We start from the raw sequence: 72089 nt of genomic DNA on the forward strand, positions 1-72089 counted from the left end.
CATCCTATTAGATACATTAAGTCCAAACTATATTTGATCACTTTAATTGGGCTTTGATCACTTTAATTGGGCTTAACCTTAATTGACAGTTTGCAACACATAATTATTCACATATAAGTCCAATGTTGGATTAAGGATCCAACATATCAAACGTACTTTAAAGTTCAGGGAATCCTATGACGAGTTTTCACTTACAGAAGGTCTGTCTATCAGAAGGGAACATTTGATGGACAACAACTAGGAAATTCCAACCAATACACACACACACACACACACACATATATATATATATATATATATATATATATGTATGGGGGGAGGGAGTGTAAGCGAGAGGTTTCGGGTTCGAGTTCTCCCGCTTACACTTATAGAGACATAGACACAACAAGAGAATGGTAGTTAAAACATTTAATCTTATTTAAGAGGTATGGAGTTTTAGAACGGTTTTGATAGGCTAGTATATTCTAGCAAGAGAATATACATATTGATTGATTGGATTAATTTTCCCACACTATCAAATGCAAAGATTTTTTTTGTTTTATATGAGGGGCCTTGAATGTATGCTACATATTTAAAAAAAAATTAAAATTCGAGTGTAAATTTTGCGTATAGAACTTTTTTACACCAACAAGTGCAGGAAAGGTTAATTTCTTCCTTTGGATCTCAAAAAGAGATAGAACGGAAAAGAATTGTTTGGAAAAATTCTCTGTGTTATAAAAATTCATTGGACGCATAAGCTGCCTGACATCTAAATAAATTATCTCTAGGAGGCTATGTAACTAAAAAAACACGTTGAAATTTAATCTGCTAAAACAGTTTTGCAATTTTAAAACTTTGTTCGGCTGAATTTCATTTCATGCCCTCACTACTTTACATCAATTTAGACTCTGCTTCTCCCCCTTTTTTTATTGGCAAAGTTATTAGAAATGAGGTTCTAGATTGCCAAATTAATAAACAGGGTGCGACTTATGCATTTAACAAATAAATTTTGCCTAGTTACCCTTGAGGGTATCAGTTGCAGCAAGCAAGCAGATTTTGTACAAAAAGCACTTATGCCTACTCCTACACCCGAGAAAATTGAATATTTTCATCGATTTGAAAAGCTGCCTGCTCCTACATAACGGTTTAAAATAAGTTCAAAGAATACAGCGAAACATTATGACATGTTATTTGAAATACTCATTATTTACACATATTAACTTATTTACATCGTCAACGCATTTTTCAATCATTTTTTTTTAATCTCATATACATCGTATTAAAAAAGTGTTACGATATTTTTTAAAAAATTTATTCCAATTCTCAAGTAGTTCAAATCCATTCTATCTCTTTCTGTGACCAATTTTCCATGCCTTGTGACGAGGACATGCAAGCTGTCTGTCAAGTTCTAGATGATTTAATGTTTGTTTTATTATCTAGAACAAACATTAAATCATCCTCATCAGCTTTGGTGATGTAACCGATATGACCTCATTGTTACGATGTCAGCTTGTATGTCAATAAGATGACCTCTTGTCGTTTTTGCTGTGAGCTATGTTGGCTGGTTCAGAAATAATTACAAGCTCAGGGTTGTTGACTCTGCAACTTTTTATCCCATCATCCTTCATGTTGCATACCCACCTCAATCATTATCTATTGAAGACGGTGACTGGTACATTCCAAAAGGAAACAAAAAATAAAATAAGAAAAAGAATGATCTACAGGCACAAACCTAACTTTGAAGATAGATATTTTAAATTTTCAAAAATTTTATTCGAATGAAAAATCAAAAAAGTTTGAAGCCATCTCTCACACCAAGTAGGTGCATCTATTTTGACTATGTTCCACGAAAATATAGCTGGGACTGTGTCGAGGGACCAGGAAAATACGTTTTGAATTTGTAAGCGGCTAAAATCTTTATTTTGTATGTAAGGAGCTAAGATTTAACACCTGTAAAATGTGAAGAACAATTGTTATCATTTACTCCAAATTTTTTTCTTACTTAGATAATGCTTCAAACTTTTTCGTTTGAGAGCTAGCATTTTGTTCTTATGACTTATATTATTCTGGTTACATCAAAACACTTGGATATGCTATATTACATTTCAAAAACTTGCTTCTGAGCACTAAAGTGGATTATGTTTCAGTCATAATTAGTTTGCAATTTTAATGATACCATCTTACGATTATGCTGTCTTAGACAGTTGGTAGGTTCATGTTCAAGAACACATTAACCTACCGACTGGTTCATGTGTATGCATTAAACATAATTAAGCATATATACTATAAAAAACATGTATAGTATTATGCTTGCCTTTCTTAAGTTCCCCACCTTAATTGATGTATTTGTTTGATGATGTGTATGCGTGGGACTTTTGTATCCATAAAATTATCAAAACCCCATGAACGAGACTAACCAATGTTTGTCCATATCTACAGGCAATTATTAATCTCCACAAATTAATTAATACTCCATTTTGTAAGACAATGAATTACTTATTTTAATTACTGGGAGGGCATAGTTGCCAAACTTAATTATTTATTAGAGTGAAAACACACATTCAAGAAGGAAAGTGATGCGAATTAGAAAGTTTAAAGTCTAATTATGCAATTAAAGTTACACATGTTATGTTTTAATATCGAGCGATTAGGGTTAATTTTGAACCCTCCCACTTACATTATTTTAAAAAAAAAAGTTACGTTTTTAATAAATTTTGACAAACTCTCTATTGGTGTGCTAATCGTTAACAGCAGTGCGAATTGAATAAAAGAAAACGTTGCTGAATTGAACACGTAGAGCACTCGGAGTCGTTACTGCTACAACTGGTACTCGTTTCAGTCCCATCCATGCATAAGGATATTTTTTTACCTTGGACAAAACTGCACATATCACGTGTATCGGTAATCTGAAATAATTTATAGCCACTACTTTCTAGACGAACAAATTAATAAAACTGTCCCTATTTCAAATCCTAGAGGACAATTCTGTTTCACCTTCCATGTTGTCACAAGACCATTATAAATGGGACTTGAACACATTGAGCACAACACACAAAATCAAGGCAAAGCAGATCAGCTTATTCGGCTTTGCTTCATCAAAAGAAAGTAAGAGACGAAAGGGAAATTGAGAGTGATGGAGGTGATTGATGTTCTTCGCATGAATGGAGGGATTGGAGATACAAGTTATGCAAACAACTCATTGGTTCAGGTAACACTAAACTATATTGTACTTGATCTTAATTCTGCCCCATATTTTTGACAATTTAGTGAATCATTTTCTTCGCTGCACTTTTTCATATAATTTTTGAGCGTCTATTTGGTTCTCTCGGATCAATTTTAATCTTCAAATTTGGCACCCAAGTTTCTATCTTGGTCTTCATTGTTTAAGTGCATAGTCTTTTAATTAATTCACTACCAATTTGGAGAAAGAAGGAAACCAATTTGATTAGTAATTTTTTACCTTCAATTTGGACATGCAGCAAAAGGTGATACTAATGACCAGGCCAATAACAGAAGCAGCCATTACTGATCTCTACTGCAGCCTCTTCCCCAAAAGCATCAGCATTGCAGACTTGGGATGTTCATCTGGACCTAACACTTTTCTGGCAGTTTCTGAGCTTATCAAAACTGTCGAGAAGAAACGCAAAATTTTAGGACAAAAATCTCCGGAATATCATGTATATCTGAATGATCTTCCTAGCAATGATTTCAACACCATTTTCAAGTCTGTGCCACGGTTTCAAGAAAATCTGAAGCTGCAGATGGAATCAGAGTTTGGACCATGTGTTTTCGCTGGAGTTCCTGGTTCATTCTACCAAAGGCTCTTCCCCGCCAAAAGTCTTCATTTTGTTCACTCATCGTATAGTCTTCAATGGCTATCCCAAGTATGTCTTCCCCATTTTCTTTTATATAACATTCATAATGTTTTCATTGATTATAAGTAACGTTGATTTTTCTTCTTAGGTCCCTGAATTGGAAGAGGTTAACAAAGGAAACATTTACATGGCATGTTCAAGCCCTCCAAGTGTGATAAAGGCATACATCGATCAGTTTGAGAAGGATTTCTCGACTTTCCTGAGCTGCCGAGCAGAAGAATTGGTAACTGGTGGCCGCATGGTTTTGACAATTTTGGGGAGAAAAAGTGAAGATCCTTGTAGCAAGGATGGTTGCTACATTTGGGACCTTTTAGCTCTGGCCCTCAAGCAGATGATTTCTGAGGTACATATCTGAATATATGTTGAATAACCTTAGGAAAATTGTCTAAATTGCTTGCAATGCACACTGGGTTTCAGCATAGAACAATTTTTGTTTACTTTCAAACCACTAAACAAATTAGAAATTAGGTTTAATCGAGTTTTATACAAAGAAGTTAATACGCTTGCAATCTTTAAACCAGACATCCGAGTTGTCAATCGTAGAAGTAAAAGAGTTGTACTTTTAAATTCTCAAATTACAAAATGTAACTAGCAGAAGTAGAATAATACTCATGAATTCTTAATTGTGCATAGTACTTTAAAGAGAGGACATATGTTCAGAAACAAGTTATGCGTGGTCGGAATTGATTGATTTTGAGGGGTCAGAAATTGGAAGAACCAAATCTTACAATTTTGATAACATTACTACATATTTAGTTAGGATTTCTCCACATGTTTGTATGATCCTCGAGTGATTAAAGATATTAATTAGACAACTTCATGTCGACATAACAACTTTGACCGCATAAACAAAGTATTTAGCAAGGATTCTATGGATTGGTGCTAACAGATCAACATCACGATGCAGGGCCTAATTGAAGAAAAGAAACTAGATTCATTCAATATCCCACAATACACACCATCACCTGCAGAAGTAAGATCACTTGTTGAGATGGAAGGGTCTTTTACGGTTGATCGTCTCGAGGCAACTGAGATACATTGGAATGCACATGATAGTGAATATTTTGAATTTGATGAATTCAAGGATGGTGGCTATAATGTTGCCAAATGCATGAGAGCTGTGGCTGAACCCTTGCTTGTTAGTCACTTTGGTGAGGGAATAATAGAAGAAGTGTTCTCCAGGTACAAGAAAATACTTTCTGATCGCATGTCCAAAGAGAAGACTCAGTTCATCAATGTGATTGTCTCTTTGGCTAAAAGGGCATGATAATATGCAATGTGTTCCCCTAAGAACCACACCTTGACAATGGTTTGTTATGAAATTTCTTTGCAAAGAAGCAGTCAAAAGGGACCCGAAAAGGGGGTCCATTGTTATGCTGTACTCTAGTCGTTCATTTTTCGTGCAATAAAAGATTATTGTCGATTGCTGTTGTTGTATTGGTAAAACAATGTCTTTTACCAATTTGCTTCGTAGATGTATTAAACATAATGAAAAAAATCTTACCATTGATCTTTGAGATTATCTTTTTATTGCCAAGGTTTAATGGTAAAGTTTGAAACAAATATCCACTGCCAGATACATTAAGATACATTAAGCTTTTCTGGGATTCAGAGTTTCAAAATGTGTTTATTACGTGATAATGAAAATACCTCGAGAGTGTCTACCAAAAAGTCCAATATGTAAGTCAGAAACTCAATTCTGACCCAAAAACTGAAACTGTTTGGTCTCGGGTCCTTAGTTTCGGGTCCTTAGTTACATCTAAACCCTTCTTTAACCTGTAGACTTTATTTTTTTGGCCTTTTTTCACATAACTTGTAGGTTGCTCGACATATACTTTCTCTTCAATAATTCCATTCAAAAAGCAGATTTCACAACCATTTGATAAATATTTCAAGAATTATTGGCAGCAATAGATATAATCATGCGAGCAGTATCAAGTCTGGCAACTGGAACAAAAATTTCAAATTAATCAATACTTGCCTTTTGCTTGTATCCTTTAACCACCAATTTTACTTTGTAACGGTCTATCTCACTAATTGGCTTGTACTTGGTCTTGTAGACCCACTTGACACCAATGAACTTCTTCCTATATGGAAGTGTGATCAACTCCCATGTCTTATTTTTCTCAATTGCATGTATCTCCTCATCCATTATTTGACTCCAATGATCACCCATGACAGCCTCCTCAAAGGTAACTCGGTCTCAATTTACAAATAAAGCAAATTTTACAATATTTTCATCAAACAATTCATTATCATTACCAACAACATAATCTTTCAAGCGAGCTGGCATGCAATGTTCTCGTTGTGGACGATTAGATGACTGCACAAGATTTGATTGCACCCCAGAAAATGAAGAATCACCAGTGTGTTGTCTAGACTGCTCTACTGGTTGATTAGAAGAATTCCCTTCATCCAAATAAAATGGCATTGGTGGATACTTTGGTGTAGAATCTGTAACTTTTTTAGTCAAATCCCAAACTCCTTGCTCATCAAATGTGACATCTCTGCTAATAATCATCTTTCCTGTATCTGGATTGAGCAGCATGTGATAGGGCTGCAAACGAATCGAGCCGCTCGCGAGCCGCTCGAGTCAAGCTCGAGTCGAGCTCGACATTAATCGAGCTCGAGTCGAGCTCGAGCCAGCTCGAGTCAAACTCGAGCTCGAACTCGAGCTCAGAATATTAAGCTCGTTAGCTCGCGAGCCGGCTCGCGAGCTTGAGTATATATATATATTTTTTATTTTTATTTTTATTTAATAATAAAATTACGTATATTATATATATATATTTTTATTTTTTATTTTCATAGTGAAATTACGGATATATCCTTCATATTTTATTATTTATTCAGAAAAAAATATTATTTTATTTATTTTTTTTTAAAATAAAATAATTTTTTTTATTTTTTTCGAGCTCAAGCTCGAGCTCGAAAATTGCCAGCTCGTCGAGCTCGAGCTTGATAAAATTTAGTCGAGGCTCGGCTCGATTAGCTCAAAACTCGACTCGGCTCGGCTCGTTTGCAGCCCTAGCATGTGACCTTTGGTTTCATGACTATAACCAAGGAAAATGCATTTTTCTGTTTTGTCATTAATTTCTTCCCAATAGCATTTGGAACATGGGAATAGGCAAGACAACCAAATACTTTTAAATGAGAAATATTTGATTTCTTACCAGTCCATAACCCCTGTGGTGTCTTTCCGAAATTGCATTTGTGTAGGAGACTTGTTAGATACATATACAGTATAAGCAACTGCATCGGCTCAAAAATCTTTAGGCATGTTCTTGGCATGCATCATTGATCTCACTATATCCATTATAGTCTGATTTTTCCTCTCTGCTATTCTATGCTATTGAGTAGTGTATCCGGTTGTCAACTATTGTTTAATCCCATGTTTCTCCAAAAAATCATCATAGACAGTAAATTCAGTGCCTCTGTCAGCTCTCAAAATTTTAATAAATTGGCCACTTTACTTCTCAATATATACTTTAAAACTCTTAAAAATATCACAAGTTTCAGATTTATTCTTCAAAAAATATTTTTTTGTTAAAATCATCAATGAAAGTAATAAAATATTTACTACCTCTATTGGAAGGTACCTTAATTGAGCACAGGTTTGAATGTAACAATTCCAACGAACGATCAGCCCTCCAAGTCTTGTTTTTAGAAAAAGAATCTCTGTGTTTCTTTTTCAAAATACAAGACTCGCAAAAAAGTGCTTTGTAGAAAAATCAATAGAAGACAGTCCATACACCATATTCTTTCTAACAAGAAAACTCAAACTCTCAAAATTCAAGTAACCAAAAGGCATGTGCCACAAGCAAATATCATAAAAAACAACATAACTAAAGTAACGCAAATCATCACAATTAAACGTGATAGGCCATAAGCGCTAGTGTTCATGTGTACCTTTGCTATTAGTTTCAAACAATCATCAATAATAGTACCAATGCCATATTTGAATCATAAATCAAATCCTTTTTTAGTAAATTATCCAAGACTCAGTAAATTATGATGAAGGTTTGGCACATAGAAGACATCAGAGATAAAATAAGATTTTTCATTCTTCAAAGTAATCTTGATTTTTCCTTTCCCAAGTACAGGCACTCTTTCATTGTTGCCAAACTTAACAAAAGATCTAAAAGATTTATCCAAATCATCAAACATATTTTTGTCACCATAGCATCCGGAATCCAAAAACTAATTATTCTTTTTATTTTCTTCCACTTCTGAGTTAGAGAATAAAATAGTTTCATCATTTTCACCATTATTCTCTGCTATATTGGCATGACCGCCTTTATTGTTAGAATTATACAAGCATTCACTTTTCTAATGACCAATTTTTTTTTTTTTTTTGTAATTATGGCACTGAATATTATGTCTGCGAGAATCATTATTTTCTAACTCGCTATTGGGATAATTATTGTTACATCTCTGTTGGTAAAAATTACCTCTGCCACGACCTCTAAAATTGCCTCTACCACGGTCTCATCCTCTTCCTCTGAAATTTTAATTTTTTTGACCGGAGCCATCACCATTCTCTTTGGGTTTATCTATCTGCACCTGCAACGCTTTCGCCACCGTTTCTTTTTCTGCACCATCTTCCAATTTTTCATTAATTTTTTGTTTATGAAGAGTTAACTAACCCTGCAATTCTTCAATGGTCATAGTTGAGAGATCTTTTGCCTCTTGAATCCCGGCAACCACATGATCAAATTTCATGGGTAAAGTATTGAGGGCTTTTTCTGCTAGCACCTCATTACTAAGATCATAAGCATTGTGCTCCATCTCATTTTTTATGTCAATCAGTATGAAAAAATATGATTCAATTGTCTCTGATTTTTTCATAGTGATCAACTCAAATTTCCTTTTCAACATCAGCAGATTATTTTTCTGAACTCTGTCAACTCCTTTGTATGTTTTCGCCAAATTATCCCATGCTTGTTTTGCAGTTTTGGCATTAGCAATTTTTTCAAAAATCGAAGCATCAATTGCCTGGTGGATTTGAGACAGCACCATACTTCCTTGCATCTTGACACTTCTTCTTCATGTGCAACAATTTCTTACTGAACAAATTGAAACAAATTATACGCGTCAAGATGAGTTTCCATCTGCATTCTCCAAAAACTGTAATCTTTTTTTCCTGTGAGTTTTGGTACTACACAGGTAATATTACTTGGTACAATTGATGTAGTTGATGCAGACATGGCTTATAATAAAGCTAACTCTGATATCACTATGCAGGCCCAAAAAAATAATCAATATAAGTCACAAGGCTTTCACGATTGAATGAAACCACGAGAAGACAAAATAAATCCTAAAAGACTAGAAGACAAAATAGAGGAAAGGGGACCAGAGGCTTTTATTATCTCTCTGAATCTTTTCTTTCTTTCTTACATCGATAGACCAAGACCTATGGTCTATATAAAGACTACCAAATACCAAAATTCAATTGGGATTTAAACTACCAACCATCCATATACACGAATTAGGCTGGCGATAGAGGGTAGTTTCCTAAACTTTGTGCCAATCGTCCAATTTAGGGCCTACAATAAACTTTTAATCGCATTGTGTGCTCCAAAAGCAGAGAAGGGCCTCAATGGAAGAATGTGGTTTTGGTTTATAAGCATTTTGTCGACCTACACACTCAACCCTCAAAATTTATTAACCCTAAACAAGGGGGAAAAGAGGTAATTTAATGCTCATTAAATTTCTTCTCTTTCCTTCTTTCTTCCATTCCTAAAGTGTATACCAAATATTAGCCACTCCAAAGAGTTGAAGATACCTGTATGCTCCTGCGCTTCACTTCCTTTGAGATATTCTTTTGAGTACCCAAAATTTGGGCACCATAGGTGACATTTGTCCATTTGGCCAAATTTCAACATTTCTATTCAATAAAAGTGTCTATTAGTGCCTATAACCCTAAGTCCTAGGATATTTGTTTCAATTGTGGGTTAGATATAGCAAATTTCTCTACCATAATCTTTATTAGGGTCAGTCAGATTACAATATTTTGCTTTGAGATGATTTAGCTAATTAGTGTTGAATCTTAGGATATTAGTACGAAAGTCGCTTATAAACATGTGAAAATCAATTAAGAAGATTCATAACAATTGTTATGAACTGGATATGGACAATTCAAATAAGATTTTATTCTCGAACAAGAATCCATTTTTTTATTTATTTCATCCGTTTCATGTCCGGAATAGTTGATGATACACCTTACACCATGATTTTGAATTAGAAGAAAATTTTCAAAAAATGACAAATTTATTCACTCTACCAAGAATCGAGCCGAATCTAGTGCATCATAACGGATTTGCCTTTTCTATTAACTCCTATGTGTTGGATAAAAAACAATTCTTGAATGAGGTATTCAACTCCAAGGATGAATCGAAAAAGAAATCTTTATTGGTTCTACCTCTTATTTTTTACAAAGAGAATGAATCTTTTTCTCAAATCCTCTATAACTCAAAATTCTCTATTTCTCTAGCCAGTTCCGCTCTACCTTTTTTTTCTTGATGTAAAATCAAACATGTATCCGACACAGTCTAGTTGGTTTGTGGTAATTATGATGCTGGTGCTTGTCCTTTTCAATGCCAGATTTCTTTAGTTCATCAGATGACCAAACTTTGACGATGCTAGCATTATGGAAAAATTGTTCAAAACGTTCCTTATATTTTGTAAAATAATCGGTCATAAGTCAAATTCTATAGTCATGCTAATAAGTTGCAATTTAAATATGAAATTTTTACTCGCCACCTTTAAGACCATCAGTTAAATTTCTTATCTTGTGAATATTTTAAAATTTGAAAGTGTCAATCACTTATTTCTTTTTTCATACTTTTCCTTTGTTTATTTTTCTGTCCAAATTTAATATGATAAAAACACTTGATAATGTTTAGGATTAATTATCTTTTTTGTTTTCAATTTTCGAGTAAAAGGGAATGAACATGAGTGAAAAACTAACATTTTTTTAAAATTCATGTATGTATCTATTTTAATTTCACCTGAACAATACATTCAAGCGAAATCAAATAGAGATATATTACGTGCTATTCATATTGTTCAGGTGAAATCAAATAGATATTTACATGACTTTAAAAAAAGTTATTCGTACACATCATCAATAAGGGATGAAAAAATTTATTTTGCAAAATACGAAGAATGAAAAATTCATTTTGTGAAATGTCAGGGACGAAATAATTCATTTTGTAAAATGTGAGGGACAAAACAATTCATTTTGTGAAATGTGAGGGACAAAAAAATTTATTTTGTAAAATATAACGGACTATAGATTGGATTATGTAAATTTTGATTTGCTAATTTGCACTTCAAAGATGATCATGTGCAAAGTACGTGGTGGATTTCAACAAAAAACTAGTTAGAAATCTAAATAGGGGCTAAATTTGATCAATGTAAATTTGTAAGGGACGTAAAAGTACACTTTTAAAAGTAAAGGACGAAAAAAGTAATTTTACAAAATATGAAGGACATTTTCAATGATTTTCCCTTTTGAAAGATTCAAATAGAACAAACTTGAGGTTGTTAAGCTGTAGTTCTTTGCTAGACCATTTGTCTTTAAGGCCCTTCTGCATAGAACTGCAAATACCAATGGCCTATATCACGGCTAATTGCTTAGAATATATGTAAAAAAAAAAAACATCGCACAAATGTATCTCTGGCACACTCTATTTCTCATTCTATGACTCAGCACGGCTGCAGAATGCATTGTCAGAAACTCTGCAAAAATGTCAGTGGGTCAGCGGCTCACAATTTTTTTTTAAATTAGCCTGTCCCCAGCCGTGCTAACTGGGCACGGCTGCGGATAGGCGGTCAAAAAAAAAAAGGGCCAGGGGCCTTTGTTTGTCAGCCTTTCTCAGGCTGATTTCTCAGCCTTTCTGTACCCTAAATAAATTTCATTACTTTAATTTTCAAAATAACTTGATTAAACTAAATTTTAACCATAATCTTAAATATACTTCATTTCATTAATTTTTAAAATAAATACATTAACCTAACCTCACTATTCATGTCCCCAGATGCCTTTTGTATTGTAAGTATCCCATTTGTTTTTTACTTCAATTTTGTATTATTATTAAACCATTATTAAATGCATAATAGTTGTTAATTAAAGAAGGATTCATGTATTCCAATAAACAGGAATTAATTAATATAATTACTTTGGCTTGGTGTACGTAATAATACAACCAATTCGGATCAATATTTTTTCCGAAACAACATTTTTACATCTTCCAAGAATTTTCCATTCTATATATTTTTTTAACTACATTTTTACATTGCACGCAGCATATATGATATTTTACAAAAGTCCACGACTACAGGAATTCTTCATCTATATCAATCTCTTCCCCAAAATTTTTTATTGATATTTGTAGATTATAACTTTTTTCTTTTTTATTGTTCTCATCACTTGTCATGACAATTGATCGTGAGTTAAAATATTTACAATCGGATAAACCTCTCGGAATTTTGATAACAATTTCTATTGATTAAATTCTATTTTTGATTAAATAGTCCAACTTCTATTTTTTATAACAATTAAATTATTGAATAAATAGTGTATCTTGAAAGGCAAAGCTTTTGTCCCGTAGCACGACAAGGTCGTACTTCGATTGACGGGCAGGTTTCTTATATTTACCTAATTAAAGAATTTTATGCATGTAAAAACCAATAATTTTAATTAATTGTTCCCTCCATTCTATATGAATTATATTAGGGTTAAAAACATAAAAGCCCCCTGTAGTATATCTATTACACATAAAAATCTCTTGTGGTTTTAAATTATACCTATCGGTACCCTATGGTTTGAAAGAAAGTGCATTTTCGACCGAAATCGTTAAAGGAAACGGAGGTCAGTGAAAAGACATAAATGCCCTAACAATATAAGCAAAAAATTGGTGAAGGAATTAGTGCCCTCGCGAAAAATTGATAATTGCCCTCGCGGTTCTTATCAAAGTAGGAAGAAATCCGTGTTAGTATGAGTGCCAGCTCCAGTCTTCCTCATGGGGGTAAAAGGAAAGTCATGAGGAATAAATCAAAACACATTGGCAGAACTCCTTTTTTCATACCGAAGTTAAGCTGGCTGGCTCGACCATAGGGAGAAGAAGGGAAGTAATGAATTTCCTTCCCTGCTTGTCTGGTAGTTGAATGGAGAGCGAGAGAGAGATAAGGCATGCAGCCAGGGAAGCGGATGATAGACCTGCAGAGGCGATCACTTTGATTCGGTATCTCAGATGTTGAGGGCGGCTTAATGAAAGGCTGCGGGCTCCGCCGGGGCCTACTCTCTCGAATCGCCCGGGATTCCATTTTTTTTTTATGGATCGAGGAGAGGTATTCACTTCGAGGGTTCAATGCAGCTAGAGAGCTGTTGCACCGGAGCTTCTATGGCTGCATGCCCATTTATGGCTATCTAGTCCTAGGGAATGAAAAGTGAGAAGCATCATTTTAATCCCGATTGCCAGGTACAGTTTCATCTCTATAATCCGAATCCCCAGCTCCATCTCTAGTAACCGAGAGAGAGAGAGAAAGGCAATTATCAGCCAAATTCCCGATTGTTATAGCAATCAAACTCCGACAGCGACAGGAAATACAAGGAAGTGAAGATTTGCTGAAAAAATCGAAGGAAATACAAGGAAGTGATGAGCCTGCAGATTTTCCTCCTCGATCTTAAGGAGGCACGAGAGCTTGAGCAATTCTTCGGTCAAAGAAGCTGGGTTGCTGCAAAATGCCGAAGAAGTTGATTGGCTTGAAGTTTTAATAAGTTGTCAAGGGCACAAGAGGTATATCAGCTCAAACTTTGAGTTAAAAAACCATTTTCCGAAGCAACCACGCTCCTTTTCAGTGCGTGGTTGATAATCGCGTTTACTTTAACGATTTCCGTCGAAAATGCACTTTCTTTCAAACCATGGGGTATCGATAGGTATGATTTGAAACCACAAGGAGTTTTTATGTGTAATAGCTATACCACAGGGGGCTTTTATGTTTTTAACCCATTATATTATATAGTAATTCTACGTGAATTATATAATTTTATATATTTAAGATTATGGTTAAAATTTAGTTTAATCAGGTTATTTTGAAACTTAAGGTAATGAAATTTATTTAGGATACAGAAACGCTGAGAAAGGCTAAGAAATCAGCCTGAGAAAGGCTGACAAACAAAGGCCCTTGGCCCTTTTTTTTTTTTGGACCGTCTGTCCCTAGCCGTGCCCAGTCAGCACGGCTGGGGACAGGCTAATTTAAAAAAAAAATTGTGGGCCACTGTCCCACTGGCATTTCTGCAGAGTTTCTGACAATTCATTCTATAGCACGGTAGCTATAGAATGAGCAATAGAGTATGTCAGAGATACATTTATGCGATGTTTTTTTTTTTTTACATATATTCTAAGCAATTAGCCCTATATCACTTGTATCCAATTAGTGACAGGATTTTGATGAAGATGCATTGTTCTCCTGTCAGAATCTTGACATCCAATTCTGAAATGTCTTCTCTTTCTCTCTTTCATATTCTCAGGAGTTCTTCAAGCATTAACTCCATACCGGAATGAATCATTGAACACTTATTTATCCTACCAAAAGGGAAAGGAAAAAAAACAACTGGAAATCATATTCCATGGAAACTATGATAAATTATCGAATCGCATTTGCAGATAAATTAATGCCAAATATTGCTGCTCGCAAATATATAGAAGTATATGCATTGATCACGTGACCTGTCCCTCAATTTCTTACAGTGTTTTCAAAATTAGATATTACGTACACGCAATGGTTTGCAACCTTTTTCAACATAATGATGTGAGTATTGAGAAGACATAATAACAATTCTTATTTACACCGATCGGTAGTGGAGAAGTTTTTTGCACTTTTTAAGAAATCGGTGTGTGTTTGGATTGCACATTATTTTTTTAAATTTTTTTACTTGTATTATAAACACATTATTTATTTATTTTTTATCTTACAAACAACACATCAAATGAGTGTTATAGTATTTTTTTTTCCCAAAAATTATCCTAAATAATCTTCTATCCAAACACACTGGTTTCACCTATCATAGTTGCTAGTTATAGTCTTTTTTTTTTTTCGGAGACAATAAACCTAATTTATCCTACACTAAGGGGAACAGGGAGGACCTAAGGAGGTCCAGGAATAACCTGGAGGGGACTGAACCACCATCGGACCAGACGGGTACACAGCACGCCCACCTGAAATTTTTTTTGGAAACAAGCCATTTAATTGTGGCATTTTGGTGTCCCACTCCACCAACTAGGTGGTGGCCACTTGGCCAATGGCCCAGTGGTTAGTTGCTAGTTATAGTCGACTCTTTGTTTTTTTGGGGCTTTTGGATGTAGTCATTACTCCAGTACTCCAGTTTTTATTTTTAAATCATCGTGCAATTGGGTGACAACTATATCTTTTAAAGGTAGATTATTGGTTGACGTTACTGATCTAGTCATTGTATAATTGACTTGAATGATTTGATCGACAGTGACTGGTATATTCAAAAAGGAAAAGAGAAAGAGAAAGAATGATCTATAGGCACAAACCTAACTTTGAAGATAAATATTTTAACTTTTCAAAAATTTTATTCGAATGAAAAATCAGAAAGTTTGAAGCCATCTCTCACACCATTTAGCTGCATCTATTTTGACTATTTTCCACGAAAATATGGCTGGGAATGTATTGAGGGACCAGAAAAATACGTTTTGAATTTGTGAGGGACTAAAATCTTTATTTTGTATGTAAGGAGCTAAAATTTAACACCAGTAAAATGTGAAGAAGAATTGTTATCATTTACTCCAAATTTTTTTCTTACTTAGATAATGCTTCAAACTTTTTCGTTTGAAAGCATTTTGTTAAGATTTGTATTTCAAAACATGATGGTAAATGAAATATCACTAAAAACATATGACTACATTATCCTGGTTATATCAAAACACGTGGATATTCTATATTACATTTCAAAAACTTGCTTCTGAGCACTAAAGTAGATTATTTAAAGTAGCATATTTAGCACCAATAAGAAAACATGCCTTTAGAGAATTGGCAATATATACCAACCTAAATAGAAATTATTACTTCTTTATCCTTTATTGAGATAATTTATTATACTTAAAAGAGTGTGTTTTTTCTATATTCAACATTGACTACTGTTAAAGCATATTAGAGTTTTAGGTAATTAATTTCTATTATAATGTGAAATAAGTCTTGTACATAAGTTTGTATTTTGAAAAATAATAAAGGGTAAAAATGCCATTATAATCAATTTTGGGTGAAGTTGACTTTTCTAAAGTTTGACCAGTTTTCGTGACAGGTAAAGTATGTAGCTTTAAAATTGAGGATGATGAAGTGTGACTACCCCAAATCATCGAGGGAGCTAAGTGTGATTAACCCTTTTAGATTATGTGGTTGAATCCATCATTGAACTGTAAATTTATATATATGGTGCTGTATTATGGCATACATTTGGTGTTTTAATGTATGCATTTATTGTTTAAGCACTTACATTAAATTACAATTAGATCTTGCAATTGTATTGGCTCTTGGTCTAGTTTCGTATTAATATGTTTCAGTCATAAATAGATTGCAATTGCCAATATTGTGGTCCAAATTTTAATGATACCATCTTTTGATTATGTTGTCTTAGTCCTTTTTTTGTTTTTTCACAGTAACGATAACAATTCTAGAGGGAGGGGAGCCAAAAGAGGGAATGATATGATTATGTTGTCTTAGTCGGTAGGTTCATGTTTAAGAACACATTAACCTAACAACTGGTTCATGTGTATGCATTAAAGATAAGCGTATATAATATAAACACGTATTATCACATGTTTAGTATTATGCTTATCTTTCTTAATTTCTCCACCTTAGTTGATGTATTTGTTTGACGTGTATGTGCGGGACTTTTATATCCATAAAATTATCAAAACCCCATATTATGTTGTCTAGAAACTAATTAATAAAACTGTCCCTATTTCAAATACTAAAAGGACATTTCTGTTTCACCTTCCATGTTGTCACAAGACCATTATAAATAGGACTTGAACACATTGAGCAAAATACACAAAATCAAAGCAAAGCAGATCAGCTTATTGGGCTTTGCTTCATCAAAAGAAAGTAAGAGACGAAAGGGAAATTGAGAGTGATGGAGGTGATTGATGTTCTTCGCATGAAGGGAGGGATTGGAGATACAAGTTATGCAAACAACTCATTGGTTCAGGTAACACTAAACCATATCGTGTACTTAATCTTAATTCTCCTCCATATTTTTGACAATTTAGTGAATCTTTTTCTTCTCTGTACTTTTTCATATAATTTTTGAGCGTGTATTTGGTTCTCTCGGATCAATTTTAAGCTTCAAATTTGGCACCAAAGTTTCTATCTTGGTCTTCATATTTTACGTGCATAGTTTTTTAATTCACTACAAGGAAAAAGAGGGAAACCAATTTGATTAGTAATTGGACCTTGCACTGAGATTCGTCCCCAAAACAAGAAGGTCACATGCTTACAGTTAGACGCGGATGAGAATTAAATTGTACATGTTTTTTTTGTCGACACAAAAAATTTTATACTATAATTACTCCTACTCTACACTAGGAGAAGGGAGAACTAAAGAGGTGAAGGGAAACTGGATGGGCCACCCCCGGTTTAGACGAGTGCATAAGCACCAGTTAGCGAAATATTTTCAAAAAAGTCTGGATATTGATCTCTTGATCTACACCAAATCCCTTGACCTAAATTCAAGTAGAGATTTTAAATCTCTCTAAGTAGCCTACAAGAATCTTGTACGTTGAATGTAGCAAATGAAACCTTTGCTGAAAGTCTTAGGTATTTGTGTAAAAGCATCAAATGAACATTCAATGTACGTGTTGTGCAATTGTTTGCCAAATATCATGAACAAATCCTAATCATTTGTACCAGGAAATGGAAAGTAGATGTACTTCTAAATTGATTTGATGTGATGAGTTTGGTTCACAAGTACTTGAGTATAAAGGAAAGTTGAAAATCATTAAGGGTTTTTTAAACTGGTGTCATAGTTACTCGTTAAGACGTTAATATACTAACAATTATTGTTCTCCCTTGTATCTATACACTTTCTCTAATTAATTTTATTTTTCTAAAAATCTAATATCTGAAATACATTTTAATGGGTGCTCAATGGGTACATTTAGACATATTCAATCATAATCGTTAATTTGAAGACGAATTTTCTGGCCTATCCTAATCATGACAGGATTTTAACTTAATTTGGTTGTTTGATCATATGCCAGAAAAAAGCCTTCAAATTTCATGGAAATGAACAAAGTTGACTGTGAGGAGCAACAACGTGCTGGTTCCCGTTGGAATAATCTCATCTTTGATGCAGGATCAGTAGATAGGCTTGATAAATTGGTAGATATTTTGTTTGTTAGTTCGAGTTGATATCTTAAATACTATGTAGTCCACGTAACAAAGACGGTTGAACAGAGGGTAGATGTTGAATCACAACTACCAAAAGAAGAAAAGACAAATCAAATGGAAATATTCGTGATTCAAAAGTATACAAGGAATATTGGCGATAATTCTGTAATGAACTATACAAGGAATAAAGCTCCTGCAATGCAAATCAGAGGAACTAAATTCAGGAAACACTTTAAATTTTGTTCATTATTTTCCAAGTATTTAGATCTTACTAAGTTCAGAAACCAAAGATTTTGATCGTTAACTTTGATCCTCAAGTTTTTGCATCATTTGGCAGAAAATTCGTTTCTATATCTATTTATCTAAGCTGAAACGTGTTTAAATTCTTTCTTGATCCCTCAAGAAAAAGAAGCAAAAATTTCTTCTTTTGCCTTCTATGAATTGGTCTTTTTGTCAACCTTGTTTGGAAAGTCATTTTCTTCCAAAAAAATTTCTACGTTTTTTGTAAATATATTTTTGAATCACCTTTTTATTTTACATATGTTAAATCGTTATAATATATATATATATATTTATATATATTTACAAAAACTTCGAAACTCTTTTTCTGTATGCTAACGTTTTTTAAATGCAATGAATTTGAATTTGAAACAACACTGTCCTAGATCAGTTTCTTCGTGTTTGACTTGAAGATTATGCCTTTGCATGCGTCATGCATACTTCTTTTGCCCAAGTAGTTGGGGTAGATAATCTTTTAGATACTCCTTTTTTTTTAGTATGTTACATAATTACTAGATACTTTTGTTTTTCCTTCTTAGATCCTCTTTTGCCAAAGCGTTTCTAGATACTTTTTTTTTTTTTTAATTTAAGTAGATAATTGCTAGGGAAGAAAAGGATTCTGACCTTAAATTAATCATGCCAATTTTACCAACTACTAAGTTTTTTTTTTTTTTTTTTTTTTGACACAGGAAGAATTTCAACTTTGCCGGACTAATCTCTCTGCGCCTATACACCCCACCCTCCAAGGATACACAACACGGTAGGAGGGACGACTCGAATACACGACCTCAGGACTCAAAAGGAGCTCCCCTGATGCCATCCAAGCCAACCCCGAGGGGCTTTACCAACTACTAAGAACTAACTGTTTTTTGAGGTTAATTACTGAAGCCAATATGCTCCAACATGTTGTATGTGTGTCAAGTTCATACAAAAATCTGGACCACAGGTCCAGACACATGGTAAACATAAATTAAGTGGCTAGAAAAGGTGAAGCAGAGAATAAATTACACTTTTGTGAGCATTGAAAACCTTCTCCTGAGTAGCCACAATCTCAATTGTCCGTCCGGATTGTTTGAATGATTGGTTTTGCTGCAGAAAGTATGTTTAGTGCAAAAACTTTTTATCTCTACTTGTTTTGGCTAATTTGATCTGCTAAGGCTATGTTTCATTGGAAAATTAAGTACTCGAATAATTCTTGGCATTTCCAAAGTTTCCATTTTAGGGCCATTGGGCAATTTTTGAATATCTAGATATACAATTTCGATGAGGACCGCAATAGAGACTCCAGCCAAAATTTGCTAATTTCCAATCTATCTCCCACAACTCGATTTAAAAACAAGGGATAGTTTTAGAAATCTCCTCCAAGGTTTCTAACAGTTTCATTTAGGACTCTTAAATTTTGAAAAATGTCACTTGTTTTTCTTTACTTTTAAGTTTTTTGCATCATTTATAGCCCGTTTTAATATATAATATTAAAAATTCATTTTGGAAGAGTACATATGAAAAAATGTGAGTATATTAAGAACAAAACGTGAGCAAATCCAACCCATTCCAAATTTGCTCTTTTATTGTCTTACTTTTTATTGCCAAAACGTGAATATATTAATAACAAATGAAAAACAAAAACAAAAAGTATAAAGGTTTATTATGATGGGACAAAATATAGTGTATTTTTTAAATAGCAAGAGTATATATACCTAAAGTTTATTTGAAGTTTTTACAAGTGACAAAGATAATATTTTCTTTACTATACAGTGTTTTGAGTTAATTTATAAATCATTTACATATTTTTGGATTTTCTAATTTTTGTTTCCAAATTGATGGCTTGACGACTAAAAAGATACAACATGCTAAAATTTATATATAAAATTATTTGTATTTTTTTTAAAAATTTGTGCAAAAAGGTATTCTCATGGTTGTAAATTATTGCAAGTTATTTTTAAGGGTATTATAAATCATTTGTAATTTTAAGTAATTTAACCTTTCTTGTCCAAACCAATGACACAAAAATTGTTGAAGTGTTTTTTTGATCTTATTATCAACTCTTAAATTTTCATTAAAGAACAACATCGACTAATTTACAATAGTTAAGCAATAAATTTAGTGTGTTATGACAATTAAGAAATCACAAGAAAATGGCAAAGTTGGAATGAAATTGTATATCCTCTCCCAAAATGAGTTTTTTAATATTATATTTCGAAATAGGTTTTAAAGGTCACAAAAGGTTTAAAGTAGGAGAGCCAAATGAGATTTTTTAAAAGTCTGAGTGCGCTAAATTAATAAAACTGTTAGAAATCTGAGGAGAAGTCTTTGAAATTATCCCTAAGAACAAACTCCTTCAGTTTCTTAAGTCCATAATCCTTCTACTGATTTCGTCCTAAAATTTTCATCATAATGATTGCCGGAACATTATTCTTAGGCAGAACTCTTGATTGGAATCTTACGTTAACATGAACACATATACCTGAAGAAGTACATAGGAAGCCTCTGGTTTTTTTTTTTTTTTCTTTTTTGAAGTGTTTGTGGAGTTTCAATCAACGCACTTAAATATCCATCTATTAAAATAGAGAGTCTTTATTCTAATTCATGAAAATTGCTGGTTCTAAGGCAGAACAACTTGCATTTAACAATAGGATGCCGCTTTTCGGAGATAACTACAAAAACATAACTACAGAGTAATTTCTTTTTTTTTTAACTAAAAAAAATAAGTAGTACCTTCTATTTTTATATATATATATATATGTTGTCAATACAAATTATATGGATTTTCAAGAAATTAAGACTATTTTATTTACTCGCATCATCATTATATTTTTTAATAATATTTTTATTTCACATACATCACATCAAAAAAGTGTCACAGTATTTTTTTTTTTCAAAATTATCCCAAATAATCTACTATTCAAACATACACTAACCAAAACATATCTTATAACTGTGATGAAAAAGGTTATTCTTATTAGGAACAATTACTCAATGCTGACACTTGGACAACATTTTCTGAAATAAGATTACAAGAAAGTCACCATCGTTCCTTGGACCAGCACAAACAAATTATGACATAACCAGGGATGTATACTAACATATACTTAGATTAGAAGAAACTTACATAGAGCAAAATTTGAACTTAAAAAACCTCTAACTCATAGATTTTCAACCTCGAATTCTTATTAGAGCAAGACTTACTTAAACAATATTAAGCAATTAAACCATTAATGAAATACTAGTAAAAAAAAATAGTAGTAATACAAGAGCTACTAAAAAGAGACAAAACATCAAGCAAAAAAATGAAAAGAAGAGACAACCAACTGCCTATTCAATGCTTAACAACTCGATCTTCAATGGAAATTCTTTCTTGGGATGACCAAAATAGTATGCAGAATCCCCATTATATCATCAGATTTGCAACTCTGTATCAGCAATATGAGGTTGACAATTCCACCTCTAGCACTTTTGTAAGACAAACGTGCTAGATATGCAGCAGCCCCTTTCGAGATTCTATAATGCCCTTGACACATGCAGCGGTAATTTGGTTGGTATAGAAGTGTCAAGTGTACCTCAATAGCTAACAAGATGACAGTGGTATAGTGCCTGGCTTTGCATTTGATTACTGAACAATGATGCCACGTATCGCTAGACGAGCAAGATGGAACTAACAAGAGCAGGTTCGGTACTTTTACTTGGGCCAACCGGAGAAGAAAACGCCAATTCGTTATAGATGAACTTAAGTCCAGACCCCTATAAACTGGAATATTCATGATATTCATTGCGTTGTTATTCAGTCAATTGAGTCATAGCTAAACTAAATCTTCTCCTGCGAGACTTGAGTCCAACTTCAGCGTTCTATGATGTAGCTCCTAATTTCCAGCAATTATAGGATATGATCACTTGTTAAATATCCGAGAGGAAGAAAAGGAAAAGGAAAAAGAAAAAGGGTCTGCTCACATCCAGACTTGTTACGGTCAAAAGAGAGAATCCATCGGACGGCCCAACACAACACAATGTGGGCTATCCGTACTGCTGCGGTTCGCACTCTCCTAAAAGGAGGGACGCGGGGCTGGAGCGGTTGTCAGAACAACCGCTCCGGAAGGTGTAACACCATTTGCACATGGTGTAACATCATTTATACAATGTGTAACAATTAAACAACAGCGAGTAAAATAGAACAATATTTTTGTGGGTCCCACACGACGTGAAAATCGAGTTACAAGACGTGATCTGAGCCGCACAATTTTTTTTAGCTTCATCCAGGCCGTGAATTCCCTGGACGGTTGTCAGAATGAAAATCGAGTTACAAGACGTGATCTGAGCCGCACAATTTTTTTTAGCTTCATCCAGGCCGTGAATTCCCTGGACGGTTGTCTCTGACAACCGTCCAGGCCCCTCGTCCCAGAAAGGAGTGCCCTGCATGCTGCAGCCTTCTTCTTGCAATTATTTTTTACTATATATCCTATTCAATGGACTCTTCTGATTAGCTCACTAACATTTCTTTTTTGTGCTGAAGCTGTTTTCCTAGCAAACTCAGTATATATGTAAATTAGGTATAGCTTTGAAATGGAGAAAGGCGAAAGAATAATGGCCCAGAAGCATATACTGACGATTAGCATGAGAGACAACAACGAACATGGTACTGTAATTAGTAGTGTAAGTACACAGCCAAATATTGAGCAGCCAAACTCCTATATACAGTTCAACTCAAATAGTACGTTTGTAAAACAATTTAATCAACATTCTCAACAAATAAAATAAATGCAGTTTACTATTCGAATTCTGAATCTAACAGTCGATGGTTAAAAAGGGTGTGGAGAAAGGTGGAAGGCCCCAAAAAAAAAAATCCAACATGCCTGAGTTATACTGGACACTATTTTTTTCTTGCGGACTGCAAGCAGTAATTCAAACAAATAAGGATCCAATGGCCAGTAAAGGAGCCACTGACTGCATGAAAGAGACGAAGCACTGCCAAAGCTTATTTTATAACCCTTTTAATACGTGTTGGTACTATATGCATACTTTTTTTTTTTTTTTGGCTGATGGAGTGGGTGTCCGGGTCAAGACCGTAAAGGCGGTCTGACTAATCCCACTCCGACCCGGCCCAGCGCCCCAACCAGAACCAAGCACGATAGATGCACGGAGGTACCGATGTTGCTGCGGAAGTTCGACCCCTGGACCTGACGGTCCCGAGGAAGAGGCGTCAACCACCAGCCCATTCACGTGGGGATGGTACTATATGCATACTTACTGCTGCTATTTCTGCAGTCCAGCAGTGGTACTATATGCATACTTACTGCTGCTATTTCTGCAGTCCAGCAGTGCACTACACCTCCTCTTCATGTAGGGGCAGTGCAGACCACATCCACTCATTCAAAGTTCAAAGCTGAACCACATTTTTTTTCTTTTTTGGCCTTCCTTTTCTCTCCACACCCTTCTTATCCTCAAAACTGTTAGACCCAAAATTTGGACCGTAAACCTGATAGCTAGCATGAAAAACTAGTAAATCAAGTTTTTTTTTTTCAAAAAACCACCATATCGAAATAGGTTTATTATAGCTTATTACTAGCTTGAGTGTTGATTGATGACACTAAGGTGCAAACATGACAACAACATTGCGAGTGTATGCAGGGAAATTGGAACTCGGGGTTAGGTACCAAATTTCGGAGTCATGTAGATGGTTTGAGGGGCAAGTGCACACCACACGAAACTATCACGTGCGGCCGGCAACCTTACGTTCGCTAGGCATGTGATTCTAAGCTACCATTATAGTAATTACCCCATCTTCGAGTACTATATATACCAAACCATTTTGCAGACTTGCACAGCCACAACTTCTCCAGGAGATACAAATTAAGCCACCTGCAAGAGTTTACGTACCTTAATATTTCTCTTTTTCCGAGCAAAAATGGTTACCGTCGAGGAACTTAGGAGGGCTCAAAGGGCCGGAGGACCGGCGACGATCATGGCCATCGGAACAGCTACGCCACCAAATTGTGTCGAGCAAAGCACTTATGCGGATTATTATTTTCGCATTACTAATAGTGAGCATAAGACTGAGCTCAAAGCAAGGTTTAAGCGCATGTGTAAGTATATATATATATATCTCACTTTTGCTTTTGTGATTAATCTGTTTCATTGATCATAATCTTTTTTGTTTTTTCTTTAAGAAAGTCAGCCAAAATACTTGGGCTTTTTTTACGGTTGAAATTTGTACACGTAAAACTTGATGATAGATATTTAGACGTGCATTAGAGTTTAGGAGACTTAGAAATGCATGGTCTTGAATATTTTGCTTAATTCATTGAATGATTGGTTTTATGTTGAAGGTCTTGAAAGCGAAATTTTATTTTATTATTATTATTTTTTGGCTTCTATGGCTTTTCTCAGAAGAAGATTAACTTAGTGCGCTAAGGCCAAAAGTTTAGAAGATTGGAAAAATAAAAAGAAAAAGAATAGTGTGAATGGTTTTCTTTTTTTTTTTTTTGGTAAGTAATTGGTGGGAATGATATTAATTGTACCTTTTTCCCGGAATTAGGTGAAAGATAGAGGGGAGGATTGAATAACAGGGATTAATTGTTTCCTCCAATAAAAGAAGTTAGTTTGCTGAAATGATATGAACCAGCTGTATTCTAGGTTCCATAACACAGTTTGAAGCTTCTGACTTCTGAGATCATTTTCCTTTCAGTCCTTCATTTCGTTTTGCTACTTAATAGAAAAATTCTATGCATAAATCCATTCTAACCTGACCTCATTAGGTTTTCATTTTTTTTTTTTTGTAATAACTCACCTGCATTCTTGTAACTCTCATAATTATAGTGCCTTGAAGATCAGAAAAAACATTCGTACGTTGAAGTAAAACCTTAGAATTGTTATGGACCATGCATGATAGTTAGTAACTTTCCTTTTCCTACTAATTAAAATAAACTGTGTTTAGTTTCTTCTTTGCTGAAAGACAAAGAAATTTCTGAATGATTGAGAAATATCCATATTGAGAGCTCAATATACTTAGCCTGCAATTTTTTTTTTTTAATGTCTAGTCTGAAATATGTTCTGGAAACTCCAGATTGAAGAATTAAAAAGTCAGATTCTTTCTTGGTTAAAGGTTCATGCTAAGATGTGTGTTAATTTCTTCATTCTTTTCTTTGCAGAAAGATAGGGTAGACAAATATGTAAGCATACTTTTCTGATGGAAACTAGACATTGCCCCAAGTGGATAAAACTCAACTTTCTTGCATTATGAAACCTATTCAAACTGTTCAACCATGATGACTTGATGATTCCTAAAATTCATCATCTAAATAAGCAGCTGGATGATCCAAATTGGTTCTAATGAACTTTTCTTTTTCTTTTTTTTTTTTGAATTTCATTTCAGGTGACAAATCCATGATTAAGAAGCGTTACATGTACTTGACAGAGGAAATCTTGAAGGAAAATCCCAATCTTCGTGCTTACATGGCACCTTCCCTAGATACTAGGCAAGACATAGTGGTTGTTGAAGTACCAAAACTGGGCAAAGAAGCAGCCCAAAAGGCCATTAAGGAATGGGGTCAGCCCAAGTCCAAGATCACCCATGTAGTCTTCTGTACCACTAGTGGTGTGGACATGCCTGGAGCAGACTATCAGCTCACCAAACTCTTGGGCCTGCGCCCGTCCGTCAAGCGCGTCATGTTGTACCAACAGGGTTGTTTTGCCGGTGGGACGGTCCTCCGGCTGGCCAAGGACTTCGCTGAGAACAACAAAGGTGCCCGTGTCCTTGTTGTCTGCGCGGAAATCACTGCAGTTACATTCCGTGGCCCAAGTGATGCGCACTTGGATAGTCTTGTAGGCCAAGCCCTGTTTGGGGATGGCGCAGCTGCCCTCATTATCGGCGCCGATCCCGTTCCTGAAGTTGAGAGGCCCTTGTTTGAGCTCGTTACAGCAGCCCAAACCATTGTTCCAGACAGTCACGGGGCTATCGACGGCCATCTTCGGGAGTTTGGGCTTATGTTACATCTTCTCAAGGATATTCCCACGTTAATCTCGAAGAACATTGAAAAGAGCCTGAAAGAAGCATTTGAACCTCTCGGTATTTCTGATTGGAACTCACTCTTTTGGATTGTACATCCTGGTGGACCTGCAATTTTGGACCAAGTGGTCGAAATATTGGCTCTTCAACCCGAAAAATTACGGGCTACTAGGCATGTGCTGAGCGAGTATGGAAATATGTCAAGTGCCTGTGTCCTGTTCATTCTTGATGAGATGAGAAAGGCCTCAATCAAGGATGGATTCAACACCACTGGGGAAGGCTCCGAATGGGGTGTGCTCTTTGGTTTTGGGCCTGGACTCACAGTTGAGACAGTGGTTCTTCGCAGCGTCACCATTCCAAAGTAAATCATGTTTGAATCTTTCAATAAATATTCCACATCTGTATTACTGTGGAGTTCTAAGTAATTTTCTTTTTTATGTGTGTCTTGCTTGGTTGAATGACCATTTAAGGTGTCGGTTTAAGCTTATGTAACAATCATGACAATAAGGTGTTACACCTTGTTTTGGCATATTTTGTTATATGAAGAATTTGATTTCATTGCATCAAGAAGTTTGACATGAATTGGATTCAGAGCATAAACCATAGTGGATCAATTGTCTTGAAGGGTGTGAAATAATTTGTAACTTTATCTTTCTGTTGCCCATACAAAAATGTCTCTTAATCTCCTTTAAAATTTAAATTTTATAATTCCCATCCAAATATATGATTTTCTTTGCCCAAATTAGTAGTTACTACACTTTCACAATTGCTGACTGCTGATTAATTTACTAGCCTAGATTGAAGAAGGCTAACAAAAAATTCGTCCACATGAAAGAGGATAAGACAGATAAATGTCATAATCATGAGCATGATCATCATCACAGGAAAATCCCAAAAGAAAGGCATGGTCACAGACTCCGTCTTAGATGATGCTATTGACAAAAAATGGGACTTGGAGATGAGGAATTGAAAGGCTCAAATGCAGATTCAATGTACATATGATGATGCTGTATGCAATTATAGTCCACACAAAGGAAAACAAAATCCTTTTTTTATTCTACTTCCTGCATTGAGTCTTATGCTATAGTTGCTGAACTATTTATTCAACATAATTACCCAAAATACTTTTTAACTTCAGTAACTTAACTAATCCTATATTTATGACTATCTTCGCCAGTTTCTTGCGTGGTAAAAGACTCAGAAATTTTTCAAAGATTGAGAAACATGCAAATGGGGAGCTTACAAATGAAGTATGCATACTTTGGTCCCAGTTATCCATGCATAGATGACTCTAAAGAACAAGACAGAGACAATGTAAATAATCAAGCAACAATGTTGAAGAAGAGATGAGTACGTATTTCGTACCAAAAAATCCAATATATGATTTGGACAAAGGTTTTTTTCTCTGTTTCTCGTGCTCGTTGCTTATTCATGGCCAGCAAGTAATAGTATATATGAAACATGTATTTGACCAAATTCATGCAAAAATGGGTTAAAGATCATCAGGATGAAGGTACAATTTGAAATTAAGATATATTCAGGGTTTTATAGGCTTTTGTAGTTTTACAAAATTGGAGTTCGCAAATTCGTGCACTTTCTGCTGCATACTTGTGCGGTTGAATGAGATGAACAATTCGTCCAAATCCAATTTAAAAGACAATAAAAACCCTAAGAATTTGCTTACTTCTTGGCTAAACTTTCATGTCAAGAAATAATATAATTTTCACGTCAATGTATCCTATATTCATGGTGTGAGTTCCACTCAAAATTTTCTTCATAATCAGGTGATGATGGAAATTAAAATTTGTGCCAAGTAGGTAAAATTTTGTTCATGCCACTAATACACTTCTTCAAACTGCTCAAATATGACATTATAATTGCTTAATTGGTTCGCGGAAACAGAAGTTTAGACTATCCAAATTAATACTAATGGATTTTTATTTTACTATACTTTCAGGTGAGAGATCCATGATCAAAAAGTGTTACCACAACGATAACATTAGGTATACAGATCTGACTTGACCAAATGATGGATTTTTTTTTTACTACAAGTGAACAACGATAATATTAGGTATACAGATTCGACTAGATCAAATGATAGATTTTTTTCTTTTTTTTTTTACTACAAGTGATGTTCGAACTTTCAACCTACAGCTCAAAGAGAAATTTAATCCTTTTTTGGTCGTGAGACAAAACTCGGCGGTTGTTACATGTACTTTTTTTTTGTCAAAACGTCATCAGTTGCTACATTTACTTGACGAAGGAAATCTAGAGGGAAAACCCCAATATTTGTGCTTACATGGCACCCTCATTGGATGCCAGGTGAGACATGGTGGTTGTTGAAGTACCAAAACTGGGCAAAGAAGCAGCCAAAAAAGCAAATCACGATATGGGGTCAGCCCAAGTCCAAGATCACCCATTTAGTCTTTTGTACCACTAGTGGGGAAGACATGCCTGGAGCGGACGGTTAGCTCACTAAGCTTTTGGGCATCGGTCAAGCGCTCGATGATGTACCAATAGAGCTGTCTTGTGGGTGGAACGGTTCTCCAGCTAGCCAAGGACTTGGCCGACAACAACAAAGATGCTCGTGTCCTAGTTATTCACTCAGAAATCACTACAGTTACCTTCCGTGGTCCAAGTGACACGCATTTGGATTGTCTTGTTGGTCAGGCCTTGCTCGGAGATGGCACAGGAGCACTCATAATTGGTGCTGACCCTATTGTTGGAGTTGAGGCCCTTGTTTGAGATTGTGTTGGCAGCCCAAACTATTCTCCTGATAGTCACGGTGCTATTGATGGCTATCTACATGAGGTTGGGCTTCCATTTAATCTTGTCAAGGATGTTCCCGGATTAATGTCGAAGAACAATGCACGAGAGAAGCATTTGAGCCTCTTGGTATTTCTGATTGGAACTCAGTGTTTTGGATTGCACATCCTGGTGGGCTTGCAATTTTGGATCAAGTGGAAGAACAACTGGCTATAAAACCTAGAAAGCCACGTGCCACAAGACGTGCTAAGTGAGCATGGATATGTGTCAAATGCTTGTGTCTTGTTCATTCTTGATGAGATGAGAAAGGCCTCAGTCAATGAAGGCTTAGAATGGGGTGTGTTCATTGGTTTTGGGCCGGGAGTTACTGTTGAGACGTTGGTTCTTCACAGCGTGACAATTTGAAAAACAGTTATGCTTGATTTGATGACTAGGTTTCAAGATTCAAAATGAATGATCAAAATTAGGGACGGTAATTTTTGACACGAGTTGAACCTAATACAAAATTAATAAGTTTGGGTTGAGACTTCGCTAGTTAGGGTCAAAATTGGATCGAACTCGATGAATTCAAAAAGAAAACAAGTGGAATTCATGTTACCCACGTGTTGATTCGATAACCCATTTATGAATTAAAAATAATTTAATAAATATAAAAAATATTTTATCTAACTAAACTAAGTTATTCTTTTTTTTCCCCAAAGGCATTAACCACTTAATCCTAAATGAATTTGTTTAATTTGTGTGAAATTGGAATTGTTATGTTTGGACAAATGATGCATTCCATTATTTTCTACTTTTAAAGTGTTTTAATTTATTTCAGATCTGACTTGGGATAAAACACTTTTATAGTGTTTTAATTTATTTCAGATTTGGTTTGGAATTGTTTTATTGAGATTTTTATTACTGATTATGTAATTAGTCTTGTGCGAAATTGATTCTGTTATAAATTATAGCGGTAAATTAGTAAATTAAAATGATATTTCGGATCATTCGGGTGGCCCGCCAACCTAAAAATTTCGTGTTCGGGTCAAGCATATTGACTTGTCGCGGGTTAGCGGGTTGTGTTCAGTTCAACGGGTCTCCTGTTATACCCAGATCTTGACCTGATCAACTAACTCATTTTTTATCCGATTGCCACCCCTAACCAATATAAAGAAGTTTGTAACTTGGTGTTATGCATCTACTTATTGTATGTATTTTTCATTATTAATGATCTATCGCCTTATTCCCGGACCTTCCAATGTTTCAAGAAGCCAATATAACAGTCACGATATTGCTTTATAAAGCACAAGACTTAGGTTAAAGAAAAATTTCAGCACTTGTGTAATACCTTACTTTCTTTAATTTGTTTTCATTGATCATTGATTTGTGATAGCTTACAGTCAAAATACGATGTTGACTGAAATAATTTCAGATTTTGACTGATATAATTTCAGAATCTAAATGAGATTGAGTTTGAAATTTGGGGCTTTATATAATTTTTTTTTTACTAAAAAAAGCACCAAGATTTCAGTGTCAATTTAATCCAATTTCTTTGTAATTTCGCCATTTTTTAAATTTTAAGAAGGGCTGTTGGTGGTTTTTCTAGTTTGCCCTCACTTTGACAGTCATTAATCATTAGCAAAGAGATATTACTAATTAGGTGGTTTAGCCAAATAAGGATCCAATTCAGTTCAACAAAATAGTTGAACGATGAAACTGGCTAAGAACAAAGTTAGGGGAATATCTTGACTTTACTAAAATAGTTTAGGCCCTTTAGGGACTATTTGTGTCATTTGCTCTTATTGGGGATTTCATTTACAAAAAATAAAAAAGTCCATGTAAGCTATGTTTTTAAACTCGGACCGGGACTCGACTCGGTCGAGGTCGGGGGTCAATGGGTTCGACCGGAGTCGATAGGGGGTCGACCCGGATGACGTCATATATATATATATATATATATATATATATATATATATATATTATATACACACACACATACCTGCAAATCAAATTTACAAAATATAACCAAAGAACCCAATCATCTAAATTTATATCTAATTCATCAAACAATTCACCAAATTCATCCAAACTCACAAATTTATAAAATAGAAATCCCATATATGTTCAATCATTAACAAATAGCAATCCAAATAAGGTAACAAGTTCATGTTCAAATGCTTGATAATATCAATCTAAATAAAACACCATGTTCCACAGAACTATCTAAGCCATTCTTCATCTTCATCCTCATCATCCTTATCTCCAATTTCATAACTTTCGAAGTCGATATCATCAACATCATCCTCATCATCAAGTTGCACAATATTTGTGTCTTTCTTATCTACAAATCATTTAAATACTCATAAATAAAAATATTCAAAAATAGACACAAATTAAAAAGAAACTTAAATAAAGTTAGCAAATATAAACTTACGTGATTGAGAGGCTTCATTCTCGCTAGTTTTGGGAAATTCTTCTTCAATCATTTCTTCTAACTCATCATAATCAAGCTCTCCTTCTTGTTCCTCATCAATTACCCAAAATTCAACTTTATCAATAGTTTCATAATCCACCGGATCATAAGACCTCTTTTTATATGAAAGCCTACAATGAAAAAAAGAGCAAAAAAAATAAAAGAAGTAAGTAATTTTAAAAAAGTAATAAATTTACAAAAGAAAGTAAGCATGTATAATAGTAATTCCATACCTATTCTTCAAACGTAAATTATAATGAATATAAACAAGATCATTCAACCTTTGATGCTCAAGTCTATTTCTCTTTTTGGTATGGATGCATTCAAATACACTCCAATTGCGTTCACATCCCGAAGAAGAAGATGTTTGGCTCAAGAGTTTAATTGCCAACTTTTGTAAATGTGGAGCATCATTACCAAACAACTTCCACCACTCATCTATATTAGTAAGACATAATTAGTACTCTTTTTTAAAAAAAAACCAACAAAAGTAATTCTTAACATAATCAATGTGAAATTAGAGTAGGCATACCTGGACGGGCAGTTTTGTGAGTATTTTGAGCAAATTCAAATCCAAAACTTTGATCCTTTGACCTAAACATTGATATTTCATCCATCATATATTGAAGTCCATCCATTTTTAGCTTTTGCATGACTTCTAAAACACTTTTCATAATCTCAGGCATGTGACAAGGGCTATCCTTATCATATTGAAAGGCCGGATTCAACCAAAAGGCAGCTGCATGAAGATCTTTTTTCAACATATTATCCCACCTCCTATCAATTATATCAATGTATGGACCATAGAACTTTTTCTTGTTCTTAAACAGCTCTTTAATGCCATTAACAACTCTCCACATGCCTTCATATACATAACTCAATGATGGTTTTTCATCAGAATCACAAATGCGCAACAAGCGCATAATTGGACCCATAATTCTCACAATAATCAAACAATTATTTCAAAACTTCCCATTAACAACAATTTGTTTGACTTCTTTACCTTTTTCATTTTTCAACTCTCTCTTGTATGCACTAGAAGTCACTAAAGCCTCCAAATGCTGTTTCAAATCATGAAGATTCTTCAAAGCAATAAAATTAGTACCAAATCGTGTTTCCGCAGGACGAAGAATCTCTCTCCAACCAGGCCTTTTTCTTAACCAACTAAGAATCCACTTTCGATTATGAACATACACAGTGACTCTAGAAGCAAGAGTAATTACATCTTTCACATGAGTCATTTCTCCAATATCTTTCATAATTAAATTCAAACAATGTGCTGCACAAGGAGACCAACTAATTGTAGGATATTTTTCAGAAAGTAATCGACCGGCAGCTTTATAATTACTTGCATTATCTGTGATCATGTGAACAACATTACTAGATCCAACAATCTCAACAATTTCTGAAAACAGATTACACAAATATTCAGCATTAGACTCAAAATCTGAAGCATCAACAGATTTGATAAATGAGATCCCACTAGGACAATAGACCAAAAAATTGATCAAACTTCTTTGCCTATTATCCTTCCAGCCATCACCCATAATTGTGCAACCAGTTTCAGCCCATTTACTACGTAGATTGTCAACAATTAATTCAACTTGCTTCTTTGCATCTTTCAACAAAATTACCCTTAAAGCATGATAACTAGGTCCTTGATAACCATGACCCATACTTGTTATTTTTTCAATTGCTTGTTGGTAATAGGGAGAATTACAAGCATTCATTGGAATACATGCATCATAAAACCACAAAGCTATAGCCATGTCAGTATCATGCCATCTCTCTTTACTTTGCATACAAGACTTGATACTCGGTTGAGAGCGATCAAGAGATTTACCTATCATATAAGATTCAATGCCATGTGCCTTTCTTTTTCCCTTATTCCCACTAGTTTGAGTTGCCTTTGTTTTTGGATGAGGAATTTCTTGAATATCATCACCTTCAAATCCCGCTACACTTCGGCCTAATGGATTTCCAATTTCAAATATCCCTTTTTTCTCTTTTGCTTTTTTAACATTTTCGTTCAATGAATCTTCCATTGTCTGCTGAATATCATTTGGCACATTTTTGCATGGAGCCACATTACCCTTCACTTTTGCAAGATGATGCTTCACTCGATTAATACCTCCCCCTCTAAAAATACTGTTGCACCATTGACATATCAAAATTCTTCTACCTTGTGAATCTTGTCCTTCTATAGCATATCTCCAAGCTATATCAGTTTTTTGCCTAACATTTTCAGAACTTGACTTTGATGCCGATCCTTCATTTGTTGGTGTGGACTGTGAATCAGTACCTTCCATTGTCCTACATTAGAAAGAACATTGAAAATATTAAATAATTTAAAAAATCTCCTATAAATGAAAATCTACAGCAATTATGCACAGCCATATATGCACAGACATTAGCTATCATTAGCCATATATGCACAGCCATTGAGTACGAGAAAAGAATATCAAAGCTAAAAGTATGTTGAAATTGAAGTCCGCAGGAACTATATGGTTTTTCAAAGGCTTGTTGGCAATGACATTAAGCGTATATGAAAAGTGTAAAACTCCAGCAGTTGTTTCAACGGGAAAAAGAAGGAACCAGGGTAGTGGAAGAAGGCTTTCACAGGTCTTGAACAGAGACTTAATTTAATTTAAGAGAGATAACAACTTCAAGTCCCATTTCACTATCATTGCTCAATTACTAAAAGAAGAAGAGTAGGAATAAAAATTTTTTTGATTGCTAAATCATTTAGGAATTGCGCCTGTCTTGTTTATAAAACCAGTGGAGTCTTGTTACTAAACCAGTGGAATTGCGCCTGTCTTGATTCCAAAAATTATCCTTTTTATCTTTATGCCAAGCCCTTGTGATCATTATCAAACTTACAAAGCAAATGATGGTACCAGAATTACAACTTCATTTACAGACGCTTCTTGAGCAACAACCATTACAGTGCCCAAGAAACAAAATTTGGCAAATAGTGAATTTCCTTCAAGTTTGGCAATTAGTGCTGCTACCTGTTTAATATCCAGAGCCATAAGAAAATGCGAGAGTTATAAACCTTATTCGGTTATTCCTATAAGCTAAGACAGGGTTCAGATTCATAAGCCAGTAATGTAAAATCTCTAATTCCTATAAGCTAAGACAGGGCCCAGCATAATGAATCAAAAAATTCCAGTCACATATCAACTTTAGCATAACAAATAAGCAATAATAGCCTTCAGATTGTAAAAATTACCAAATTTAGGCTTTAGCTTCAGTTCACCCGCTTGCTAACTACTTGCTTCTCTTGAAATCTGAATGAACTGGTGGTGTTGCGGCGGTGGAGGCTAGAGATTGAAGGTTGTGGTTATCGGCGATGGATCTCAAGAGCGGCGGTGGTGGCTGAACGGCTGTGGTTATCGGCTGAAGAAGAAACAGAAACTCACGAAAGCTTTTGTCAATTTTGCTCTATTTTTTCAGTCAATTTTTAGCGTTTTTAGTTGGTCAATTTGTCAAAGTCTGACCCAAAAAAAGGCCGAAAATGGAAAAAAATAAAAAAACCGGAATTAATCAAAAATTCCGGTTCGGAGGTCCAACCCGAGTTATGACCGGGTTTGACCGGTTTTTTAACAGCCGAGTTTTTTAGCTAGCTCGGACCGGATGCCTGGCCGGTTCCCGGTCCGAGCCTGAAAATACAGCATGTAAGTAGAAGAAAGGCCATGATCGTGTGATTCATCGATTATTATTATTATTATTATTTTTTATCTGAAACGATAGATCCTATATTTATTCTATTCTATACTATCATGTGATTTATGGATTAGCCAGGTTCGGAATTTCACATTAGAGTTATGGTGGGGTTTTGATTTTTGAAGGGGTTTTGACTTTTCACTCTTGATGAGGTTTTGAAGAAACTGAAAACAAACGGGAGCGCGTTTTAGATTGGAGTTAAATGGCAGAAGGCAACTCTTTATTATCGCTTCAACAAATTCAACTTCGTCATCGTCCAAGAGGGCGCGCTCATTTGCTTCCTCATCAAGACCCGGTAAAGATCTTGTCACCCTTCTCTTCACAAACAAGACAAAGGGGAGATAAGTGAGATATTACATCCCAAGCAATTAAAGAACAAGATTATGAAACATTATTGCATTTCGTAAATGTTCTGGCCAACATACAAACAAAAAGAAAAATATAGGAAATGCCAAGTGGAGGATCGTAATAGAGTAGATAACAATGAAATTAAAAACTTAAAGTTCTTTGTGCATAGAAAATCTTCAAGTAAATATTTCCACGCGATGTAGAAAAAGGTTGATTTTCAATAAGATTAAGAGGAGTTAGGAGTACCGGCTCCATTTGTAACCAGTGAAAGTTCCCTGCTACATCAAAAAAGAATATCAATAACAACAACGACAACGACGACAAGAAACAGAAGTTAATGATAACAGTAGTGATGGTAACCGATGCCAAGTCAAGTCAAACAAACACCATGATTACTTATTCGACCGTCGAAGCCCTGTTTCTTCTTCTTGGGTCCACTATTAAAAATCTTGGGAATGTTGCATAGGTGAAGGAGGAAGGGGGAGAGACTCCGGAGATAAACCACAGTCGAAGTCACCTGCTTACCGGCTGCTAATTAGGATTATCAGATAGGCCCGGACTGCGCCGACTCTGGGCTGGCTGGCCTGAAAATTTTGGAGCTGAACCTACATTTTTCTTTTTAGCCAAACAGAGACATAGGGTTCGGAACTAAATACGAGTCCAATTTAATTGTAATTGGTCCAGTTTGAGCTTCATTGGGCTGATTCAATAAAAGCCAAGAAAAAATAATTATTTAGGTAAATATATTTTATGTGTTTAATACATTATCTAATTTTTAATTTGTATAATTTGATAATGATATATAATATTATCTCTCCTATATATAAGCCTGAGGAAGGGGCTTAGAGTAGGGGTGGGCAAAAAATCCATCGATCCGAAAATCCGATAAATCCGATCTGATCCAATTTGAAAAATAAGATATCTTATCCGATTTTTTTTAGCGGGGCAAATAAGGATCGAGTACCTGCAAAAAATAGATATAGATACGGATTAGAAAAATAAAAACCCACGGATTATATAAATATTAAAAAATTAGGGGGCATTTTATAATTTTTAATCCTGAGTGTAAGTGAAGTAGCTCATAGCCTCACATTTTAATCCCATATGATTTGTCTCTCCTCATCTTGTCTGAAGAAAGTGAAGATTTTCGGTAAAGCTTGAACCAAACGAAGAAAAATTTGTGAAGCTCTTTCGTAAAAATTTTTCATCCCTTTCATCATTTTCATTTTTATCCAACCTTCATCAATCTTTCCTGCAAATTTTCCATCAATTCAATCAAAGATTTGTGTTTGGAGCTCCAATTTTCTGTTAGCCAGGTAATTAAAAATGAATAAATTTTATTTACACTGACAGTGCATACACTATCACCGTTGGATCCATAACACATGTGCAAAAATTAAATTTCAAATTCAAATTTTGCATAGTTATCATTCATCCAACCCTGACAGTGCACTGTCAGTGTAACAAAAATTAATCCATTCAAAATTTGTGTCTTTCATTTATTTAATTATTTGATTTATTTTACTGCAATTATATCTCTTAAATTTGTCACTTTTTTTTAGTGCAAGAAATTTATTTTTCTTTTTCATCAACTTTAAAGCCATAAGGTCTATTCCAAAGATGTAAGGAAGTTGGGGAAGATTTTTCAAGCTTATTTTGGTTATATTTTCTCCAAAAATAATTAGTTTTGTTCAATTCTTTTTCGGACTTGATGCCACAATCTACTTATTTGAGATGTAGCCTTGTACCATAACATCCTTAAGGAAGTTAGGGAAGTTGCTGAATACTTATTATCTTTTTGTTTGCTGTGTTATAGAAGGATGAAATATGTGGGATTGGTGATGTATTCAAAATTATCATGAAACTTCATTTTGTCTATTAGATATTATAATTCTAATATGTACTAATAACATCCTTAAGGAAGTTAGGGAAGTTGCTGATACTTATTATTCTTGTGTTTGTTGTGGTATAGAAGGATGAAATATGTGGGATTGGTGATATATTCAAAATTATCATGAAATTTCATTTTGTCTATTAGATAATATAACTCTAATATGTATTAAATTTATGAGATTGGTTTGATTGTTAAATGAAATGTGTGAGAATGGTGATGTATGGATTTTGATTACATTGTCTTTACCAATATTAATTGGAAAGTAAGTTTTTTCTTATACTGGAAAATAGGTTGATATTAATTGGAAAGCAATTTTTTTTATTGGAAAATAAGTTTTTTTTTTTAAGGACGGGTACCCTGTGACCTGCCCCTTTTTTCAGGTACCTAGAGGTATTAGGAGGAGATGAGATCGCAAAATGGCTAATTCGATATATTAGGGTCGGATCAACCAAATTACGTTAGGAGCGGATATCTGAACCATGTCCACTCTTAGTTTGGGGTTAACACTTTATAAACTTCCTTTTTTGTCCTTATAAAATCTATTTTTACTTTAATTACCTATAACTACTCATGACTATTTTGTTTTTAACTATTTAAGTGTACGTTTTCAACATAACTACCTCTAAATATTATAACAATAAATATAAAATTATTTTAAGAAAAATATTTGAAAGATTAAAGTTTGCTTTAGTAAAAGAAATTTTATTTAAAATATATGACCGTAAATGTTATGTATTTTTTTATTACACACATTGGACGTGCATTGAGCACTAATTTACATAATTGTCCATTAATTATATCGAGAGAGCACGAAGTAAGCCCGAAACCTCCAATCAATCAGTGAGTGTGGGTCTCATAGTCTGAACTCGAACCCCAATATTTTAAAAACTCAAACACTCTATCTTTTTTTTTTGTTCTGAACTTGGGTTTGCTCTTTTTCAAAAAAAAAAAAAAAACTTGGGTTTGCTCATAAAATCCAATTAATACTCCTATTATTGGGCACTTGAGGACATAAGCCCTATTGATGTTGGTAGGGATTGGCGTTAAAATACGTTTTCTACTTCCTATTAGTTTGTTTTGTCATATAATAAAAGTACAACTGTAGACAATGGAATTTTAATCAATTCTTAAAATTACCATTGGTCTATAATTTATTTTTGTGACTTATTTCTATCCAATCAGATATTGCCACATGTCATGTACGCTTAGAAAGATGGGTCACTAAATATCCAATTATATTTTGCCACATGTCAAGTTGAGGTTTTCCAATCAATTGAAATCACTGGAATGTCTCCACCAACCAGATCGTATCATATCACATGTCTATTGGATAGATATCTAAATATTTATTTCTTATTAAAGAGGTAATATTTGGAGTCGTTTAATCCATATATACTTCTTATATATTGCAATAGCTCGTCCAATCAAATGGCGCCACGTCACGTGTCCCTACAAGTTCGACCAATCAAGGAATTACTTATTGGTATTATTTCTTTATTAGTAAATATAAAATAAAGAGATAATATTTAACTGATACAATCCTAATATGACTGCACGTCTTGCAAGACAAGTAGAGTGGTATACATGGTTTCAACCTTTATCTCATACAACAACTATAAATAGGGGTCTCTCTACCAAGTTGACACACACACAGAGACACATTCAGAGACATCTCATACGCTCAAGTATTGAAATTTCAAACTACAAAGGTCTGCGTCTTCAAACTCTTCAAACTTTTCATATATCAAGACTTGAGTTTTCAAATATTTTCAAATTATTCAAATCTTCCATATCAAGATTTGAAGGAGTCGGTGGTTGATCCAAGAGCGAGCTGTGAAGCTCTTGGATTGGCGTTTGAGGAGAAGAATCGAAGGAAACTCTCTAGAAGTTCGAGAAACTCCCAAAGATTGCACTCATAATTATCCTAAATTTATATATTATATATTTGTCGTGTATATTTCTCATTTTTGTAGACTTGAAATTTTATCGCGTACAAATTTTTGGCACGCCCAGTGGGACCATCTCTGCCTTCCATCTCTTCTCTTCGAATATTCTACTACATACATCACCAATGGCACCAAAGAGCAACAAAATCATGATTGCACGTTCCAAAACTACTGATGCTAAGTCTGTTCAGGAAGTTGCACATATTGCCACCAATACTTGCACTATGGATCCTGTGACAAGGAGTATGACGAGAGCCTCTACCCAAAGTAGCATGAAAATTTCATCGGCGTGAACTCTCGTCTTTGGTTCAACATCACCAATGAACTATTCTTCCACGGTGGGGATCGAAGACTTTCCTGCCTCGATTGAGAAGGCTCTTGCCATGCTCGAACTTGTATCCGAATCCAAATTTTCTGAGCATGATGATGATTCATCAAGCACCGGATCAGTCTCTTCCCATAAAACTCTTCAATCAAAATTTTTTTATTAAAGATCCCCCTGTCTCTTCTGCTGCAATGCCTGCTATGATGACAAATACTTTAAGTCTCGAAAAATAAGTTTCGAACATGTCCAAGATGATGGAAACTATGATGAAACACATCAAGGATCAAGATGCAATTATTGCTCAACTGCTCACTCAAAAAGATCACGCTCTTGAAGGAAACCATGCAAACCCTAAGGAGCACCAAGAGCGTGAAATTCCCTCATCTAAAGGCAAGGATAAGGTGAAGAAAGTATATGTGACCGGTGATGGGACTATCCCCGTGGAACAACAGAAGGAACTTGTTGAAAGCGTGATCAAAGATAAAAAAGAGGGTGGTTCAAAGTCAAGCTTTACCTACTGTAAGCCTTATACTGCTAGAACTGACAATCTAGCAATGCCTGCTGGATATGAACCGCGTAAGTTTCAATAGTTCGATGAAAAAGGCAGTCCAAAATAACATGTGGCCCATTTCATCGAGACCTGCAATAATGCTGGAACCTATGGTGACCTGCTAGTTAAACAGTTTGTTCGGTCCTTGAAGGGCAACGCATTTGATTGGTACACTGATCTCACGTTGAGGTCCATCGACAGTTAGGAACAGTTGGAGCAAGAGTTCTTGAATCCCTTCTACAACACTAGAAGATCCGTCAGTATGCTGGAGTTGACTAACACTCGTCAATGAAAGGATGAACCTGTGGTCAACTACATTGATAGGTGGAGAAGTCTGAGTCTCAACTGTAAGGATAGACTGTCTGAACCCTCTGCCATAGAAATATGCATCCGAGTAATGCATTGGATTTTAAGTTATATTCTACAGGGTATACGTCCAAACACATTTGAAGAATTAGCTACTCGTGCTCATGATATGGAGTTAAGCATCATAGCCAATGCAATTGATGGGTTTCCTACTCAAGTTCCGCGAGTGCAGTCGCCTCGTCAAAGCAATGAAAGACAAGAAAACAAAAAGGGGGCAAACTTCCTTCAAAACTCAGTAATAAGGAGTCCATGGCAATAAACACAGCCTCCATGAAAATTGCTACCAAAGTGAGTCGAAAGATCACTGAGAAGTTGAATTCCTCTCAAAATAAGTCAGTAAAAAGACCTACTTTAAAAGAGATGTAAGAAAAGAACTACCCTTTCCTTGAGTCTGACTTACAAGAGATGTTTGATGATCTTTTCAAGGAGAAGTTTCTTGAACTTCCAGACATGAAGCGCCTAGAGGAAGCCGGTCAAGTCAATGATCCAAATAATTGCTGTTATCACCACTTGATTGGCCACCCTCTTACTAAATGCTTTATCTTTAAAGACAAAATTATGAAATTCGCCCGTCAAGGAAAAATTCTTCTCGAGGAGGATAAAGTTTCGGCAAATCAAACAACAATAATGTTTGGATCTGTGTGCTGTCCGATAGAAGTTCTACCCACATCAAACAGTGCTCTGTCTGTACAAAGGGAGTTTAAAAGATCGTCAAGTGAAAATGTTATAAAAGGTGATAATGAAGGATGGACCTAAGTCACTCGAAAAAGGACCTGCAAGTCAAAGATAAAGAAGTACATCTTTCCAAAAAATAATCGTTCGACAAAGGTTAAAGTGACAATGAAACAATGAACTGCAACAAAGAAACAAAAAGGAGTGGCCACAACACCAATTCTTTCAGATTTTCAACTCCTTCAAGAGGTTCAACAGCCCATGACACTAAGAGAATTTATACCTAAGGGGTATTTAAGTGACGATACTGGTAATTTCACTTCTTGTAATGTCGTCAAAATTGAAAATTCTCAAGTCACACAAATTGATACTGAATTTGAAAAAAAACTCAAAATCGATGATAAATCACTAGTGAATTGTGCAACGATTATCATTTTTTATGATGACGATTTAACTGTTGAGTTCAAAATGCATAATCGACCTTCGTTTGTTAGTGCATATGTTCGAGAACAGAAGATGAATCGAATACTCATTGATGGGGGAACTGCTGTTGATATCATGTCTGTACGTGCTATGAAAGAACTAGAAATTTCATGCAATGAACTCTTCCAGATCCGTCTCATGATTCAAGGATTTAACCAAGGGGGACAAAGATCAATTGGCTTCATAAGACTTGAACTGCTCATTGGTGAGTTATTTTCAAGTGCGTTATTTCACATCATTGAAACCAAAACCTCCTATAACATGCTCTTGGGAAGACTCTGGATTCATGAAAATGAAATTATACTGTCTACTTTGCATCATTGTTTCAAATATTATTGAGACGGTATAGTGAAGAAAGTTACTGCCGATGATAAATTTTTAACGAAGGCCGATACTCACTTTACCGACACCAAATTTTATCTTCAAAAAGAAGCAAAAAGAAAAGAGTCAGCAAGGGAAGAATGTCAAGATCCCAAAGTACCCATTTTGCATTATATTTCAAGATCAAAGAGAGAAGAAGGTCGGTCTTTTTTATCAGAAATGACACATTGAATGTTCCGCTCACCAAAATAGAGTTTGTTAAAAGTGAAAAAGAGAGCTTGCAAGGGTTTGTTCGTCCCAAAGAAGAACCGGTAGTGAAACGTTACTCATTACCAACTAATCGGACTCAAGAAGGTTTTGATCTAAATGCATATAGATTTCTTACTAAGACAGGTTATAACTCAAATAAGAAAAATACATTGGGCAAACTCCCTCCTGTAGTGATTGGCGAGAAGACTCATGAACTAACACTTACGCAGAAAATATTAAAAGAAAGAGGTTATAATGTCGAAAATTCATCGATAGGTCTTGGTTATCAACCACTTTCTCCTGTTTGTATAATGATCAAAATGACAAGTTGTAACTATGTGAACGAAGAAATGAAGGTCACAAACCGAAAGAGATCCGTTTTCGATAAATTGAAAAATAAGTCAAAGCACACTTTTGTATTTGATAGACTGGGCCAGCAATTGAAAAATCTGAAACGGCCGGTCCATGAGAGATTAGGCAGCAAAAAACAAGAGTATCAAATTGTCAAAAAAGAAATCTTACTCCAATAAAGAAGAATGGTCGGAGAAAATGAGTTTCTAATTTTTTTATGCATTATGGAAACTTTGTTAACGTAAAGATCGAAACCATCTTGGAAGAACAGGGTCAAGAAAGTATTGTTTCTTGTCATCATATTACGATCAGTGATCTTGAAAAAGAAGAAGAAAATGCGGATGACATTTCCGCTGAATTTGAACAAGGATTAAAAAATACAGTCGATATGTTAAAAGAAATTAATCTTGGCACAAGTGACCACCCTTGCCCAATTTACATAAATTCTTGTATGACTCCTGAAGAAGAGAAAGAGTATGTTGATTTGCTACTCGAATTCAAGGATGTCTTTGCCTGAAATTACTCAGAAATGTCTGGTTTAGATCCAAGGGTCGCTGTTCATAATTTGTCTGTCAAGCGAGGAACAAAATCTGTCAAGCAAATTCAGAAACGCTTTCAACTCGAATTGATCCCTTTGATAGAAAATGAGGTAAATAGATTGATTAAAACTAGATTCATACGAGAAGTGAAATATCCAACATGAATTTCAAATATCGTCCCTGTAAGGAAGAAAAATGGACAAATCCAAATTTGTGTTGATTTCCGAGATATAAATGAAACTTGCCCTAAAGACGATTTTTCGCTCCCCATCACTGAATTAACAGTAGATGTTACAATAGGACATGAAGCATTATCCTTTCTCAACGGATCGTCTGGCTACAATCAAATACGCATGGTAGCTGAAAACGAGAAGCTCACTGCCTTCCACACTCCCAAGAGAATTTATTGCTATAAAGTGATGCCGTTTGACTTGAAAAATACAGGAGCGATATATCAAAGAACAATGCAAAGAATTTTTGATGATATGCTCCATAGAAATGTGGAGTACTACGTTGACGATCTTGTGGTAAAATAAAAAAAGAGAGAAGATCATATTCAAGACCTTCGAAGAGTTTTTCAACGCCTTCGAAGATACCAACTGAAAATGAATCCTTTGAAGTACGTATTTGGGGTCTCTTTTGACAAGTTTCTTGGTTTCATCGTTCATCAACGGGGAATAGAGGTCGATCGATCTAAAATTGATGCCATTGTAAACATGCATGAACCACGAAACATCCATGAATTGAAGAGCCTTCAAGAAAAATTGGCTTACATCCGGAGGTTTATCTCTAATTTGACTGGATAATGCTAACCTTTCAGCCGAGTGGGATGAAACGTGTAGAAATGCTTTTATAAGCATTAAAACATACCTTATGAATCTCCCTGTGTTAGCTGCACCAATTCCAGAAAAATTATTGATTCTCTATATTTTCGCCTAAGAGCGGTCGGTTGGAGTCTTACTTGATCAAGAAAATGATGAAGTAAGGAGAATGCATTGTATTACTTGAGTCGGATGATGACATCTAATGAATTGAATTACACATCCATCGAGAAGTTGTATTTAGCACTTATATTTGTCATTTAGAAGTTGAAACACTATTTTTAGGCATATACTATCTGACTCATATCCAAGTCCAATCCCATTAAATATGTCATGGCAAAACCTATACTGTCCGATCGACTTGCGAGATGGTACCTTCAGTTTCAATAATACGAAATTATTTATGTACCTGCGAAGGCTATCAAAGGACAAGTATTGGCAGACTTTCTAGCCCATCATCCATGCCTGCCGAGTGGGAGTTGATTGATGATCTCCCCGATGAAAAAGTATTTGTGATCGAATCTCCGTGGTCGATGTATTTCGATGAATCTGCTCACCGTGATAGAGCTGGTGCGGGAGTTATTTTTTATACTCCTGAAACAGATATATTGCCGTACTCTTTCACTTTAACACGCCGGTGTTCAAACAATGTGGCCGAATATCAAGCGTTAATTCTCGATTTTGAAACGGCTGTAGACATGAAACAATTACATCTTAGAATCTATGATGATTCAAAATTAGTGATAAATCAACTTTTTGATATTTATGATGTTAAGAAACCTGAATTGATCCCGTATTATAAGTATGCAAGACAACTTATGAGATATTTAGACAATGTCACTATAGAACATATCCCTAGAAATTTCAACCAACAAGCTGACTCTTTGGCAAGGGTGGCGTCATGATCACTCTTCTTTCGCATCGAAATCAACTTTCAATATGTCAAAATTAGGTCATACCTCCGATGTTCAACGAAGAAGATGATGGTAAAGAAGAAAACGCTTATCATATTTTTGTCCATGAAATTAAAAAGGAGGATTGACGTCATCTCATTATGAATTACCTTAATCATGGAAAATTACCTGAACATCCCAAGAAAAGGGTTGATATACGTCGTCGAGCGCCACGCTTCATTTACTACAAAGGGACGCTTTACCGAAGGTCATTTGATGGAGTGTTTTTACGATATCTTGGAGAAAATGAGACCATGCAAGTAATAAAGGAGGCTCACTCTGGGATATGTGGCGCTCATCAATCTGGTTCGATTACACTTTCGCATTAAAAGAATGGGATACTACTGGCCAACGATGGTTAAAGACTGCATCGACTTTGCTAGAAGATGTCAAACTTGTCAATTTCATGGCAATTTCATCCATCAATCTCGTGAACCATTGCACCCAACTGTGATTTCTTGCCGTTCGATGCATGGGATTTCGATATAGTTGGACCACTTTCAAAATCTTCTGGTGGACAAATCTTCATTTTGGCAGCTACAGATTATTTCTCAAAGTGGGTTGAAATAGTTCCGCTAAGAGAGGTCGAAAAAGAGAATGTAGTGGATTTCATTCATTTGCACATCATTTATCGATATGGAGTCCGACGTTATATCATCACTGATAATGGTAAAACTTTTTGCAATGTAACAATGAATAAATTTTGTGAAAAGTTTCATTTCAAACAATACAATTCTTCCATGTACTATGCTGCTGCAAATGGACTCGCTGAAGTATTCAATAAGGCCTTATGTAGTCTGTTGAAGAAAATCGTGGATAAATCGAAAAGGAATTGGCATTTTCGAATTGGAGAAGCACTTTGGGCATACAGAACTACTTTTCGAACTCCCACACAAGCAACCCCATACGCGCTCGTTTACGGTATTGAAACAGTTTTTCCACCTGAGTACCAAATACCTTCGCTAAGAATTGCAATTTAAGAAGGGTTCAATGAAAAAGATAATGTTCGTCTTCGCCTTGAGGAGTTAGAAGCACTGGATGAAAAGAGGTTGGAAACTCAACAACAGATTGAGTGCTATCAAACTCGCCTTTCAAAAGCATTTAATAAGCATGTTCGACCTCGCTCCTTCCAAATCGGAGAGTTAGTGCTCGCTGTTCGAAGACCAATCATTCTCACTCATAACCGACAAATAAAGTTTACTCCTAAATGGGATGGTCCATATATTGTTCGAGAAGTATATACGAATGGTTCATATAAATTGATTGCTTAGAATGGATTGAGGGTTGGCCCCATCAAAGGCAAATACTTAAAAAGGTACTATGCATAATCGAAACAGCATGTTGCTCCTTACCCGCATGAGATAAAACTGTGGATGGTAACCACCAATGGTGTAGTATGTGGTTAAACTGTTGAAACGCTCCACCAATTCTAAGGTGGTAAACAAATAGACACTCTTGACCCACATGAAGTTAAAATGTGAACGGCAGGAATTACGTGTGACTTGATTCCCTTTTGGGATACGTAGACAGTTTAGAGGGTGACTTCGAAGTTCAGTTACACCTCCTAAACCAAACCTTTTTTCTTTGCAAAAGAAATCTTTTCTTTTTCTTTGAAATAAAATACTAAATTTAAAAAGTTCTTTTCTCTTAGAAAAAAAAAACAAGAGATAAGAAATGAAAAACATTTTATTATTCAAAAAAAAATTCATTACAGGAAAAAAAGGAAAAATTCAGGAAAAAAAACATGGTGAAAAGTCTAAATATCAAATTTATAGTCCACTACAGTTATTTTACATGATTCCAGTGCAGACTTCATGTTTTCAAGTTCCTTCACTGCGTCATCAGTCAAGATGCTAGTATTTTCAAAAGAAGAGAGCTCATCATGCGCTTGGCTTATCTCAGTCTAGATTTTCTTGAAAGTTTCATGGCTTTGATCGTTAGTTGAACTGATTTTCATGCCTTGTCTCTCCAACTCAATAAGTTCTTGTTGAAGAACTTTCTTCCTATCTTCAATAGATTGCAATTTTTCTTCCAGATTTTGCAGATGACAAGTTAGTTCTTCTTCTTTTGCCTTGGCTCTTCCAAGTTGGGCGGTCATTTTGGAACGGAGTTTTGCATGTGTTTCTCTACTCATCTTTTTCCATGATGAAGATGTCAAAATATCATACGTCTCTGTTTTGACAAACAAATCTTTCAAGTAGTCTTTTAAAGGAAGACCATTGGCGGGATCCGTCCTTGTGATTTCTACAATAATTTTCTCTGCACACTCTTTTAAAGAAGAGATTTGCTTAACAGGAGTGTCAAGAATCTGTCCGCGAAAATCCATCCACAAATTCTGCAAGTACTTTCTTCGATGCGTCTGGATCAATTTTTGGCCATGAAATTCTGAGACCAATGCTACCTTAGGTCTTTTTCGGATTTCGTGCGAACTAGTCAGCTCATTCTTATGTATTGATGAGGTACCTCCACTGGGGGTAAGTTGTTTTGGAATGCTGATAACGATTTCGTCACTTTTCTTGTTTGAAATTGTTGCATCAGTTTCAAGTTCTATTGGTGAATTGGTTCCAACATTTTCTTGGTGGAATTCAAGAAATGGGAGCTGAAAAAAAAGAGGAGAATATTACGAGAGTTAAAAAAAGGGTTACAAAAAAAAGAAAAAGAAAAAAATGGAGAGATGATTATCTTAAGTGGCGACACTCTAACCAACGGTGGTGTAAAGGAAACCTTCTCCAAATCAGAAGATGTTCTCTTCTTTGATTGGTTCCAATGACGATTTTGACTACTACTACCGCTCGCCAACCAATGGATTCTTCCTTGGGTAGATTCGATGCCCTGGACTTGAGTCCCTTCCTTTTCTACAACTTCGATAGAATCATGATCGTCCACCATTTCAATTTTGACATCTTCTTCTATGAGAGTCACGGATATAGATTTTGAAATTTTGGACGGCGTCTTCTTTGTTGGAATCACTGGTTGTACCTCTCTGATGGCCTGTCGAGAGTCCTTGGAAGACTTATTTTTTGTGACAATGTTTTTTGAGGGACTGCTAGTAATTTTGTTCTTCCGCAAGATGGATGAGGTAAGATCCGTTACAATCTCGAAAGCTCCATTATGATGCACTGACTCATTGGCGGAAGTAACCTTACCCTTTTTCGATGATTGCTGAGGGATTTTAACGGTGAATTTAAAGGAAGTTGAAGAGACACTATTTTACCGAGTTGACCACCAGGCGTCATAGTTTTTTGTGATCAATGGATGCTTCCTGCACGTGGGTATAGTCATCCGAGATCGCATCTGCGTGCGAACTGAGGAATCCCATAGTTGAATAGCCTCACCTAAAGTATACGTGTAAGTGATCTCTTTCAAGTTGTTGAAAATGTCCTGACAGAAGTCGAATTGTCTACTAAATCTACAAGGATTATATTTTTCGATAATAAAGGTATTATCCTTACGTAGAGTTAAGTAGCAAGAGCGTTGACTGATAAAGTAGCTCGTGAGCCTTGATGATAAGGATTCATCGTCGATCAACACCTTTTCTTCATTCTCAATCCAACACAATTTGAAAAGTATCAAAGGATTCATTTCTTTGAAGATTTCCTCAACTTCTGATTTCCCATAAAATAGTGTCATTTTCTCACCATTAAATCTTGTCATGCGTGTTTGGTGGCTATTTACTTGATTATTTTCATAATATACATCGAAATATTGGCTAATCCAAATATAGACGTAATGGATTGGAAAAGTTATCCCACATTCTCCAAGGTTAGGGGCATGGACGATCTCCCTCAACCCATGATATATGCTCAAAAGAATGGGAATTGCAAGGCAAAATCTTTTCGCTGTGGCCATTAAGTATGCAACCTTGAAGACACTTGGACGGATACGATTGAACTTTTTGCTTGGCAAAAGGAACTTGGAAATCCAATACGCTATAAATGCTACAATATAGTTTCTTTCCTTAAAGACCCTGGGATATCCAGTGTGTCGAAAGGGACGTTGAAATCCTTCGTATCAGCAAGGTCGTGAGGTTCTATGCTTCCAGAAGGGTTGTAAGTCATTTTCGATTTAGATGTGGTGTTTCTTCTATTCGCCCTGTTCGGAGGAACCCTATACCTGACCTCTCCTTTAAACCAGAAGTGAATCCAGTCTTTCATCCATACCCCTTGGTCATTCGTCCAAAGGTGATAGTAAGCAGAAAAGAGATGCCTGCAACTCTCAGGGAGAAGTAGCTTTCTTTCTTTGTCACGAGTGAGAAACTCCTACGCCAAAGGAACAACTTCATCAAAGAACGAGCCATCGATCGAAAGGCCACCGGGACACCAATATTTGAAAAAAGCCCGCAAGATATTTTCACAGCGGTCATAAGAGAATCGCGACGTGTAGACGGCTTCAAATATGCCGGCACGTGTGAGCACTTCCTTATGTCTTCCAAGGATGTCTTCAACCCACTCCCAATAATGAGAAGTGAAGCATGCCTCGCCAAAGAAGGAAGAGGGAATCTTCCATGTAGTTTTGTCAATATTGAATCTCACGAATGGAAGTGTGAATTTAGCTATTTCTGGATCTCCATTATGAAGTGACGAATTCAATACGACCACTTCTTCTTCCCTCGACGTAGTGGAGAAAGTTGACGGTGCTACGACTTCTTTGGTCCACTTGCTAGTCCAATCCTCAAGATGAAAGCATTCTTCAAGAGGTATAAAAGATTCAGCAAACATGCCGATTGTTGGTTTATGAACATGTAGTGACAAACTCTTTGATTGAGGTCTACTCCGCTCGTCCGTTAATGAAATATGGGGCAACGGCGTGGTGTAGTCCTTAATTTGCATAATTGCTGAAATTTGGTAAAAGAAAAAATATTAGATGATGAAAAGAAATTCTTACAAAATTTTGGTAGTCAAATTTCTTAATCGGTTGTCCTTTTCTCAAGTCCCCGAAATTGCTTAAACCTGTTCTTCAAGCGCGATTTTGGTAATCTACAAAGGAGCAAGGTTATAAAGTTGAAACATTAATATCGGAGTTTTAGCCACAAGGAATTTCTCAAATATCATGCCGCCTAGTATTTTAATAGATCAAGAGGCCAAGGTATCTTATGATATGCCAATGACGCAACTCTACAAGTCCAACGCACATGTTGAGCAGACAAGTAAATTCCAAGTACTAATCACATTCAAAGCACCTAGTGAGGAAATATGCAAAGGCCTTGACTGGAGCTTCTTGTAACGATTAAATGTTGCGAGTAAAAAAAAAAGGGGCTTCAAGTACCTGGTGAGCGAAAAGAAAATTATTGGAGTGCAACCGATGGATGATGATTGATGCTTGTGGCTCGGCAAAGGCGATAACCAGCTTCAAATTGTCTCTATTGATCAAAGGACAGCAAAGCCGACAATAAAGGCAAGTAAAAGTGATACGGTATGGCGATGACTGATTGATAAAAAGGTTAAAATTTTGGCAAGGCAGTCATACGTCAAGGTGTGGTTGAATGGTAGATTTCAGATGCCAAGAAGAGCAGTAACATGAATCAGTGGAGTCACAATTGTAAGGAGTCGTGTATGCAATTATGGTGGCTAATGTGTTATTCAATTTTGTGGTGAGACTCTTAAAAAAAAACCGCTTTGATCTATTAGACAATTATAGAGTGCTAGGATTTCAATGCAAGTTGGTAAAGATACTCGTGGTTTATCAACAGTGCATTGACCACAAACTTCAGGAAGCCAGAAACCATGTTATCTTTTTCCCAAGTTCAAGACATGGCGGACTGGTATGCAAAACTTTACTTATTAGTCACATGCAAAGTGCCAAAACAAATTAAAGCAGGCATGCAAATCTATGGTACAGAAGCTTCTACACCTTGCGTGCGAAGGGACTACCAGGCCAAAAGTATGAATGTTTATGAAAAATGGAAGAAGAGTCGAGATAATCACCTCCAAATTAGCGCGACGTTAGTGGAAAATTTCACACTGGTAATGACAAAGCTGGCACTAGCAACCGTAGCAATTCTAGATAGCAATTGTCGAATCACCAGTTGCAAGAAAGCGTTGGTAGCAGCGACAAGGCAACTCGGCAATAGCAGAAAGTTATTATTGCTGTCTCTAGCTTCTCACAAGTGAATGTACAGCTCTAGTCTTGATTATTTATACTAGTAGCATTGTGATTGGGTCTGAGGAAAATCTAGATGAAAGGTGGTTCCAATTTGGATACAAGTAAACTTCTAATCCTATACGGATTGTTGTTAGGATATTGAAAGGAAGTAACTTCTTGTACAATTGAGAAGGGAGTCGGGCGAGCTTTATTGTTTGAAGTCAATTGGGAACTTGAGTTCAATGTCAATTATGATTCTAACATCAGTTTGGCTTCAGGACATCATGCTCGATTAATTAGATTTTTGTTATGCATGGTTAGCAGAATCCTAACGAATTTCAAATTCCACTTGGAATTCTTCGATGGCAATTGGTTTCTGATTCGGCTTGGGAATGATAAGTGCATGACTAGGGCGGTGGATATGAGGCTAAAGAAAGTGTATTGATCTTTTGGAAATTGAAGGTACTAATGCATTCAATTATCTTGGAAAGTTTGAATGACTATTTCACGGCATCCTATTTTAAAACCTATACAACTCTATCTATGGATTTTAAAAGCTATCGTGAATGCTAAAAAATTGGAGCGGATCTCAACAAATGTTAATGCAATTTGTATTGGACTTCGTTTTGAGCTTTCGGATTTAATTCGGCAATGAGATTGTGTAGTTCACCAAGGATGCAAATGCTAACTTTGGAAGATTGTCCGAATCTTACAAGAGAAATAATTCTTGTGCATATGACCAAGGCGGAGGACTTTGACTTGAAACCATTGTATGATATGATCTTGGAAATTGAGATCATTAAGGGATGCGTTGGTGGTATTTCACATGGAGTCAAAGATCACTAAGTCATTGGACTTTATTTGAGATCACTAAGTCATTGCCATGGAGTAGGGAGTGATGCGCCTTGTCAATATGAAGTTAATATGAAGTTGGTTGGTCTTGGAAATTGATACCACTGAAATGTGTTTGATGATGCATGCGTAGCGGTGGACTTGAATCTATTGGTATGATATGTTTTGACCCAGGCGGAGATTGATATTACTAAGTTATGCATGGATTGGTGGCATTCCACATGGCCATCTTATGATCAATTCAAAAGCCACTACATTGCAAAGCTTCAAGTAAATTCCATTCACGGACTTTATTGTAAGGCTTTAGTTTGGAGCAATCCGGCCTCGGGAATTCAAAGTGATAATATTTTCAATCACCACTCCGCACCATTAATTAAAGGCTTATGCAAATTCACCTACGGACTTTGGTTGGAAATCAATATCGTTTTGATCTTATTCAAATTAAGGATGTCAAAAACTTGTTCGTTCAAATACTCCGTATTCACAAACAAGTTTTGAGGGGGCATTTGTAGATAATGGAATTTTAATCAATTTTTAAAATTACCATTGGTCTATAATTTATTTTTGTGGCTTATTTCTATCCAATCGGATATTACCACATATCATGTACGCTTGGAAAGATGGGTCACTAAATATCCAATTATATTTTGCCACGTGTCAAGTTGAGGTTTTCCAATCAATTGAAATCATTGGGATATCTCCACCAACCAGATCGTATCATATCACATGTCTATTGGATAGATATCTAAATATTTATTTCTTATTAAAGAGGTAATATTTGGAGTCGTTTAATCCATATATACTTCGTATATACTGCAATAGCTCGTCCAATCAAATGGCGCTACTACAAGTTCGACCAATCAAGGAATTACTTATTGGTATTATCTCTTTATTAATAAATAAAAAATAAAGAGATAATATTTAACTGACACAGTCCTAATATGACTGCACGTCTTGCAAGACAAGTAGAGTGGTATACATGGTTTCAACCTTTACCTCATACCACAACTATAAATAGGGATCTCTCTACCAAGTTGACACACACACACATTTAGAGGCATCTCATACGCTTAAGTATTGAAGCTCCAAGCTACGAAGGTCTGGGTTTTCAAACTCCTCAAGCCTTCCTTATATCAAGGCTTGAGCCTTCAAATATTTTCAAGTTCTTCAAATCTTCCATATCAAGATTTGAAGGAGTCGGTGGTTGATCCAAGAGCGAGCTGTGAAGCCCTTGGATTGGCGTTTGAGGAGAAGAATCGAAGGAAACTCTCTAGAAGTTCGAAAAACTCCTAGAGATTGTACTCACAATTATTCTAAATTTATATATTACATATTTGTCGTGTATATTTCTTGTTTTTGCAAACTTGAAATTTTATCGCGTACAACAACATTTACACAACTACACAAAGGGGAAGAAAATATCCATAAGTAAATTTTTAATTTAGTTTTTTCCCCCTTCTGCTATTGGCCTCATTTGAAACAATCGTTTAATGTTATTACTATACGCAACGGCTGGAGACCCGTATGGTGTTATTAACTTTGTCTTCCTTTGAATTATCTTTTTACTATCACATTACATGGTAGTTTAACCATATTAAAAAATATATATATACATTATTTTGTGTAATTATGAATTTTAAATTATACTGATAGCTACCATAATTGTGGTAATGTATTTTTTCTTTTTAATTCCGATCACTTCTCCAACAAACTAATCTTAAAAGTGTAAAACAATATTCTTCGAAATTAATTGTTACAAACAAATATAATAAAATTTTCGTTATTCACACACATATAGACTGTACCTTGATCAGTAGTTGTACAAAATGAGTGAGCAGGCTTTCGTCTATTATGTTAGTACTTGATTTTTTTTTGTCGTTTTTAAAATCCACAAGAAATTGTCAGTAGTAACTATCCATCATTATGCCCATATATATATATATATATAATCAGTGAGCAAGCTTTCGTCTATTATGTTAGTATTTGATTTTTTTTTGTCATTTTTAAAAACCACAAGAAATTGTCAGTACCATCATCATGCCCACATATATATATATATATATATAAAATAAGTGAGCAGGCTTTCGTCTATTATGTTAGTACTTGATTTTTTTTTTGTCATTTTTAAAAACCACAAGAAATTGTCAGTAGTAACTATCCATCATTATGCCCATATATATATATGTATGTATCCATCATTTTGCCTACGGTGCCATTGACCAGTCAAATTATTTTAGTAAGCTTGTTTAAGTACTTCTGTCCTACTTTATTGATGAGAAGTTTGTGCCATGGTTTCTGGCCCATAGAAGGCACAGATGGATTTCGCTTTGCTGAACTGCATCAGCAATATCAGTGTTGATGCTTTGACATTTGATTCGTATGAGTTATCTTGCATGCTCTTGTGGTGAAAAGACATCCTCCGATGCAACAAAGTTATGGGATGTAGTTGGAGGGATATTGCACGGGGCAGAATTTACCCAGTGTGCACTCTCGAACAGTGGTTGTGGTTCTTTCATAAAAAAAAAAAAAGACAAAGTTTTGGGCTATTGTCTAACATGTGCAAGTAACCTGCATCGATGGAATTTTACTGTGATGCTGCACGTTTAGACTCGAAAGGTTGGCATAGTAGTGTAAAGCCTCAAATGCTTGATCTTAGCATTTTGGTCTGCAACCTGTTTATAATCGTGAGATGTTCTACCATTTCAGTTCAGCTGGACTTAAATTTCTTTCGCAGTTCAGCTTGACTTGGTGAGGTTGTTTGTTGGATTTTTTGGTGACTTTAATACCAAATTATTGGATTAAATCCACTAATAATGGCGGCAAATGAATAATTTTATTTCTATATAAATACTTGTAAAGTAAATTTATACTGGACACTGCTAAATTGAATTTCACTTTTAAAAATATCTGCTCTAATTATATCAGACTCTCACTCTTCAAATATCTACTTAAACACTAACTCAACGCCTAAGCTCGTTTACTTACTATCTTCTCTCGAGCTTTGATGCTTTTATAATGAAAAAGTGACCCATATTTAATCCAAATAAGATTCCAAACCCGCCATCGGAACAACCCTCTCTTTAAGGGGCAGTTAGTTCGGTACCACCATCTATACAATTCATAATGCCAAACGAGTGGCAGTTGAGATAAATAATTCAATATCACTTTATATTATTTCATATTTAACGTTCTGATCAGCTGTTCAATAATCAAACAAACTCCATTGTTAGCATCACATAATGACTAGTACATCATGTTTATTTCTTTAACTTAACTGTTGCTCCTGCTGCTTCGCTTCACTTTGAGATATTCATTTGAGTACCCAAAATTTGGCACCATAGGCGACATTTGTCCACTTAGCCAAATTTGAACATTTCTATTCAATAAAAGCGTCTTTAGTGCTTGTAACCCTAAATCCTTGGATTTTTGTTTCAAATATGGGTTATATAGAAAATTTTCTCTACTATAATCTTTATTAGGGTCAATCAGATTACAATATTTTGCTTTGAGATCATTTAGCCAATTAGTGTTGAATCTTAGGATATTAGTACGAAAGTCATTTATAAACATGTGAAAATCAATTAAGAAGATTCATAACAATTGTTATGAACTAGATATGGACAGTTCAAATCAGATTTTATTCTTGAACAAGAATCCATTTTTTGATTTATTTCATTTGTTTCATGTCTGGAACAGGGGAGGATACATCTTATACCACTATTTTGAATTAGAAGAGAAATTTCAAAAAATGACAAATCTATTCACTCTACTAATAATTGAGTTGAATCTAGTGCATCATAAGGGATTTGCCTTTTCTATTGATTCCTATGTATTGGATCAAAAACAATTCTTGAATGAGGTATTTAACTCCAGGGATGAATTCAAAAAAGAAATCTTTATTGGTTCTACCTCTTATTTTTTTACGAAGAGAATGAATCTTTTTCTCAAATCCTCTATAACTCAGAATTTTCTATTTCTCTGGCCAGTTCCGCCCTACCTTTTTCTTTTCCTGATGTAAAATCAGACATGTATCCGACACAGTCTTGGTGGTTGTGGTACGTGATACTGGTGCTTGTCCTTTTCAATGCCAGATTTCTTTAGTTAGACAAAGTTGACACGTACTTCTTACGCTGATGCACATTATGGTTCATAACCTGACCTAACTTTGATGATGTTAGCATTATTGTTGGATTCAAATAGAACAAACTTGAGGTTGTTAAGCTGTAGTTCTTTGCTGGACCATTTGTCTTTAATGCCCTTCTGCATAGAATTGCAAATATCAATGGCCTATATCACTGGCATCTAATTAGTGACAGGATTTTGATGAATATGCATTGTTCTCCTTTCAGAATCTTGACGTCCAATTCTGAAATGTCTTGTCTTTCTCTCTTTCATATTCTCAGGAGGAGGGTTCTTCAAGCATTAACTCCAGACCGGAGTGAATCATTGAACACTTATTTCTCCTACCAAAAGGGAAAGGGAAAAAACAACTAGGAAATCATATTCCATGGAAAACCATGATAAATTATTGAACCACATTTGCAGGCAAAATGCCAAATATAGAAGTATGTGCATTGATCACGTGACCTGTCCCTCAATTTCTTACATTGTTTTCAACATTAGATTGGAAATATTACGTACACGCGATGGTTTGCAACCTTTTTCAACATAATGATGTGAATATTGAGAAGACAGAATAACTATTCTTTTTTACACCGATTGGTAGTGGATAAGTTTTTTGCACTTTTTATGAAATTGGTGTGTGTTTGGATCGCACCTTATTTTTTTCAAATTTTTTTGCTTGTATCATACGCACATTTTTCATTTTTTTTTATCTTACACAAACATCACATCAAATGAGTGTTATTGAATTTTTTTTTCAAAAAATTATCCTAAATAATCTTCTATCCAAACACACTGGTGTCACTTATCATAGTTGCTAGTTATAGTCGACTCTTTTTTCTTTTGGGGTTTTTGGATGTAGTCATTACTCTAGTACTCTAGTTTTTATTTTTAAATCATAGTACAATTGGGTGACAACTATATGTTTTAAAGGTACGTAGATTATTGGTTGACGTTACTGATCTAGTCATTGTATAATTGATTTGAATGATTTGATCGGGTATGATATGGGTGGAATGCAAAAGCAAAAAAATTGTTCAATTACATTCCACTGGTCTATGAATCATCCAAAATTGATTCTGATCTGATTGTACAAATTTTAACTCCATAATTATTTCAAAGATTGATTTAATTGGATTCTCCATTGTTTAGGAAAAAAAAAAATTCGAATCATATATCCAATTCCCATGATGTTCGTTTGGTTTAACCAATCTTAACTGTTTCACAGCAAATGAAGCATCATTTCAAGTCACTCCTAAGACTCCTAAACCAGACTGGAAATGCCCAGTTGAAGGGAACCAAATATAATCAACAACAAAGATTTACCACTAAATTTTACTTATCAGTTGAAGTGAATAGCAATTTGGCTCTTCATTTTATTTAATTTCATGCATTTGTATGATACATATGTCTAAGGGAAAGTATTGCCAATTTAAATAACTTCCAGATTTTCCTACATTCTATTTCGTAATTCAAGCATTATGGTATATGGTGCATGTGGTTTATAAAAAAAAAAAAATTTTAAAAAGGAGCAACCTATGGGTATGGACACGATTGCTCAGTCTTTAAGTAAACTACTTTCTTCAAATCGCAGTACACTTGCAATGTTGATGTTAAAATATGCGAATGATTTCTCAATAATTGCATATCAAACGTAGTTTAAAGTTCAGGGAATCCTATGACGAGTTTTAACTTACAGAAGGTCTGTCTATCAGAAGGGAACATTTGATGGACCACACAACTAGGAAATCCCAACCAATACACATACACACACAGATATATATATATATAAATATATATGTGTGTGTGTATAGAGACATAGACACAACAAGAGAATGGTAGTTAAAACATTTAATCTTATTTAAGAGGTATGGAGTTTTAGAACGGTTTTGATAGGCTAGTATATTCTAGCAAGAGAAACTTTATATTGATTGGATTAATTTTCCCACACTATCAAATGCAAAGATTTTTTTTTTTTTTTATATATGAGGGGCGTTGAGTGTATGCTACATATTTAAAAAAAATTAAAATTCGAGTGGAAATTTTGTGTATAGAATTTTTTACACCAACAAGTGTAGGAGAGGTCAATTTCTTCCTTTGGATCTCAAAAAGAGATAGAAAGGAAAAGAATTGTTGTCATAGATTGTCACGCCCCAATTTTGAGTCCCTAGATCGGATTTGCAATGTGGCACGCCGCAAATATGTGTAGTAATGTTTAAGGTATTAGTGATTTTAGGAATTGGATCCGAGTCGTGGCATAGATGATGTCCAAATATTGAGTTTTTGTGGAAAAATTCTGTGTTATAAAAATTCATTGGACGCATAAGCTGCCTGACATCTAAATAAATTATCTCTAGGAGGCTATGTAACTAAAAAAACACGTTGAAATTTAATCTGCTAAAACAGTTTTGCAATTGGGAAATTTGCCAAATTGGTCCCTAACATTTATCAAAAACACTTTTTTAGTCCCTGACATATAAAATCAGCCAAAATTGTCCTTCACATTTAAATTGTGATCCAATTTGGTCATAATGCTCGTTTTTGCTCCTTTCTCCGGCTAAAACTAGCACGCCCCTCTCACGTGGTTATATTTTCAAGGGCAAAATTGGAAAACACAAATCCCAGATCCACTGGGGACGATCCCTGACCTCACGATCTTTATCTTGCTTCGACTCTCTAAGGACAGGTTCACCACAACGGTGACTGAGTTCACCTGAATAGAAGCATATTTGGAAGTGATCAGAGGCCGGAGAGCCGAGAGTAGACACGCAGTGTAGAGATTCACCCGGGATTCCTCCTGGGTCCGGGTTAGTTTCCGGAGGGAAAGCAGAGCCTCCTCTTGCTGTGACTGAGTTCACCTCAACGGTGACTGAGTTCACCTGAATAGAAGCATATTTGGAGGTGATCAGAGGCCGGAGAGCCGAGAATAGACACGCAGTGTAGAGATTCACCCAGGATTCCTCCTGGGTCCGGGTTAGTTTCCGGAGGGAAAGCAGAGCCTCCTCTTGCTCGAACACTTGAGAGCTCCGGAGCTTGGTCATGAACTTGTCTTCTTCGAGGGAGCTAGAGTGACACAAGGACTCAATATCTGAGGAGGACGAAGAAGAGCAGCAACAATAGGGGCGGGTGGTTAAAGGTAGAGGAGTGGTGGGCCTGTTGATGACAGTGGCGACTGTCACGGATTCCTTGGAGCTGGCGGAAACTTGACTAGGCGTCCGAGTCAGCTCGGTTTCTTGGGAAGAGAACTTTGATAATTGATGATTAGGCTTATGTTGGGAACGGGAAGTGAGCAATAAGGTACGAATGAGGTTATGAGCGGAGCAGAAATCGAAGGGTTTGGGAGGAGGGGTAAAGAGAGTAAAATGGCACCAGCTGAGAACAGCGGACTTGAGGGCGAGGTTAGGGATGAGGGTGGAGAAATCGAGAACAGAGCTATCAGGGAGGGTGGGCCTGAAGTTGAGGGACTTGCAGGCATCGATGTAGTTATGCTCGAAGGAGTGGCCGGAGAAGACAATAACGAGGTCAACCATGAGGGAGCCGGGATGGGGCAGACGAATTCCGGAGGAGGTTGGATTTTTTGCTTTGGGGATTTCTCAAAGTGGATTTTCCACTTGGGTAGCTGCTTCTGCTTGGCGCCACTACCCATCTCCCTTTTCCATTGCTATTTTGATCCTAAAAAGGTTTTCATATGTGAGGGATATTACGGATCGATTGGGAGATTTCAAATCGGGTAGGTATTGCTGATGATGATAATGATGATAACAGTAATCTTATCAACTTTGAAAGAGGAATTGTATTGCTGATTACAATTGGGGACATGATGATGATAAGATTCTGCCGCTAGCTGATGAATCACTCTCTCTCTTTGTCTCTCTCAGTGCACAAATTGCTACACAGTGTAACAGACTAGCCAGTTGATTAAAGCTTTTGTTTTCCAATTTTGCCCTTGAAAATATGACCACGTGAGAGGGGCGTGCTATTTTTAGTCGGAAAAAGGAGCAAAAACGAGCATTATGACCAAATTGAATTACAATTTAAATGTGAAGAACAATTTTGGCTGATTTTATATGTTAGGGACTAAAAAAGTGTTTTTGATAAATGTTAGGGACCAATTTGACAAATTTTCCTTTGCAATTATAACTTTGTTCGGCTGAATTTCATTTCGTGCCCTCACTGCTTTACATCAATTTAGACTCTGCTTCTCCTCCTTTTTTTATTGGCAAAGTTATTAGAAATGAGATTCTAGATTGCCAAATAAATAAACAGGGTGCGACTTATGCATGTAACAAATAAATTTTGCCTAGTTACCCTTGAGGGTATCAGTTGCAGCAAGCAAGCAGATTTTGTACAAAAAGCACTTATGCCTACTCCTACACCCTAGAAAATTGAATATTTTCATCGATTTGAAAAGTTGCCTACTCCTACATAACGGTTTAAAATAAGTTCAAAGAATACAGCGAAACATGATGACATGTTATTTGAAATACTCATTATTTACACATATTAACTTATTTACATCGTCAACGCATTTTTCAATCATTTTTTTTTAATCTCATATACATCGTATTAAAAAAGTGTTACGATATTTTTAAAAAAATTTATTCCAATTCTCAAGTAGTTCAAATCCATTCTATCTCTTTCTGTGACCAATTTTCCATGCCTTGTGACGAGGACATGCAAGCTGTCTGTCAAGTTCTAGATGATTTAATGTTTGTTTTATTATCTAGAACAAACATTAAATCATCCTCATCAGCTTTGGTGATGTAACCAATATGACCTCATTGTTACGATGTCAGCTTGTATGTCAATAAGATGACCTCTTGTCGTTTTTGCTGTGAGCTATGTTGGCTGGTTCAGAAATAATTACAAGCTCAGGGTTGCTGACTCTGCAACTTTTTATCCCATCATCCTTCATGTTGCATACCCTCCTCAATCATTATCTATTGAAGACGGTGACTGGTACATTCCAAAAGGAAACAAAAAATAAAATAAGAAAAAGAATGATCTACAGGCACAAACCTAACTTTGAAGATAGATATTTTACCTTTTCAAAAATTTTATTCGAATGAAAAATCAAAAAGTTTGAAGCCATCTCTCACACCATTTAGGTGCATCTATTTTGACTATTTTCCATGGCTGGGAATGTGTCGAGGGACCAGGAAAATACGTTTTGAAGTTGTAAGCGGCTAAAATCTTTATTTTGTATGTAAGGAGCTAAGATTTAACACCTGTAAAATGTGAAGAACAATTGTTATCATTTACTCCAAATTTTTTTCTTACTTAGATAATGCTTCAAACTTTTTCGTTTGAGAGCATTTTGTTCTTATGGCTTATATTATTCTGGTTACATCAAAACACTTGGATATGCTATATTACATTTCAAAAACTTGCTTCTGAGCACTAAAGTAGATTATGTTTCAGTCATAATTAGTTTGCAATTTTAATGATACCATCTTACGATTATGCTGTCTTAGACAGTTGGTAGGTTCATGTTCAAGAACACATTAACCTACCGACTGGTTCATGTGTATGCATTAAACATAATTAAGCATATATACTATAAAAAACATGTAGTATCGCATGTATAGTATTATGCTTGCCTTTCTTAAGTTCCCCACCTTAATTGATGTATTTGTTTGATGATGTGTATGCGTGGGACTTTTGTATCCATAAAATTATCAAAACCCCATGAACGAAACTAACCAATGTTTGTCCATATCTACAGGCAATTATTTATTAGAGTGAAAACACACATTCAAGAAGGAAAGTGATGCGAATTAGAAAGTTTAAAGTCTAATTATGCAATTAAAGTTACACATGTTATGTTTTAATATCGAGCGATTAGGGTTAATTTTGAACCCTCCCACTTACATTATTTTAAAAAAAAAGTTACGTTTTAATATTTGTTAAATCTATTGATAACTTTTCTCATCAAATCCTGGATACTTATTTATTTTGTCCAATTGGCTAATATGGATTGAGAAACATCTAAATGATGGCCTGCTATTGGACAAACTCACAAAGCTGTACATATCACGTGTGTATCAGAAATCTGAAATAATTTATAGCCACTACTTTCCAGACCAACAAATTAATAAAAGAGAAACTTTATTATTAGTTCTTAAACTTAGAATTTTGTGTCAGAAGGATATTTTACTTGATAAAATTATTGGATATTTTACCTGCGAAAATATATAACAAACTCTTTATTGGTGTGCTAATGGTTAACAGCAGTGCGAATTGAATAAATTCTGCCCCTTCCGAAACTTCGAAACAAAAGAAAACGTTGCTGAATTGAACACGTAGAGCACTCGGAGTCGTTACTACTACTACTTGTACTAGTTTCAGTCCCATCACGTGTATCGGTAATCTGAAATAATTTATAGCCACTACTTTCTAGACCAACAAATTAATAAAACTGTCCCTATTTCAAATCCTAGAGGACAATTCTGTTTCACCTTCCATGTTGTCACAAGACCATTATAAATGGGACTTGAACACATTGAGCACAACACACAAAATCAAGGCAAAGCAGGTCAGCTTATTCGGCTTTGCTTCATCAAAAGAAAGTAAGAGACGAAAGGGAAATTGAGAGTGATGGAGGTGATTGATGTTCTTCGCATGAATGGAGGGATTGGAGATACAAGTTATGCAAACAACTCATTGGTTCAGGTAACACTAAACTATATTGTACTTAATCTTAATTCTGCTCCATATTTTTGACAATTTAGTGAATCATTTTCTTCGCTGCACTTTTTCATATAATTTTTGAGGGTATGTTTGGTTCTCTCGGATCAATTTTAATCTTCAAATTTGGCACCCAAGTTTCTATCTTGGTCTTCTTGTTTACGTGCATAGTTTTTTTAAATTAATTCACTACCAATTTGGAGAAAGAAGGAAACCAATTTGATTAGTAATTTTTTACCTTCAATTTGGACATGCAGCAAAAGGTGATACTAATGACCAAGCCAATAACAGAAGCAGCCATTACTGATCTCTACTGCAGCCTCTTCCCCAAAAGCATCAGCATTGCAGACTTGGGATGTTCATCTGGACCTAACACTTTTCTGGCAGTTTCTGAGCTTATCAAAACTGTCGAGAAGAAACGCAAAATTTTAGGACAAAAATCTCCGGAATATCATGTATATCTGAATGATCTTCCGAGCAATGATTTCAACACCATTTTCAAGTCTGTGCCACGGTTTCAAGAAAATCTGAAACTGCAGATGGAATCAGAGTTTGGACCATGTGTTTTCGCTGGAGTTCCTGGTTCATTCTACCAAAGGCTTTTCCCCGCCAAAAGTCTTCATTTTGTTCACTCATCGTATAGTCTTCAATGGCTATCCCAAGTATGTCTTCCCCATTTTCTTTTATATAACATTCATAATTGACAGGTTGTCGAAGCCTGTGCAATAATAAAACCTGCTCAAACTAAAAGTGATTTCTGTAGATAGCGGTGAGTAGGGTCGAATCCACAGGGACTGGGAGTAATTGTTTCTTTTCAAATTCACGTGACAATGGGGGTGTTTTTATGCAGGAAGTGACAATCAAATAAATTCAAATAAAATCTAAAAAAACTACTAAAAATTAAATAACAAAGTACTAAAATCAAATGAGTGATAATTAAAGATCTAGCCAAGGAATAACTTCAGCAATGGTTCACCTAATTGATCATCGATGCAAAGGCAATCCCAATTATTTATCAATAAATAGGTTATAACTACCAAACAAGCGATGGCAGTCAACCCCTCCTTACTGTGTCGGTGATCAAGGTACGCCCGTTAATCACTGCTCTAATTGAGAAATAATCCTAGGTACGCCCGTAGAATTTAATTCCCCAATTGCCTTACGTATTAGAGGAGCCCTATTCTAACCAAATAACGCACTACCAGGGTTATTTTAGATTAGCCCGCGTATTCCCCTGACACAAATCTAATCGTGTCAGTTGTCACTATTTCAGGACAATTAAACAATTACGGATTTAATGCCCTAATTGACAGTAGGCTACCAAATCAATTAATTATCCGGATCCAAGACAACCAATTAATTAAATAACCATAAGCATAGCAATCAGGAAATACGCGGATACCGATAAATAAAAGAAAAAGATTAAATTAAAACGATCTCACAATTTTAGATGACCCAAAACATCCGTTGTCCTTGACTAGAGAAAATGAATTTAGCTCATTGTTGATGAGAAAACCCCATACAAAGCGGAAGGAACAATTGCGGCCTTTGTCATTGACCGGGAGAACTCAATTCGCTTCAATAAGGAAAAAGAAAGAACAAAGCTACAGCAAATGATTCATGGGTTTTTCATGGTCTCTGACATACGAGAATTCAAACTACCCAAAAGCTAACAAAAGAAAAGTCAAAGCTCAAAAGCTTCAGGAGAACAAATCCTCTGCTCCCCTAATTCCTATCTAATGCCTAGTCTAATGCCTGCGGCGGCTCCCTCCTCTGGAGAGGAAGAAGAAGCTCTCCCAGGTTTGCTTTCTTTGCCCTTTTCTAGTTGCTGTGTTCGGTCAAAATTACCAAAAAGGTCTTGCATCTCCTTGTTCCAAGAATGCCCTTGATTGCCTGCCATTTGAACTCTTTTCCGATAATTATCAAATTGGCTCTTATTATGATATTTTCGATCTACTCCCTGAAATAAATACAAATTACGAAAAGTGAGTAGAATCTAATAATTAATCCATATCAAGTCAGGTAATAGGGAAAATTAATAATAAAACAAATGACAAAATTGCAACCCATCAATAATGTTTTCAGTGATTATAAGTAACGTTGATTTTGCTTCTTAGGTCCCTGAATTGGAAGAGGTTAACAAAGGAAACATTTACATGGCATGTTCAAGCCCTCCAAGTGTGATAAAGGCATACATCGATCAGTTTGAGAAGGATTTCTCGACTTTCCTGAGCTGCCGAGCAGAAGAATTGGTAACTGGTGGCCGCATGGTTTTGACAATTTTGGGGAGAAAAAGTGAAGATCCTTGTAGCAAGGATGGTTGCTACATTTGGGACCTTTTAGCTCTGGCCCTCAAGCAGATGATTTCTGAGGTACATATCTGAATATATGTTGAATAACCTTAGGAAAATTGTCTAAATTGCTTGCAATGCACACTGGGTTTCAGCATAGAACAATTTTTGTTTACTTTCAAACCACTAAACAAATTAGAAATTAGGTTTAATCGAGTTTTATACAAAGAAGTTAATACGCTTGCAATCTTTAAACCAGACATCCGAGTTGTCTATCGTAGAAGTAAAAGAGTTGTACTTTTAAATTCTCAAATTACAAAATGTAACTAGCAGAAGTAGAATAATACTCATGAATTCTTAACTGTGCATAGTACTTTAAAGAGAGGACATATGTTCAGAAACAAGTTATGCGTGGTCGGAATTGATTGATTTTGAGGGGTCAGAAATTGGAAGAACCAAATCTTACAATTTTGATATTAAGTTAGGATTTCTCCACATGTTTGTATGATCCTCGAGTGATTAAAGATATTAATTAGACAACTTCATGTCGACATAACAACTTTGACCGCTAAAACAAAGTATTTAGCAAGGATTCTATGGATTGGTGCTAACAAATCAACATCACGATGCAGGGCCAAATTGAAGAAACGAAACTAGATTCATTCAATATCCCACAATACACACCATCACCTGCAGAAGTAAGATCACTTGTTGAGATGGAAGGGTCTTTTACGGTTGATCGTCACGAGGCAACTGAGATACATTGGAATGCACATGATAGTGAATATTTTGAATTTGATGAATTCAAGGATGGTGGATATAATGTTGCCAAATGCATGAGAGCTGTGGCTGAACCCTTGCTTGTTAGTCACTTTGGTGAGGGAATAATAGAAGAAGTGTTCTCCAGGTACAAGAAAATACTTTCTGATCGCATGTCCAAGGAGAAGACTCAGTTCATCAATGTGATTGTCTCCTTGGCTAAAAGGGCATGATAATATGCAATGTGTTCCCCTAAGAACTACACCTTGACAATGGTTTGTTATGAAATTTCTTTGCCTATACTTGCAAAGAAGCAGTCAAAAGGGACCCGAAAAGGGGGCCCATTGTTATGCTGTACTTTAGTCGTTCATTTTTTCGTGCAATAAAAGATTACGTCGATTGCTGTTGTTGTATTGGTAAAACATTGTCTTTTACCAATTTGCTTCGTAGATGTATTAAACATAATGAAAACAATCTTACCATTGATCTTTGAGATTATCTTTTTATTGCCAAGGTTTAATGGTAAAGTTTGAAACAAATATCCACTGCCAGATACATTAAGCTTTTCTGGGATTCAGAGTTTCGAAATGTGTTTGTTACGTGATAATGAAAATATCTCGAGAGTGTCTACCAAAGAGTCCAATATGTAAGTTAGAAATCCAACTCTGACCCAAAAACTTAAACTGTTTGATCTCGGGTCCTTAGTTACATCTAAACCCTTCTTTAACCTGTAGACTTTATTTTTTTGGCCTTTTTCACATAACTTGTAGGTTGTTCAATATATACTTCCTCTTCAATAATTCCATTCAAAAAAGCAGATTTCACATCCATTTGATAAATATTTCAAGAATTATTGGCAACAATAGATATAATCATGCGAGCAGTATCAAGTCTAGCAACTGGAGCAAAAATTTCAAATTAATCAATACTTGTCTTTTGCTTGTATCCTTTAACCACCAATCTTACTTTGTAACGGTCTATCTCTCTAATTGGCTTGTACTTGGTCTTGTAGACCCACTTGACACCAATTAACTTCTTCCTATATGGAAGTGTGATCAACTCCCATGTCTTATTTTTCTCAATTGCATGTATCTCCTCATCCATTATTTGACTCCAATGATCACCCATGACAGCCTCCTCAAAGGTAACTCGGTCACAATCTACAAATAAAGCAAATTTTACAATATCTTCATCAAACAATTCATTATCATTACCAACAACATAATCTTTCAAGCGAGCTGGCATGCAACGTTCTCGTTGTGGACGATTAGGTGACTGCACAAGATTTGATTGCACCCCAGAAAACGAAGAATCACCAGTATGTTGTCTAGACTGCTCTACTGGTTGATTAGAAGAATTCCCTTCATCCAAATAAAATGGCATTGGTGGATACTTTGGTGTAGAATCTGTAACTTTTTTAGTCAAATCCCAAACTCCTTGCTTATCAAATGTGACATCTCTGCTAATAATCATCTTTCCTGTATCTAGATTGAGCAGCATGTGACCTTTGGTTTCATGACTATAACCAAGGAAGATGCATTTTTCTGTTTTGTCATTAATTTCTTCCTAATAGCATTTGGAACATGGGAATTGGCAAGACAACCAAATACTTTTAAATGAGAAATATTTGATTTCTTACCAGTCCATAACCCCTGTGGTGTCTTTCCGAAATCGCATTGTGTAGGAGACTTGTTAGATACATATACTGTATAAGCAACTGCATCGGCTAAAAAATCTTTAGGCATGTTCTTGGCATGCATCATTGATCTCACTATATCCATTATAGTCTGATTTTTCCTCTCTGCTATTCTATTCTATTGAGTAGTGTATCCGGCTGTCAACTAATGTTTAATCCCATGTTTCTCCAAAAAATCATCATAGACAGTAAATTCAATGCCTCTGTCAGCTCTCAAAATTTTAATAAATTGGCCACTTTACTTCTCAATATATACTTTAAAACTCTTAAAAATATCACAAGTTTCAGATTTATTCTTCAAAAAATATACCCAAAATTTTTCGTTAAAATCATCAATGAAAGTAATAAAATATTTACTACCTCTATTGGTAGGTACCTTAATTGAGCACAGGTTTGAATGTAACAATTCCAACGAACGATCAACCCTCCAAGTCTTGTTTTTAGAAAAAGAATCTCTGTGTTTCTTTTTCAAAAAACAAGACTCGCAAAAAGTGCTTTGTAGAAAAATCAATAGAAGACAGTCCATACACCATATTCTTTCTAACAAGAAAACTCAAACTCTTAAAATTCAAGTAACCAAAAGGCATGTGCCACAAGCAAATATCATAAAAAACAACATAACTAAAGTAATGCAGATCATGACAATTAAACGTGATAGGCCATAAGCGCTAGTGTTCATGTGTACCTTTGCTATTAGTTTCAAACAATCATCAGTAATAGAACCAATGTCATATTTGAATCGTAAATCAAATCCTTTTTTAGTAAATTATCCAAGACTCAGTAAATTATGATGAAGGTTTGGCACATAGAAGACATCAGAGATAAAATAAGATTTTTCATTCTTCAAAGTAATCTTGATTTTTCCTTTTCCAAGTACAGGCACTCTTTCATTGTTGCCAAACTTAACAAAAGATCTAAAAGATTTATCCAAATCATCAAACATAGTTTTGTCATCATAGCATCCGGAATCCAAAAACTAATTATTCTTTTTATTTTCTTCCACTTCTGAGTTGGAGAATAAAATAGTTTTATCATTTTCACCATTATTCTCTGCTATATTGGCATGCCCGCCTTTATTGTTAGAATTATACAAGCATTCACTTTTCTAATGACCAATTTCTTCTTTTTTTTTTTTTGTAATTATGGCACTGAATATTATGTCTGCAAGAATTATTATTTTCTAACTCACTATTGGGATAATTATTGTTACCTCTCTGTTGGTAAAAATTACCTCTGCCACAACCTCTAAAATTGCCTCTACCACGGTCTCATCCTCTTCCTCTGAAATTTTAATTTTTTTGACTGGAGCCATCACCATTCTCTTTGGGTTTATCTATCTGCACCTGCAACGCTTTCGCCACCGTTTCTTTTTCTGCACCATCTTCCAATTTTTCATTAATTTTTTGTTCATGAAGAGTTAACCAACCCTGCAATTCTTCAATGGTCATAGTTGAGAGATCTTTTGCCTCTTGAATCACGGCAACCACATGATCAAATTTCATGGGTAAAGTATTGAGGGGTTTTTCTACTAGCACCTTGATAAGTGACTAATTTACGTAATAATTGTATGACATTTTATATTATTTTCAGTCACTTTGGTTATATTATTGGAAGAATATGAATCATTTTGGCTATAATTGGTGAAAAATGCTTTTAAGTGATTAAATGAGGTTTTTATCACTTTTTACTTGGATTTTGTGTATTTTGACAGTTTTGACACATTTTCGTATTTCGGCTATAACTTGAGTTACAATGATCGGATTGGGATGATTCTTGAACCCATTTGAAGATAAGAGATAGATCTACAACTTTGGTGAAGACATCTAAATCCAGTTTGAAGGTTTTCCAGGTCAAAATGCCGAATTACAATAGCAAATTTCTACTGGTCGAAGCTGGAACAGGGCAATGAGCAGGCAAGGGTATTTCAGTCATATCTCAGCCTACACAGATCCAAATGAGGTGATTCTTGATGCATTAGAAAGATAACTCAAAATGCTACAACTTTCGTGTTTTAGACATGAGCTGGTTCAGCCTCTAACATCAAGAAAAGATTGGTTGAATTTGGGCCAAAAACAGAGCAAGTGATCCACACTCGGATCCACTATTCATCCGAACCCTCGGTTGTTTCTGGGTTAGTGGATCCGAGCTCGGATCCATACGGATCCGAGGTACTGTAGCAGCTCGGATCACTGGTCAGAAAAGGCTGCTCTGTACGCGTAAAAAATCAATTTCACCTCCACCAACTCACATTGGATGCTAGACATGTGAGAAACATTCCCAGCTGTAAAAGGGAGATGTAATCCTCATTTCTTGACCACCTTTCATCATTAAATAGCCAAATGCATTGCAAAAATAGGAGATTGGAGAGATTGGGGAGTTCATAGGAGAAAAATAGAGAGAGACATACGGGAGAAGCTGGAAGCTGCAGAAATGTAGCTCTTTCATCTCTCTAGTGTTAGTTTAGCTTAGTATAGAGTAGTGTAGCTTTCCATTCTTGTTTATTATCTAGATTAGGATGAAGATGGAGGATGAAGAAGGCAAGGAAGAAAGCTCATGTGACAAGGGTTGTATTCCTTCCAAACTCTTTATCTTTTGTATTTGATTCCAAATTTAGTTAATATACAAGTTCTGGATTTTGTGTTCAATATGTGTTTCTAAAGTTTATACCTTGGGTTTGGTTGAACTTTCTATAATTGTTAGTGTTTATTATTTGGTTATTTGACTGCTATGATTTGAGCAAGTTATTTAGCACTTTAGCTCTTGAAATCATGATTAATCTGGTACCATTAATTGTGATTATCTAAGGTGTTGTTTCTGCAATGAAAATTGAGATTTAACACTAGTTCAAGAAGTGCTAAACATAGGGAGTACACTCACGAAAGTAGAGGTGCACTTATGTGGTTTTTAGTGATTCATTTCATGTAATTTCATTGAAGAAATGAACTTGTAGCTAATTTCATAACCATGAAAATAGGTATGGATTAGTTATGAGTATAGTTGATTCACTACGAAAGTAGGATTCAAATGCATAAGGAAATTACACCATAATTAGCCTAAAGGTAGTAATTAATGATCCAAATATAGCACTTGCATGAGTAGTTAGGGATACCACAACCCAAGGAGCTTTCATTTGTTATTTTGTATAATTTCGGTAGGTTTAATTTGTTATAATTCATTGATAGTCTAAATAATAGAGAAGCTTTAGTAGTACCGGTAATTGCAATCTTCCTTGTGGGATCGACCCTTAATACCCTATACTCGCTCACGATTCGTATACTTGCGATAAATCGCGTGTGGGGTATTTAGGAGTTTATAAATGTAAAACTTGATTAGGATGAGCTTAATTGTATATGTATACTCCGCGCACGTCAAGTTTTTGGCGCCGTTGCCGGGGAAGATTTGGTAATATCGGTGTGAAGAGCAACTTTATTAGTTTAGACATATTATTAGTTATACTGTGAATGTTATTTTCTGTGTTTTATATGTGTATGTGTTTTATCACTTATTCTTCTTACTAATTTTGCTCTTAAGTTGTTTAAAAGCAATTTTAGGTGATGAGAAGGGTAGGACAATTTGGAGGACAATGCTTGAGAAATGGAAGATTGGTAATGGATGGTTTCCAAGTGCAAAGCTCCTTTAATAGAGGTAACCAAGAATTTACTGAATGTATGTCTTTTGAAGATGGTTTAAGGTGCGTAAAGGCAAAATTTGATGTAATTAAGTTACAAGTTCAAATGGATACCATGATGCATGAAATTGAGCAGAGGAGGAATGTTAATGTTTTTAATTCTTATCATGTGATTTGTGACTTGTGTGGAGGTTATCATGCTACTAATACATGTATGCAAGCACAAAATGTGGATTGTTATGATGAATTAGAGCATTACAATCCTTGTTTTGATCAATATAGTGCTAATTGGAGCAATTCTCCTGCTTATGGTTGGGAAAATCAATGTGTATATAGTGACTCTCCAAATTTTTATGATTACCAACCTGAAAGTATCCAATATGAATCAAAACCATCTTGGGAGTTGGCAATAGAGAAGTTAGCTAATGCACCTCTACCTTGGGAGTTAGAAAGTGAACCATTAGCTAATGATTCTAATGCATCTTGGGAGCTAGCTGTAGAAAATTTTTCTAATCAATTTGATTTAGCCATAGAAAAGCTAGCAAATGCAACCTCTGACCGTTTTGATAGGATTGAGGAAAGGTTAGATGAATTAGCTTCTCACTTTGGTGATATACATGAGCAATTGAATGTATTGTGTGAAGTTATTTCTTCTAAT

At 35.3% G+C, this 72089-nt stretch overlaps 6 protein-coding genes and 1 pseudogene across 6 annotated transcripts; 4 read left to right on the forward strand and 3 right to left on the reverse strand.

Moving 5' to 3' along the window:
- The first annotated feature begins 3012 nt into the window (after nt 1–3012).
- Nucleotides 3013–5376, forward strand: LOC113764919 (salicylate carboxymethyltransferase-like). Its single transcript, XM_027308963.1, has 4 exons — nt 3013–3187; nt 3459–3863; nt 3943–4197; nt 4762–5376. Exons 1-4 carry the CDS (start codon nt 3113–3115, stop codon nt 5119–5121), a joined length of 1095 nt encoding a protein of 364 aa, XP_027164764.1. The 5' UTR covers nt 3013–3112; the 3' UTR covers nt 5122–5376.
- Nucleotides 5377–24366: 18990 nt separating this feature from the next.
- On the forward strand, nt 24367–27126 carry LOC113764918 (chalcone synthase 2-like). The gene is made up of 2 exons (XM_027308962.1): nt 24367–24628; nt 25918–27126. Exons 1-2 carry the CDS (start codon nt 24451–24453, stop codon nt 26913–26915), a joined length of 1176 nt encoding a protein of 391 aa, XP_027164763.1. The 5' UTR covers nt 24367–24450; the 3' UTR covers nt 26916–27126.
- Nucleotides 27127–28479: 1353 nt separating this feature from the next.
- Nucleotides 28480–29721, forward strand: LOC113765913 (annotated as a pseudogene).
- Nucleotides 29722–31890: 2169 nt separating this feature from the next.
- Nucleotides 31891–32706, reverse strand: LOC113765915. Its single transcript, XM_027310153.1, has 3 exons — nt 32304–32706; nt 32103–32209; nt 31891–31902 (listed from the first exon to the last, which is right to left on the reverse strand). The coding sequence occupies exons 1-3, from the start codon at nt 32704–32706 to the stop codon at nt 31891–31893; spliced, it is 522 nt and encodes a 173-aa protein (XP_027165954.1).
- A 27-nt stretch (nt 32707–32733) lies between these two features.
- Nucleotides 32734–34080, reverse strand: LOC113765916. Its single transcript, XM_027310154.1, has one exon. It carries the CDS (start codon nt 34078–34080, stop codon nt 32734–32736), a length of 1347 nt encoding a protein of 448 aa, XP_027165955.1.
- Nucleotides 34081–58955: 24875 nt separating this feature from the next.
- Nucleotides 58956–59900, reverse strand: LOC113765917 (U-box domain-containing protein 40-like). Its single transcript, XM_027310155.1, has one exon. The coding sequence runs from the start codon at nt 59898–59900 to the stop codon at nt 58956–58958; it is 945 nt and encodes a 314-aa protein (XP_027165956.1).
- A 2972-nt stretch (nt 59901–62872) lies between these two features.
- LOC113764800 (salicylate carboxymethyltransferase-like) lies at nt 62873–66529 on the forward strand. The gene is made up of 4 exons (XM_027308800.1): nt 62873–63042; nt 63315–63719; nt 65175–65429; nt 65981–66529. The coding sequence occupies exons 1-4, from the start codon at nt 62968–62970 to the stop codon at nt 66338–66340; spliced, it is 1095 nt and encodes a 364-aa protein (XP_027164601.1). The 5' UTR covers nt 62873–62967; the 3' UTR covers nt 66341–66529.
- The last annotated feature ends 5560 nt before the right edge of the window (nt 66530–72089 follow it).

Source organism: Coffea eugenioides, chromosome 3, assembly GCF_003713205.1.
Source record: "Coffea eugenioides isolate CCC68of chromosome 3, Ceug_1.0, whole genome shotgun sequence".
In the NCBI taxonomy this organism is placed as follows: Eukaryota; Viridiplantae; Streptophyta; class Magnoliopsida; order Gentianales; family Rubiaceae; genus Coffea; species Coffea eugenioides.

Excerpts from the sequence above, each read along its gene's own strand:
- LOC113764919 (XM_027308963.1), top strand. The coding sequence starts at position 3,113 with ATGGAGGTGATTGATGTTCTTCGCATGAATGGAGGGATTGGAGATACA. Across the intron at positions 3,188-3,458 it reads CAAACAACTCATTGGTTCAG|CAAAAGGTGATACTAATGAC; the intron begins GTAACACTAAAC and ends TTGGACATGCAG. Across the intron at positions 3,864-3,942 it reads GTCTTCAATGGCTATCCCAA|GTCCCTGAATTGGAAGAGGT; the intron begins GTATGTCTTCCC and ends TTTTCTTCTTAG.
- LOC113765917 (XM_027310155.1), bottom strand. The coding sequence starts at position 59,900 with ATGGTTGACCTCGTTATTGTCTTCTCCGGCCACTCCTTCGAGCATAAC.
- LOC113764800 (XM_027308800.1), top strand. The coding sequence starts at position 62,968 with ATGGAGGTGATTGATGTTCTTCGCATGAATGGAGGGATTGGAGATACA. Across the intron at positions 63,043-63,314 it reads CAAACAACTCATTGGTTCAG|CAAAAGGTGATACTAATGAC; the intron begins GTAACACTAAAC and ends TTGGACATGCAG. Across the intron at positions 63,720-65,174 it reads GTCTTCAATGGCTATCCCAA|GTCCCTGAATTGGAAGAGGT; the intron begins GTATGTCTTCCC and ends TTTGCTTCTTAG.
- LOC113764918 (XM_027308962.1), top strand. The coding sequence starts at position 24,451 with ATGGTTACCGTCGAGGAACTTAGGAGGGCTCAAAGGGCCGGAGGACCG. Across the intron at positions 24,629-25,917 it reads AGCAAGGTTTAAGCGCATGT|GTGACAAATCCATGATTAAG; the intron begins GTAAGTATATAT and ends ATTTCATTTCAG.
- LOC113765916 (XM_027310154.1), bottom strand. The coding sequence starts at position 34,080 with ATGGAAGGTACTGATTCACAGTCCACACCAACAAATGAAGGATCGGCA.
- LOC113765915 (XM_027310153.1), bottom strand. The coding sequence starts at position 32,706 with ATGGGTCCAATTATGCGCTTGTTGCGCATTTGTGATTCTGATGAAAAA. Across the intron at positions 32,210-32,303 it reads TCACAAAACTGCCCGTCCAG|ATGAGTGGTGGAAGTTGTTT; the intron begins GTATGCCTACTC and ends TTACTAATATAG.